Source organism: Dermacentor albipictus, unplaced genomic scaffold (assembly GCF_038994185.2).
Source record: "Dermacentor albipictus isolate Rhodes 1998 colony unplaced genomic scaffold, USDA_Dalb.pri_finalv2 scaffold_16, whole genome shotgun sequence".
NCBI lineage: Eukaryota > Metazoa > Arthropoda > Arachnida > Ixodida > Ixodidae > Dermacentor > Dermacentor albipictus.
This window is the reverse complement of record NW_027225570.1, coordinates 12388870-12460958: the sequence shown is the minus strand read 5'-3', so window position 1 is coordinate 12460958 and position 72089 is coordinate 12388870. Positions and strand designations below refer to the sequence as shown.

The following is a 72089-nucleotide window of genomic DNA, read 5'->3' as shown; positions in this document are numbered from 1 at the left end:
CTGCAAAAAGCCAAATTGATGCCACAAACGCGTTCATGACTTCGGCGTATGCCCGCTTCACTATTCTCATTTTCTTGTGGAAGCAGGCTCTTTGAGACGGTTGGCTAATACAATACGTGGCATAATACCAATTTCATTGTAAATGCGAGAGCCCAAACCCGTTACTAACATCGTTTCTTTGCGGCAGTTACAGCTTCAACATGCTATGCGACATCGTACAGCCTTAGAGATCAGACCCACGTTTACCCATTGCAATACCTTCGGCATTGGCCCAAATCTTGAAGGAATAGGTCGTAGAGTTTCTTCACCGGAGAAATTCTACATTTCTTAATAGTTATTGACAATAACAGCTTACAAAACAATGGGACCAAATATGAAGACTCCACGAACGCCGTTCCCATCTCGTCTTATACTGCAGCAGTAATATCAATCAAGAATTCACGCACCCACTCGTCCATCAGCATGGCCAAGGGCGCTTTTATCCTACCAGAAGCATGAGACAAAAAAAATTTTATTTAAATATTTTTACAAAATTTGTGCATATGATGTCAAATGACGCAACCAGGCTTCAAAGGTTGCGAATGAACTCGTGATGCATTCTTTGGAAAACGTACCGCATTCTTTGATTTTATGTTGCAGGCCCTGAAAAAGATTTTATTTTCGTCGAATGTTCTGTAGGGTGTTGTAATCTTCAGAACAGGAAATGTTACGAATAAAAAGAATAAAAAAGTTGGACATCTTGTTATTTGATACGCCGCTTCATAGAAATAATAAGATCGCACAAAGGATACCCTGTGCTCTTAGGTCATAATGTGTGTGCTATTATTTATTTATTGAAGCTACGCGCAATTATTTCATTGCAAAATGCAGCGCAAGAAGGTAAAATATGATGAGACCTCAAGGTAAACATTGTTGCTTGCTTTCTGTGTTTGCTTTAGTGCGCGCGAGCTGGCTGGTTGTGAACGTAACTGTATTTCGCAGAGATTTTTGTGTAGAATATGCAGCACACGAAAATAACTAGCATTCTTTCAAAACATTACGAAAGGAGGTGACAATCAAGTTGAAGCATGCGAGGATGGCTGCCTCAGGATTTCATTGCCAATTAGCTTAAAACACCTCACAACACTTTGAGCTTAGGTTTCTACTGCCTTTAACATTCTGACGCATTTCTTTCATCGTCATCTTAGGTACGTTGTGACAGGTGACTATTGACGTTTTGCATGAAAAATGCGTCAATGCAGAGGTCCCTTAAGTAAATGGTTTACATATAAGTGCTACATGTTTTAACATCTGCATAATAACAACTGTGGTTCGCCACGGTCAACAATTCATTTATCGCTTGAAATTTAATGTTACTGGGACAGCCAACATACACACGAATACGGATACCTTATATTTGTGACTACAGTCATCGAAAGAAACAAAGCAAGACGACTAAACGACGCCGTTGCATCAAAAGAAGCTCTAGCTGGAGGCGTCAGTTTCTTTCGAGCCGAGTTCCAGTTCATATATTCTAGCGAGGTAACGACTGTACATGTTTTGCTCTAGATCTCTTGAAGCTGTACGTCCACCGACCGCGTCCAAACGGTAGGCGTCTTGCAGCAATGAGATGCATAGCACCGCCACACTTGCGTTAATTGCGACCAGCCAGAGCTTACCTGCAAGCTGCAGGCAAATGAACCACTGCGGGAGGAAAAGAATCCAACCGAAATACGGACGGTTTGTTGAACAGACCAAACCGAATGCGAAGACAAACAGGAGCGAAGCAGTGCGTGGACAACGCAGGACCTACGAGAGCGCAACGGATGCGGGCCGAGCGTGTTCCGATGTGGTGCAGTAATGCGGAAAATGCGAAAAAGAAACCCGCTATCGACCTACGCTTGGCTGCCACTCTTTGGAGCTCACGGGAAAAGTATCAGCTCCAGAGCGCTCTTGATCCGCGCAGCCGGAAAAGAAGAAGAATAAAAAAAATTACCGACGATTACGTTACTTCCTAATGCGAAATTTGAGCGCAGCAAATAAGCTGTTTCACCTTTTCGATAGATTGAGGCAAAGAAATCGAGCAACACATGTATGCGCTATCACAGAATTTTTTTTTTTCACACGTATTCCTTTAACAAAGACTCCACTAACAGTTCTTGACAGTCATGAAGGAAGCTTTGTGGTCGGAGAAATAGACTGATATATGTTCGACTTGGTACACCAATGCTTGATTCTCAAAGACGAGATCTATACAAGTGCCTCGCGAGGTTGTCACAGCCGTGGGACGCGTTACGAGCGAGAGGAACGGGATGTTCTCCAGCATAAGTGTTAGGAAATTGCTGTTTGTCTTTATGTCAACATTAAAGTCCCCCACTACTAACATCGGTGTGGATCGATGGACGGTTAATGCGAGTTGCAGGAAGTGCACGACGTCTTTCGTGAGTGCGGTAGCGGACTCACGAAAGCGGTATCAGTCGGTGGCTGCTAGCGCTGGGGGGATGAAAGGGGGGCGGAGCTGGTTATGAGGCCGACGACAACGCGAAACCCAGGAACGGACGCCAAAGAGCCATTTGTGTAGCCAGCCCTCCTCCACAGTCTCTCCTCCTCCCTTCCATCATCCTCCGGAGAGCCGACAGCGCGCATGCGCGGCGGCGGAGCGCGGCGGCGGAGGTGAGCTGGTTACGAGGCCGACGACAACGCCGACAACGCCGACGCCGACGACGACGACGACGACGACGCCGACGACGACGCGAAACCCAGGAACGGACGCCAAAGAGCTGCGCTCTAAAAAAGCGAGTGGCTTCGATGGGATCGAGCGAACAGGACACTCACCCCGTGCGGCCGATGAAGCTGCTTCGGCGCCGCGACTCGGGCGATGCCGGCGCTGGCCCCTCGCGGATGGCATTGTCGAGAAACGTTTTTCGAAAGTGGCCACGCGTGATGGCTGCGCCGCGCCGCACTTCCTGCGTGCATCACGAAAAGCCGCGCGGCGTTCTCGAGACGAGTAACTTCTCGTATACCAGCCTGAATGCGTGGGTGCTTTGGCAAAGATCGTATTTCGGTACGAGAGGTCTCAGTGGTACTATTTTGGTTGCGCTATACGCTGCTGCAACCTCGACGAGCTCTCTTCACTGGCGTTGTTAAAGGTTATCGTCCAAAGAACTTTGGACATAACGTCGAGCTGCAGAATCTAGGAAGGTGGCATTTTTGCTCACTTTGTTTTCGTTTTTGTGGTTTGTCTGTCTGTGAGTGCGTGTTTGTGCGTGTGCTTCGGTGTGCTTGCATATACGTATTTGTTACTAGAAATGTTTCACGGAGTTGTACGTCTCCGTGACTATATACGTTTCGCGCAATATAACGTATACAAATGAGCCTCCTTTCTCTCTTTCTTTATGATATGGTACTTAGGAGATCTCGTCTTTATTTGGCACCAGCTTCTACTTTTGACATAGAGATAAAAAAATTGCAATAAAAATAACAGAATTATGACACGAATTCCACCCACATAAGTACGCTAATGCCACACTAAAACTGGAAGTGAACGCAGAAACACAGAAACACAAGGTCCAATCAAATAGGTGTACTAAAGTAAACACACAGCCCAGTCACATAACAAGAATAACGAAGCACATAAGGAAGCACGGATTAGATTGTAATGAACGTACATGAATACAGGGATTGAAATTGCCAAAGTCGGCTGAAAAAGGAAAAAGAAAGAACCAAGCATGACCTTCTTTCTTGTTTATTAAAGCTCCTTTTTGTATTGGATCGTCGATCACGCTAGCCGCCTTAGGGTTACAAAAAATGGCTGTTATTCTATAAGAGACATCGTTTACTGCTTTTTAACTGGAAACAGCTTCTGCTGAACAATAAATGGGCTCAACACGTCGATTTGCACGCATGCATTCAAAATAACTTTCAACGCTAACCTTTCTCGCTAACCCTAAGTAGACATTCCTGACTGTGGCGAGTGAGTGAGTGCTGCTGTCGCCAATCCTGTCCTGCTGACTAGCTCGTCCGCAGGACAGCACTAGCATCCTTAGTAAGCATATAGGTGTCCATGTTTCCCGCCCTGCATTCTACGGAATTACACAACAATAAAACAAATATACCTAAGTACTCATGGCAAACAAATATACGTCATCAAGAGCATAATTCTCTAAATATGAAGAAAATCAATCTTACCTTTCTATGCCTACTCTCCTAACCCTTAGACTACAGTGTCATGTGTGCTTCTACCAACGCCAATAACCTCTTTCAGATGATCGCCGAGTGCTGCTGAAGACGCTGCTTCTTATACCACGGGACATAAAATTAAAATGGGAGATGTGCCATGAAAACGATGGTGCGGTCAAAATAAATAACATAGTAAGAAATACAACGCCGTGTTAGAGTTGTCACATGACGTATCACGGGTGCGCTAGCGGTCATCTGTGAACGCCAGTTTTGTTTAGGCTAAGCACGCATGATTGAAATTGGCAAAGCATTTCATTGCCGCTAGACGAAAGCTTCGCTTCACGTAGATTCCAAGACGTGCGTTGGATCTGTGTAATTTTATTATGAAACCTACAAAACCTGTTGTGAGAAATTAAACCAGTGGCCAATCGGTTGAATACTAAGTAAATGGTTAAATGTATCCCTACTCGGCTAGCGGGGCAGTACGTATGTGACGCGATATGTAGGAGTGTAACCCCAACAGCGTCCCTCTCACTGCTGTTTAACAACTCAGTGAAGCAAAAGCAAAGCTGTGAGAAATACCCTCGTTATCCGATTTCAAGATGAAGAGGTGCCACGTTGTTCTTGGAACAACTGAGTCATGCCGTAACTAGAGTTATGGGAATCAAAATGTCACTACAGTGTTTCTTCTTTTCATTTTTCTTGCCTAAGATAGCTGGCACACGAGGTGAAGCATATTGTAGTCTAGATAACACCAATTCCTTGCAAGGTAAGTAACCTGAGTTATTTTCAACTCGCTTTACGTGTGGAGCCGCCACATGGGGCATGCAGGGTTACATCGATTATTGGCCCTCCGGTTTATCGCGACCAGCCAGACATGGCACCCACGATCTCAGTACCAGAAGGTGGACCCTGGCGGTAATGCCAGGTGCTCTCGCTTCTTCAAATCTATAGCTAAGCTTTCACATGATAATGTCTTTGTGACAGGCACTGCAGACAATAACCGAGCTGCTTTATAATAAAACAGTTTTGAATGCTGTTTGTAATATGTTGTGCTCGAGAATCCTTGAATACAGTTAGGGCTTTCAAGTACTTTTTTACAGTGTTTCCGTGGCGTACTGGGTCTGAAGATTGACCGGCAAGCGTACAGGATTCTGCACATGCCTTAGGTGCCCGAAGGCTTCCAGCGAAATTTGTGATCAGTGACAGCAAAACTGCCATACAAAATTTTAGCAAGGGAAGGATCTCGCCCTTAGCGGCCAGAATCCTAGGCCAGAGAAAGCTAGATAGAAAAATTCAAATAATTTGTACTCCGGCGCATGAAGCCGTCCCCGGCAACGAGGCGGCCCACGAGCTGGCTCGAGATCTCTACCGCCGAGCCGCTACGGGGCCCCTCGATGACCGAGGGAGCGGAGAGCGCATGCTAAAATATGGGGAGATCACGCAGCATTATAGATTGGCTCGTAGACTGGTATCCCCGCCAGACCCAACATTAAACAACAGACAAGCAGTCGCGTGGAGACGACTACAAACTTATACATATCCGCACCCGGTTATGGCGAACCACATGTTCCCCGAGGCCAGGAGCGATAAATGTAATCTTTGTGGGGCGAGAGGGGCCCTTGACCACATAATATGGGAATGTCCATACTCTCCCGGGGGAACGCACAAAATAGGTAGCAGAGACACCTGGGAGACCCTGCTGCGCAGCTCGGACTCTGAGCTCCAGCTCCGGCTCGTCCAACTGGCCGAAGAGGCTGCTGGGACCCAAGACCTCCCAGCCTGCATCTGAGGCGGCGGCACTCGCCCCCTGACCTGTGCGTCGGGGGGTGGGTAGATCACCTTTTTCCGTTGGACATTAAAGTTTATCTATCTATCTTCCAGTGAGGGGCGCCATCGATTTACACGCATCGACCAGTTCTTCGCTGCAACCTGTTACACAATGTATAATTTTAAATTTGCATTCTAATTTGAGTCACACGCAATATAATAGCATCTGAACTATATCCATGCACTTGTTTTCTGTGCACAGCAAACAATCTGAGTAAGGAAATCACAGCGGACTGAATACCATGTCAATGCGCAGGAAAGGTGAAGCCTCGAGGAACTTTTCTAAGACGAAAAAAAAGATAGAAGTGCTGGGCGTAGCGAAAAGAAATTCACTAAAAACTGTGTAGTGTTCCCCGTCCTAACGCACTGTCTAGCAGCAATAAGCGAAATTTAACCAGGTACCTCAAAATCCCATTTCTCACGCAATGACAGGTTGAACCTCGGTCAGAACGGCGGCACGGATGTTTATAGGTGGGCTTTCGTGCCTCTACACGAAGATATACTCACACTAGATAAGATGAGCACATCGTAAAAGATACACACAGGGTTTCAAGCCCCGAAGAATGCGCGTTCACGATTCAAGCAAATCCCGTTTTGTGAACTTGGGGAGCCACGGGAAATCTGCACCAGTAGAGTGCACACGAGTAAATAAAACTTAGCGTCCTTCCGCTTGTGATCTCCTGCAAAGTATCCGTTACCTAGCTATCACACTGAAATCTTCGAAGGCACCATTGAGTTATATTGTTGGACCATTCAAAGAAACAATCTCCCCTCTAGAAATGTTTATCAGGAAATTTTGTAATAAACGATGGCGTTTCAACACGCTGCGCATACTAGGTTACACAATGTTTAAAAGAAACGATAATGCGCGGGTAAGTCGAACATAAATCTTTGGGCAAGGCAGCACCCGAGGGATGCAGTCACGGCTAAACCTGTTCGTCTTTTTCATGCAGGTCTTTGCCTCGTGCATCGACACTGATTCTTTTCATCCCGTCGACGGTCAGTGTGCTGCGCCGTGGAATGAACGACATCACCATGTGCCAGTGAATATGTTCTTCCATGCCAACACTGGATTTCGCAACGACACCGATGGCTGCGGCCCCGAACGTTATCGGCATTCGCGTTGGCTATCCCAAGTAACATCGACATCATCAAATTCCTTGGAAACCATCCCTCAAGATTTCCTCGCCAGTGGGCAAGGCAGCACCCAAGGGATGCAGTCACGGCTAAACCTGTTCGTCGTTTTCATGCAGGTTAGTAGATATCGCAATTCCTGTGAATTTAAAAGTGTTTCCCTCTGTCTGGTTGTTCTGCCTTGCCCAGGCATCTTGCTTGAATGTTTTACTGAGTGTTTTGACTCATTTTGTCTACTTCCACTGTTGTTAAGCGGGGACGTTGAGCTTAATCCAGGCCCAGGGATAGCAGAGCAACTCGAAGAACTTCTCGAAAATCAAAAAGCTTCTTCACGTGAACTAAAGGCTATCGGAGTTAAGCTAGACTCGCACATTACCGCGACAAACGTGAGACTGTCTTCCATTGAAGGTAAACTGGAAGTGCTTTCACAGACAGCTAAAAGGATGGAGACATGCGAGCAATCGCTTGCGGAACTAAACGAAGAGATTGCTTCACTAAGGACAAATGTGGACAACATTGAAAATTATTCTCGACGAAACAATCTGCTCGTGTATGGTATTAAGGAGTCTGAAGCAGAGATGGTAAATAGTGTTAAGGAACATATTCCAACAGATATTTTTGAATGCAAACTTCAAATAAAAGTAGAGCCTAGCAAGTTTACACCGCCTAGGAAGAAAAGCGGTAGGGAAAGGGCGTTCGGTGATTGTAAGGTTTTTTTACTTCATTGAAAAAGCGGAACTTCCCAGAAATGCTTCGAAGGTGAAGGAACTCAAACGCACAGTTCGGAAGACTTCTCACCTCGGCTAAGAAAAATTAGAAAGCTGCTCTGGGCTACTGCTAAAGATAAGGAGCCTGAGGATAAAGTGTACCTTAAGTATGATAAATTAGTCATTAACAAAGAGGTCTACGCGTAGGACGAAAGGAAAAATCAAAGGTTTAGAGTACCTGAAGCCGCTTCACGCGGTATTAATCACAGCTATAAGAGTGGTGTAACAAATCCTCCCAATTGGGGAAAATGCAAGTCGTCCGCGAAGGAAACGCGCCAATGCTTCTAGTACTTGACAAGCCACAGGTTCAGAATCACTGTCTCTTTTTTTTACGCCCATGGTTCTCCGAATCAAGCGAAGCATAAACCGCCATCGGTTAATATTAACGCCGGTAGTTCTCTTGACGTCAAGACGACCCCAACGCCAGATACGTGCCAGTTATGTGTGATATCCCTGAACGCTAGAAGCATTGTAAACAAAATCGATAGCCTTGAAGTTCTGCTCATTTCTTACGATCCTCACCTACTGGTGATTTCTGAAACATGGTTACATAGCGGTATTCTTGATTCTCGCACACCCGAGAGTGTCGCACGTTTTGCACATTCATAAAATGCAAAATACCGCCCGTGTCTTCTGGTGAGTGTTTGTCGCTCGCTGTGTCACTAATCAACTCCCCTGAGAGGCTGGTGGTCTACTTTAGCAACAAAAGACTGTTGAAGCACACAACAAAGTTTGTCCAGCGTCTGCGCGGAAACCAAGCGAACCCATATGAGAATCGCAACCATCGCCATGTACACAAGAGCGAGCGAGCTGACTCCTGTGCTGGCTCTACCGACGCCGGCGTCGGTTGCGCGTCCAAGTCTTAATCGACGCCGTACGGCTGCTTCGGAGCTCTGACTCAGGCTGCGATGCTCGCTGCTCAAAACTTGGTATGCAAATAAACATTCATTCACGCCGAGTTAATTTCATCTGCCTTGACTGAAGTAAAGAGCTTGTGCGACGTTGGCAAAACCGAAACCCATGCCGAGCCCGCCCGGACTACATTACGGACGAATACAGTCATGTGCAGAAGCTCCGCTCCCGTAGCTTTCGCTTCGTAGCCAAGAAAAGTTGCCCGCGAGTATAGCTATCTGCGCAGTTTTATTGATAGTGTATCGCCACACACTTAAGCAGGCAGTGATTCGGCGGCACTATTATTTGTTTCATTGGCTATCCTGTACGAGAATGCGCGCCGAGGAGACTGTATATATATATATTACCGGGCTCGATAAAGCTGTCCAGCGCTGTTTATTCAAAAAAGGCAACGCCCCAGCTCACGCGCGAACAAGTAGAAGAACAGGGATGATGATGGCTATGTACAAATGAAAACGGCGAAGTACGTTAATCGTGCTTACACTAACTTCCCCCCGTCATGGAAGCGGCCAGCCTGGCCGCAGATTAGAGATTCTCGAAACGGGGAGTGAAGGGCTTCATCCGCGAGACGTGAACAATTTCGGCATACCGGCGGCGCCGGTCAGTGACGGAGTATACTGGGCGGACGAGATAGTTCACTGCAGATGTTTGCTGCACAATGGTGTATGGGCCAACGTACCGTGGAAGGAACATCTCACAGAGGCCTGGGGTGCGGACTGGAGTACAAAGCAGGGCTTGCTCTCCAGGGTGAAAACGTAGGTCGCGGCGTTTGTTGTCACAGTAACGCTTGCGCTCAGCTTGGGTAGGTGTTGTGCTTTGCTGGGCGATTTGACGGCAATGTGCAACTCGGGCAGCAAAATCTTATGGAAGCGACGCGTTAGGCGAGGAAGGTGCGAAAAAGAGTTTTTTGTCGAATATGGTGGAGGAAGAAGACGACGTTTTCGAACGCACATGTGCGAGCGCGTCGGCTGCCGTTTCTACAAACCTTTTGGACCAGATTTCTTGCCTCAACCCACAGGAACTGTGCATCAATCGACGCAGTTTACTCCACGGAACAGGCGGCTACGGAAATCTTACCGGTGGGTGGATTTTTCGGACTTTTCCGAGACTTTTCCACCGCACGCCACGTTGGCGCGCAGCTACGCCTAACGAGCCAAACCATACGGGGCGGTCGGGCAGGCGTCGAGCCTAGGCCCAACGCGTCGTCGAGCTAGAAAATGGCCTCCAACCCCAATACCTCGGTTGTAGAAGGCATGGAAATCAATCCGGAGCAAGCGGAGTGCTCAGGCTGGATCGAGGTCGTGAGCAAGAAGAAGAAACTTGCCGAGCGGTGTGATCCTAACGCGCCCACGTCAGCGAAAGGAAGCGGTAATGGCGGCGCCCGCAATGCCGCACCGCAGAAGGTATTGAGACGAGTAGTGGAAGCTTCCAGAATCGCGAACCTTCCTAGGAATCACTTTAGGACCATTATAAGGCCTCGTGGGGGGCTGGATGTTAAGAAGACGGACCTTATTATTTTCAAGCGTGCGCTCGCCAAGGCGGCTTCCCTAACAGCGGAACAGGTGTTCGACGACACGTTGTGCACGAACCCCTTCCAGAACATTCTCGTGGTTGCCACGCCGTTCGAGGCGAACGCGCGCGCCTACGCCAAGGTTCAGCAGATTTGTATGGCAAGTGTCGTCATAGAAGTGGCGGCCTACGTGGCTGCGTCGGACGACACATGTAAAGGAGTGATCCGCGGAATCAACGTGGACATCAGTGACGCAGAACTGACGGAAATGATCGTCAACCGGAGAAACCCCGGCGCACTGGGGGTTCGAAGAATCAAGAAGACAACAACAGTGATCGTGTTGTTCGACGGACACAAGGTCCCCCTAAACGTCGTATGTGATGGTGTTCGCTACCCTTGTTCCTTGTATCGAAGACAAGTAGACGTTTGTTATGCGTGTGGAGAACTCGGCCACAGGTCCGACGTTTGCCCGAAGGGCGAAGACCAGAAAAAATGCCGCGGATGTGGCATGCTCACACCATCAGAGGATCATCAATGTGATCCCAAGTGCGCCATCTGTGGTGGGGCACACCAAACGGCAGACCGCAAGTGCAAACAGCGCTTCCAGGTGCCATACATCGTGCGCCAAAGACGGCGGCGCCGCAGGCGCGCGCAGCACGCGCAGCGGGCGGCAGGACCGCGTGGTTTCGACACAGCTAGCGAAGGAGAAGCAATGGCGGGAGAGAAACCCTTCTACTCCCCCCATCGCAACATATCGGCATCGAGAGGACGCTCCCGCTCCCGATCCAGAGGGCGATCCAGCAGATCGCGCTCTCGCTCCAGAGGGCGCGACAATAGCAGCAGACGCTCCCTTTCGAGAGGACGATCGGGTTCCAGGGTCCGAATCCAGGAACCAATGTCCTGGGCAGACAAGGCCAGGATGAGCATCTCAAGCGGCAAACAGGTAACACAGGGCATCTCGCCGGAGCATAAAAGAGAGCAATCTGAGATTTTAATGCTTAAGAAGGAAAATGCAGAGCTAAAAGAGGCACTACGAACGCTGAGGGCTGAGTTCGAGCTCTTCCGTAACTCGCGTGAACCCCGCGAAGTAGCCTTACCCATCCCAGTACAAGCAGAAGGGTCGAATAAGCGCAAAGCTATTTCCCCCCCTGCGACCACGGAAAGAGAGCCAATGCAAACTGACGAATCCCCCGCTCAGGACCCTAAGCCAGAACCAAACATACTCGCGTCTTTGAAGGTAATTGAGGAATCGCTCACGCAGATGAGAGAGGCCTTAGCTATTCAATCTAGCACTGTCGGGCATATGGACAGTAACATCTCCCACCTAACACGTAAAGTTGGCATCCTCGAGTCTAAAATGAAAATGATAGACGCTAGCAAAATCAAAAGCATCTCCACTGGCACCACTGCAAAAGCTAAGAAAGTACAGCAGGATCCCGATAACACGAGTCCTCTGCAGGCTCTGCTAGCTCAATAGAAATCAAAATGGCGGGACACACCGGAAACCTAATTATCTGGCAGTGGAATTGCGCCAGCTTCTTAAGGCGCAAGGCTGCTCTATTGCAGCTCATCAAAGCACAAGCGATAATGCCGCACGTCCTGCTCTTGCAAGAAACACTTAGTGAGAAGGTAAATTTATCGGGCTACCGTTCGGTTAGCCAAAAAGGAGAAAATGGCAGAGGTATTGCCACATTCGTCAGGAAAGACACCTCTTTTCAGGAGCACGAAGTCAAAATTTGTAACTCGGATAAGAAATCCGGTCTCGAGGCACAGTTAATTGAAATCATCCCCCACGGAAAAATTCGACGAAACATCTTCGTTCTCAACCTGTACAGCTCTCCTTCCGCTCATAAGCATAATCTCCGCTCACTACTAAATAGGGTGGCAACCGCTGCGAAATCGCAGCCCTAATAGTCGCAGGAGATTTCAACGCTCCGCACCCGGCTTGGGGTTATATAACACGAACAAAGAAAGGGGCCAACCTAGTTGCAGCGAGTACAGACCTAAACCTGACGCTGGTCTCGGACCCACGTTTCCCCGCGAGGCTGGGAAACTCGGTCGCCAGAGACACGACCCCTGATCTCAGCTTCACTAGAAATGCTGTGGCCACGTGGTCCAACTTACAGGAGAACTTGGGGAGCGACCACTACATAATAGAACTCAGGATGGAAATAATAGCAGCTCCTCCCAAAACCTATAAGTACACAGACTGGGACCTCTTTAGGAAAATAAGAGGTGAAGATGAGGCAGTATACGACACGTTCAGTGAACTGCTTGTACAGATACAAATGGATGTCGAGAAGGCCACCAAGGAAATAGTTACGGATTTTGATGCCCCAGGGATGGATGCAAGGTTAGCGCATCTCCTGGAAGCCAAGCGCTCTCTCCTCGAGAGATGGAAGACACAAAGACTCAATCGCAGGCTACGGAAAAAGATCGCGGAGCTGAATAAACTCATTGAGGAGCATTGCTCAGAACTTAATAAACAGCAATGGAGAGACGCCTGCTCGGCAGCGAATGGAAAAATGCGCAAAGGAGGCAAATGGACCCTCTTCAAACATCTCTTAGACAATGGACAATCCAAATGTAATCAGAGACTAGTCATAGACCGATTAATTAATAAGGAAAAAATGGAAGGCATCTCAGAGGCCTCCATATTTCGGAAACTAGCGAACAAATACCTTCCCATTGGCCAAAGCCCAGGTTCTCCCCTCCCTCAGTATGAGGGCGCGCCTGCCCCAGAGCTGGACGTTCCCTTCTCGGAAGCTGAGATCAGGGAAGTGCTGCACAATTTAAACGGAAGGTCTGCCCCAGGCCCCGACGGAGTTACAAACCGGCTCTTAAGAAATTTGGACGACAAAGCAATTCAAGCTTTAGTGAAGGAGATAAATGAGGTATGGGAGGAAGGCGTTGTACCGGAGAGTTGGAAGAAGGCCACAGTGGTCTTAATCCCCAAGCCAGGTAAATCACCCAGCTTGGAGAACCTCCGTCCTATCTCCCTTACTTCTTGCATTAGCAAAGTAGCGGAACATGCAGTGCATAACAGGATATCGAGACATATTGAGTGCAACGAACTATTCCCGTACAATATGGTTGGTTTCAGGCCCTTGCTTTCAACGCAGGATGTCATGCTCCTGCTCAAAACACAGATAATCGACTCTCAAAGCAAAGATGTAAAAGGCGTCCTCGCACTGGATCTATCCAAGGCATTCGATACAATTGCACATGACTATATCCTTCAGGAGATATCGGCCTTGAACTTAGGAGTTAAATTCTTCTCCTTCGTTGCATCCTTCCTCGAGAGCAGGACGGCGGCCATAAAGTTGAGGCAATCAGTCTCGGAATACTTCACACTCGGAAACAGGGGTACTCCCCAAGGGGCAGTTATCTCACCCCTTCTGTTTAATATAGCAATGCGCAAGTTGTCGGAAAGCCTTGCAGCAATTCCTTACGTAGGTCATGCATTATATGCTGACGATATTACAATCTGGTGTCCTGGAGGATCGGAGGCTACGGTCGAACAAGCTCTACAGGAGGCTCTGGATGTTACAGAATCTTTCTTGAAAGGTACGGGACTGGCACTCTCGCCTGGAAAGTCGGAACTCCTGCTGTACAGACAGGCTAGACGAGGTGCTAGGGGACTCACCCCACTCGATCAGGTGCCAATTAGCGTTCGTACCAGAGATGGGCACACCATCCCGAGAGTAGACTCTATCAAAATACTAGGGCTTTCAATAAACTCAAAGGGATGCAACGCTAAGACTATAGCCCAACTCACCACGAAAACTGAAAACATTATTAGATTAATCATGAGAGTGTCCAACAAGAAAGGTGGCATAGGCGAGGATATACTCCTTAGGGCTCACCACGCTTTCCTCATCAGCCATGTCATTTACATAGTCGCAGCCCTCAATTGGACGAAAACAGAAATGGATAAATTAGACACGCTTATGCGCAAAAGTATCAAAAAGGTGATCGGCGTGCCAATCACGGCTAGCACAGAGAAACTCATGACATTGGGAGTACACAACACAACTTCGGAATTAATAGAAGCACAAAGATCAGCACAAATTATTAGATTATCAAACTCCAAAGCAGGCAGAAGACTTCTGGATGCGGCCGGCCTCCGTCCTAGCTTCAATCAGGAAAATATCACGCAACTTGATATTCAGACAAGGAACTCCTTTATTGTAGACCCTTTTCCAAGAAATGTCCACCCCCAACACAATAAAGGTCGAAGGTTAGCGAGGGCTAGAGCTTTCTTAAAGAACATATCCGGAATGGAGACCTTTGTTGACGCGGCGCGACACGCCAGTGCCAACAAGTTCTCCGTAGCCGTAGTCAATGACAGGGGAGAACTCCTCTCGGCAGCCTCGCTGAAAACCTCCTCGGTCGATGTGGCGGAACAGGCTGCTATAGCTCTCGCATTACTTGACTCAAAACGCACTACGGTGTACAGGGACTCCCGAGCAGCTGTTAGAGCATACGCATCGGGATTGATAGCCAAAGAAGCAGCCAGGATTCTAAACGGCAAACACCCCTCTGACACTGTTCACCACATAGTCTGGTTCCCAGCTCACATGGGACCAGACGTATTACCGGGTCACCTGAACCCCAATGAGATAGCCCACGACCGTGCGCGAGGTTTCGTATGCCGCGACGGGATGGTGTCTCGGGTGAGTTCGGGAGAGCTCGTCCACAGTGATCCACTGGTTACCTTTCAGGAAATCACCTCTCATTAAAGAGGGAATAGGCAGTTTTCCTTTCCCCCATCATAAGCTCAACAGGCCACAAGCTAGCACGCTTCGCATGCTCCAGACGGGGTCCTACCCCTCTAGGGGCTTTTTGAACAAGCTCCACCCGGACATCGATCCACTCTGCCCAGATTGCGGCACTGAATTTAGCTCACTAAACCACATGCTCTGGCAGTGCCCTGTGTTACAGGATTTTAATACAGAAGAAGACTGGACGAAGGCCATCACAGACCCGAGACAGGACGTCCAGCTCCTGGCTGTCCAGAGGGCCCGTGAACGAGCGGAGAGGCATGGCCTCTCTGTTCCGACATGGGACTAGCCAGCGGCTGGCTAGGGACCTGCAGGCCCCCGCTTAGCTCCTCAGGACCACAATAAAGTCGTTTGCTGCTGCTGCTGTCGAATATGGTGGAAGGTCATCGTCCATACACAAGGAAGAAAGGGCTGTAGCCGGTAGTCCGCTGAATAGCTGTATTATATGCGAATGTCACAAAAGGAAGAATTTTATCCCAGTCAGTGTGGTCAGGACAGATGTACACAGAAATCATGTCAGAAAGCGTGCGGGGGAAGCGCTCAGTAAGGCCGTTGGTTTGCGGATGATAGGTAGAAGTAGATTTGTGGACGGTATTAGTGGCCTGAAGAACTTGCTCGAGAACTTGTGAGATGAACGCCTTGCCACGGTAACTGAGAAGAACGCGAGGAGCCCCGTGGCGCAAGACGATGGAGCGCAAGAAAAAGTCGGCGACCTCAGAAGCGGTGCCGGATCGCAGAGGGGCAGTCTCGGCATATCTTGTTAAATGGTCGAGCGAAGTGACAATCCAACGGTGACCGGAGGGTGTCAACGGCAAGGAACCATATAAATCAATACCAACAAATTCAAAAGGTGCGTCTGGGCAAGGGAGAGGTTGTAGTAAACCGGCAGGAGGGGATGTCGAGCGTTTGCGTTGCTCACATGACGCACAAGAGGCAATGTATTTGGCCACCGTTGTGGATAGGCCAGGCCAGAAGCAGCGGATCTTTATGCGGTCGTAAGTTTTGTGGAAGCCTAAGTGGCCAGCCTATACGTCGTCGTGAAGTGCCTGTAATACCCGCAAGCGAAGGCAGCGAGGTAGAACTGGGACCCACCGGTGACCTGTTGGGTGGTAAACGTAGCGGTGTAGCAAGCCACCTTGAAGGCGGAATTGTCGAAGTTGCGTCGCAAGCGGCTGTTGGGTGGTTCGGCGAACCCACTAAGGCGACCCATGAGAGCTCGACAGTAGGAGTCGGCCCGCTGAAGTGAGACGAAATCAGAGCGTGATAAAAGTGTAACTTGGTCCAGGAGCATTATCGAGAGCTGGTGTGAGGCAGGCGTAGCATCGGAATGACTTGGTTGGGAAGACGACGGCGCGTTACAGGGAGAGAGCGAGAGTGGGCAGCGAGACAATGCGTCTGCATCATCATCAGAAGCAGCATCATCATCATCAGCCTGGTTACGCCCACTGCAGGGCAAAGGCCTCTCCCATATTTCTCCAACAACCCCGGTCATGTACTAATTGTGGCCATGCCGTCCCTGCAAACTTCTTAATCTCATCCGCCCACCTAACTTTCTGCCGTCCTCTGCTACGCTTCCCTTCCCTTGGAATCCAGTCCGTAACCCTTAATGACCATCGGTTATCTTCCCTCCTCATTACATGTCCTGCCCATGCCCATTTCTTTTTCTTGATTTCAACTAAGATGTCATTAACTCGCGTTTCCACACTTGTATGTTATAGTAAAGTCATATTCCTGCAAGAGGAGTACCCAGTGTCCTAAGCGTCCTGACATGTTTTTCATTGATGACAGCCAACACAGAGCATGACGGCCGGTGACGATGGTGAAGTGGCAGTGGTAAAGGTATGGGCGAAATTTCTGAATCGACCAAACGATAGCCAGGCACTCTTGCTCTGTAATGGTGTAGTTCCGTTCAGCTGGAGAAAGTGTTCGGCTGGCATATGCTATGACTTGCTCTTTAGAGGCTGTATTCCGTTGCAGAAGTACTGTGCTAATACCTTGTGCGCTTGCGTCAGTATGGAGTATGGTGGGGACTCGATTATCGAAGTGGTGAAGCACTGGTCCGGAAGTAAGATGCCGCTTAAGAGCTTGAAAAGCCGACTCGCAGTCGCTAGTCCACGTGAAAGAGGCACCGGTAACCAGTAGCTTGTGTAGAGGAGCTGCTATTGCTACGAAGTTGGGTATAAATCTAGGAAAATATGATGCCAAACCGAGGAAACTACGTAGATCTTTCTGTTGCTGGGGGCGAGGAAACTAGAGAACGGCACTAATGTTTTCAGGGTCTGGCTGAATGCCATCATTTGAGACGACGTGACCCAATACTTTTATCGCCTTGCTTGCAAATTTGCATTTTTTTGTATTGATTAGGAGACCAGCATTTGCAAGGCACTTGAGAACTTCGTCTATTCGATGAAGAACTTCGCTGAAGTCAGACAATAAGATGACAGTATCGTCCAGATAACATAGGCAGGTCTTCCATTTTAGACCACGAAGTACGTTGTCTATCATGCGCTCAAATGTGGCAGGAGCGTTACACAGGCCAAAAGGCATCACGTTGAATTCATAAAGTCCGTCTGGTGTAGCGAATGCGGTCTTTTCTTGGTCAGTCTCGTTCATCGGAATTTGCCAATATCCTGATCGAAGATCAAGGCTGTAGAAATACTCCGCCCCTTGTAGTGTGTCCAAGGCGTCGTCAATTCGAGGTATCGGATATACGTCCTTGCGTGTGATCTTATTGAGCGCTCGATAATCGACGCAAAAGCGAACGGAGCCAACTTTTTTCTTTACCAGGACCACGGGAGAAGCCCATGGGCTAGATAAAGGTCGTATTATCTTCCGCGCAAGCATGTCAGCAACCTGTTGTTCAATTACCTTTCGTTCGGACGGCGATACACGATAGGGGCGTCGTCGTATTATAGGGGAACCATCGGTCTCGATGATGTGTGTAGCCGCAGGAGTTAGGATCAACACAGGGGAACAGCTATCGAAGCAGGCTTCGTGTTTTGCCAAGACCACCATTAAGGCTTTCGACTGCGCGGCTAACGGCTGGAGGAGGGAAAGAAACATCCAAACCTGAGGTTGGTCCTGGCGATGAAGAAGGGCAAAGCGTGACTATAGAGATAGGTACAGTGTCGGCGAGGGTTGCCACAGTCATCCCTTCGGGCGGCATCACAGGATCTGGGGTCGTGTTGCAAGCAGACAGAAGGGCGCGGCCAAGTGAAAACCGGACGAGACAGGTGGCAATGAGAATTCCGCGAGAAGTACAGCGGGAACAAGGGGCGACTAGGGCGTCTCCGTCGGCGATCTGACTGGATGGTACGGCTACAACGTCTTCGTGACCAGGACGCAGAACGCAGTCTGCAGCGATGGCCAAGTTCCCGCAAGAAAGTGAAGAGTCCATAACAGGTGCACGCTCTGTGTCAGTGATGTGGACAACTTCCTCTCTACATGAAATGACGGCTGAAGCAGAATGTAGGAAGTCTCAACCCAGTATAAGTTCATGGATACACGTTGGAAGGATGATAAACTCAATATGGCGGCGTATGCCATCGATGAGGACACGAGCAGTACACTGTCCGTCGGGGTCAATGAATGCATTACTAGCACCACACAAAATAGGTCCAAGATAAGGCGTTTCTACTTTCCGGAGCCGGGAACACAGATCACTCCGAAGAACAGAAACGGCGGCACCGGTATCGATGAGAGCTGACGCGAGAACACCTTTGACAGTCACAGAGAGCATGTTGGCCGGGCGAACAGGAGGAATTTTTGAAGACCGATAAGAAGCAGTTTCCCCTCCAAAAACTGCAACAGTTAGTTTTCCGAGTGCTGGTTGACAAGACGGGAAGTGGGGTGAAGCGGTGATGTGGGGCGCCGGTAAGGCGATGGAGAACGACGTCTGGCCGAACGGGAACTATGAGGCGCATTGCGAGCAGCTGGAGGAGACGGACAACACTGTTGAGGGAACGAGTACGATCCAGGATAGTAGGTGTCTGATCGGCGACTGCGGTCTCTCTCGTGCTCAGCATAGCCTCGTCTTTCATCCTGCTGCCGACGGCGGCAGAAGCGAGATATATGGCCACGTATAGCACAGTAAAAACAAACCGGACGAGGTGGACGCCACTGAGGGTACGATGTTGCAGCAAGTGCTCTGGTTCCCATCGAAGCCAAATGTTCATAGGAAACGCCAGTAGTTACGGAGGTAACGGTAGAGGTGGGCAGCGAAGCAACATCCGCGTAGGTAGGTGTGGGGCGCGCCGCCGGAGCAAGGTGCGTCGTGGGTGTAGTCGTCGCTGTGAACTCTTGCTTTACGACCTCGCGCAAGTCGAATGTGGGGGTTGGGGCGCAGGCAGCAGCTGGACGTCTTAGGTCTTGTAGTTGAAGCTCTTCGCGGATGGTGGTGCAGATAAGAGCACGTAGATCTGGAGAATGGGGAACCTGAGGATCGCTGCTGTCAGGTGGAAGACGAATAGACTGCAGCTCGTCTAGGCGTTGACACGTTGAAGTGATGTCTTGGACAGAAGCCGGATTTTGCACGAAAAAGGCGTTGAGCGCGACAGACCCAATGCCTTTTAAGATGTGGCGAACGCGTTCGGCTTCCGTCATGCTAGGATTCGCACAGCAACACAGAGCCAATACATCTTCTATGTATGAGGTGTGAGACTCTTGTGGAAGTTGGCGGCGTGTCCCAAGCTTCTGTTTGGCTACTTCTGCACGGCCAGACGAGGAAGTGAAGATTTGCCGCCGCTTGGAGGTAAACGTGGACCAATTTGCGATGTCGGATTCGTGGTTGAAATACCACGTCTTTGCAACACCGGTCAAGTAGAAGGCGACGTGCCTCAATTTCTGGGTGTCGTTCCACTTATTGCAAGAACTCACGCGGTCGTAGTGGTCGATCCAGTCGTCGATGTCATCACCGCGGAGTCCCGCAAAGACAGGAGGATCGCGCTGAGGGCTCGTCAATGTCCAAGAGGGCACCACAGACGGGGTCGTCTGTGCGGTAGGGTTAGAGGCGCCGGAAGGGCCGGGGTTGGACGTGTCCATTGTTGTAGGGGTAGCTGGGCGCAGGCGGCGACCGGAAGGGAGCTCCAGGGAGGACGGGAACGCGGGAGGACGTCGGGGTCTTGACGTACATCCACCACATTATAATACCGAGACCGATCAAGCTGTCCAGCGCTGTTTATTCTAAAAAAGGCAACGCCCCAGCTCACGCGCGAAGTAGTAGAACAGGAAAGATGATGATGGTTATGTACAAATGAAAACGACGAAGTACGTTAATAGTGTTTACAATATATATATATATATATATATATATATATATATATATATATATATTACAACATTGTCGTTGCTCAGCCAAAGACAGGCGTGGAATAGGTAATTGACGCCCGCAACTGGTGAGGTTTGATACCATCAAAGGAAGCAGCAACGATAAATCTTGCAGTAGCACCGAGAAAGAGAAAGAATAAATATACATGCAGAAAGGTAAAACTGAGGTAGTTTCGGTTGGCTACCCTGCACCGGGAGAAATAGTAGGGGGACAGAAGGAGAAAGATTGCAGAAGGGGGATAAAGAGAGAAAGAGAGACAAGCAAGAACAAACTCCGTACACTATAAAGAGGTGGGAGGCGGCATTTTTGTGAACGCCCGTAGACTGCAGGAATCTTAGTAGCGTGAGAAAGGCCTACTGCGCGGATGTTCTTTGGAACCACTGGTCTACAGCTTTTAGTTCAGATGATGAATGTGATGTTTTGTGGAGCAAAGGCCATGCAATGCCCAGTCAGCGGTAATTAGTTGGCAATAAAGCATTCAATTAGGAAAGGTGGACGTGACGTGGTCGTAAAGGGGCGTAAAACAGTCCCTCTAAACTGCGTTAAATGCCTACGAAGTAAAATAGTGAAGATGAGTGGTGAGGTGTAATATGAACAAAAAAGATGAAGTTTGAAAGCGTGATGTACTAAGAAATTGTATGCTAACGCCATATCGGGTCTTTGAATGCAAGGCCCTGGAGAGACGAACTACACTAGATGTAATTAACGCAGAGCAGACTCTGTTAAGAGGCTGCGCTGCGTAATTTTTCGTCTGATTAGGCGCAGTGTAGGAATGTCATTTAGAAAAATTTAAACACATTTGTTGTCGAATAATGGATGTGTGCCAAGAGACTTCTGGGAATAATGGGATACGCAGCCGATATCCTAAGGAAAATTATTTTTTTCATTTCGATTTCTGCTTCCCGACACTCCACAAAGGCGTCGCCGATGTTCAGCCTTTCACCGCATCTACCACGTGTAAAACGTTCATCGCCAGTCGACAAGAAGCAGTGTGTACCGTATGTGTGCCCGGTACTAAGCAGACAGAACAGAACATTGGTTCGTCGAGATTTTATTATTGAAGGGGAAATGCTTAACTGTGGCCTAATTAGACGAAGTTTATTCGAAATTTAGAAGTCCCACAAGCACTGCCAATAATCTCCTATTTTTTTCTCTGAATCAAAGGTTTCAAATCTATGACGGAGACCGCTGTCAAAGACTTGAAATCTTTTGTTGCTTTGGATGTGGCGATTTCACGGGCGAGCACACTACCTTCAGTTCCTCTGTGCCCGGCCGTGCTGAGGCACCCAGAAAGTCATGACATGTATATTACATGCATAAACAGTCCGGAAAAGTGTATATAGACCAAGAATTACAGGTTTGTATGCTTTTTAGCGACACTAAAACCTTGCAATCGCTTAGATAGTCGGTAAATATATTCAGATTTTCTAGATTTAATTGTTATATTTGCTTCACAGCCAATAATAGTGCATGTGCTTCAGCCGTAAAGATACTTATTTGTGCAGAATGCTGAACTACTAAGAGAACAGACCGACACTGCAGCACAGGACACGCCGGCATGTGATTTTGATGCATTGGCGTAAATCTCCGGGCAGCAGTAAGCAAAAAAACAGAAACTCAAGGAAGTGCATTCAAATGTGTACCTCAGGGGGCACGCTTAGTGATTTCAACAAACGATATGTCACATTCGACGAGCTGCCATTGCCACGGCGGTGAGAGATTCGCTGGGAGAACGAGATGGCATTCTAGAAGTGGGATTTGCTCACTAACGTTCCGCACATGCAGTGAGAAGGGCTACCTCACTCTGGGTCAATTATTGAAAAGGATGGCACAGGACACATCGTTTACAGGTGTGTAACAAGGAAGTTGAGGATTCGAGTTTGCTTTCAGATAATACGTGAAGCTGGAATGTGACCTCTGCAGACGGAGGGAACAGTCGTTTGGTCCTACGCAGAGACTTTCTTTGGGGCTCATCCTGAAAGCACCAGTCGCAAGGCCGATACTTAAAAAGGTGAATGGAGACTATATTTAGCACGCTTGGCGTTGCAGAGTGATAGATATAGTCAAGCACTATAGTCAAGGCGAGAGCGTACAAGGCTCCTGTATACGTTAGGGAGGAATTTTCGACCACTGCCAGATGTTGTGCGCGACAGAAGCTCTAAAAAGGTTCATTGTTTGAAGACATTTCGTGTACAGGTATTTTATATGGAGGAATAAACGTAAGCTTCGAGCTTAAAATGATTCCCTATGATTTATGCTCGTTGCTCACAGAGAGTTCATCTACCTTGAGCCCAGTACTTTGCAATGGTGTTAGACCCCTTCATCTTCAGAAGAGTACTCAAGTACCTTTCTGTGTGCTAGTTTTAGGCTCATTTTCATTCGCCCGTTTGGACAATTTCTATTGTCCAAGCTACGCTTGTCGCCAGCAGATAAAACGCAGATGAAGATAAATAAGCAGAATAAAACTTTGTGCGTGCAATGAACGTATTCAGGGAATTCATTTTTTACAATAGCACGCCACGTTGTGGCCAGGTAATCGCTTTGGTGAAGGGCCAAGAGAAAGTGTTACCCACTCTTACGCGGGATGTGCGATTCGAGAGATAACTTTCGGCTGTGTTTAACATGTTGCCACGGACACCAATCGCCAAAAGATCTTGCAGAAGCGCCACGCCGTGTCGCGAGCCTTCTCTAAGTCTAGAAATACTGAGAGTAAGAACTGCTTTTGAATAAAAACATCTCTAATACGTGACTCAATGCGAACAAGGTGGTCTAATGTGGACGTACCTCCCCTGAAATCTCATAGGAAGGGGTCTAGGATTTTGTTTCTTTCCGTAAAACAGATAAAGCGCCGGTTTAACTCTTTTTTCGAATCGCTAGCAAATACAGCTCGTCAATGCTATTGGCCTATAAGTTGTGGCCTCTGATAGGTCCCTGCCTTTTTTATGTATGGGGATGATAATACTTTCCTTCCAAGAGAATGCAATGTAGCCAGCTGCCCACACGGCATTGAAAACACTTAAGAGTGTTTTTAGAGTTTCAGGGCGTAGGTGCCTAATCATTTCGTACACTATAGGATGGCCACCTGATGCGGAGTTGCTGCAACGGTTGAGAGATGCCGGAAGTTCGGCGAGACTAAATGGTCGATTGTGTGCCACGTTTCGTGCACATCTGCGTTCAAGGGGCTTTCGCTCTGCGCGTTCTGTCAACTTCAAGAACTATACGGTGTAGTGCGATGCACTTGAGATATAGCCAAAATGTTCACCCAGAAAGTCTGCCTGATCGTCCGGTCTACCAACTTGTGTATTTAACAAGGGAAGAGAGCCCGTGTGGAGGCCTTTTGAGTTTCCTTTTAGCCTTTAGGTTTTTTAAAGTTTCTTTAGGATACGTCGGCTCCTTATTTAATAAACATGCATGAGATGAAAAGAGGAAGTTTTCTATTAAACGACCTCTTCCATCGCAACGGGAGTCTCCCCACAAACTTATGTGCTTTTTAAATCTCCGACACCTATGTATGGCTCCGAAAATTCATCTATGTAGCTTTCATATTTGGTTTTACGAATTTGATAATAGGGAGACACGCATATCAGGTGGCACCTCTGTCGAATATGACAGCCACATATCCGGATGATACGACACTGTCATCGTGGTATTTACGAGAAACAGCATATTATTGGAGAAGCCTTTTTTGCGCATGCTTGAAGTGTGTGTGGGCATCATTAAGGAGTGTGCAATGGAAGTCGGTGACAACTCCATTAGGCAGGATACCAGTAAACTATCACAGGAGACGAAAGATCTGATCAAGAAACGCCAATGTATGAAAGCCTCTAACCCTACAGCTAGAATAGAACTGGCCGAACTTTCGAAGTTAATCAACAAGCGCAAGACAGCTGACATCAGGAAGTTTAATATGGATAGAATTGAACATGCTCTCAGGAACGGAGGAAGCCTAAAAACAATGAAGAAGAAACTAGGAATTGGCAAGAATCAGATGTATGCGTTAAGAGACAAAGCCGGCAATATCATAACTAATATGGATGAGATAGTTCAAGTGGCTGAGGAGTTCTATAGAGATTTATACCGTACCAGTGGCACCCACGACGATAATGGAAGAGAAAATAGTCTAGAGGAATTCGAAATCCCAAAGGTAACGCTGGAAGAAGTAAAGAAAGCCTTAAGAGATATGCAAAGGGGGAAGGCAGCTGGGGGGGGTCAGGTAACAGCAGATTTGCTGAAGGATGGTGGGCAGATTGTTCTAGAGAAACTGGCCACCCTGTATACGCAATGCCTCATGACCTCGAGCGTACCGGAATCTTGGAAGCACGCTAACATTATCCTAATCCATAAGAAAGGGGACGCCAAAGACTTGAAAAATTATAGACCGATCAGCTTACTGTCCGTTGCCTACAAACTATTCACTAAGGTAATCGCAAATAGAAACAGGAACACCTTAGACTTCTGTCGAGCAAAGGACCAGGCAGGATTCCGTAAAGGCTACTCAACAATAGATCATATTCACACTATCAATCAGGTGATAGAGAAATGTACGGAATATAACCAACCCTTATATATAGCTTTCATTGATTACGAGAAAGCGTTTGATTCTGTCGAAACCTCAGCAGTCATGGAGGCATTACGGAATCAGGGTGTAGACGAGCCATATGTAAAAATACTGAAAGATATCTATAGCGGCTCCACAGCCACCATAGTCCTCAATAAAGAAAGCAACAAAATCCCAATAAAGAAAGGCGTCAGGCAGGGAGATACGATCTCTCCAATGCTATTCACCGCGTGTTTACAGGAGGTATTCAGAGAACTGGATTGGGAAGAATTGGGGATAAAAGTTAATGGAGAATACCTTAGTAACTTGCGATTCGCTGATGATATTGCCTTGCTTAGTAACTCAGGGGACCAATTGCATTGCATGCTCACTGACCTGGAGAGGCAAAGCAGAAGAGTGGGTTTAAAAATTAATCTGGAGAAAACAAAAGTAATGCTTAACAGTCTTGGAAGAGAACAGCAATTTACAATAGGCAGCGAGGCACTGGAAGTAGTAAGGGAATACATCTACTTAGGGCAGGTAGTGACGGCAGATCCGGATCATGAGCCATAAATAATCAGAAGAATAAGAATGGGCTGGGGTGCGTTTGGCAGGCATTCTCAGATCATGAACAGCAGGTTGCCATTATCCCTCAAGAGGAAAGTGTATAATAGCTGCGTCTTACCAGTACTCACCTACGGGGCAGAAACCTGGAGGCTTACGAAAAGGGTTCTACTCAAATTGAGGACGACGCATCGAGCTATGGAAAGAAGAATGATAGGTGTAACGTTAAGGGATAAGAAAAGAGCAGATTGGGTGAGGGAACAAACACGAGTTAATGACATCTTAGTTGAAATGAAGAAAAAGAAATGGGCATGGGCAGGACATGTAATGAGGAGGGAGGATAACCGATGGTCATTAAGGGTTACGGACTGGATCCCAAGGGAAGGGAAGCGTAGCAGGGGGCGGCAGAAAGTTAGGTGGGCGGATGAGATAAAGAAGTTTGCAGGGATGGCATGGCCACAATTAGTGCATGACCGGGGTTGTTGGAGAAGTATGGGAGAGGCCTTTGCCCTGCAGTGGGCGTAACCAGGCTGCTGATGATGATGATGATGATGATGATGATGATGATGATGATGATGAAGTGTGTTTCCTGAACACACAGCAGCCCGGGAATAAATTTTGGGGGGAGTTCCTCGACGTCATCAAGATTGTGATTCAGAAACGATGCAGACAGGACATACGCTCCTTGAGCGCCTCCGTCAGGTCCACATCCTTCCTTCGCGCCCTTATTCCGCTCAACGACATCACAGTCTGTGACTTGGCATCACCATTCATGATGAGATACGTGCGATATTCCATGATCGGACACACCCCTCGGTCCGTGCGAGTTACCCGAGATATTGGGCGACATACAAGTTGCTCGCCCCATATCATTGCCACTGGCAGAATTTTGCAGATGCAAGTCATGTACAAGATAATATCGAAAGACGTCATACTGGGTTCTTGGCCGGACACTGTATAGGCGAGGAAAGCCTTTTGTGCACTGCTTGAGTTCTTCAGCAAGATGGGATCAGATATTGTGGTCAACAGGCCCGTCCAATCACTAATCCATCGTGATCCCCTTCTAAACACCTTACATGTCTGTTTTTCCTCTCTCATGTTCCAGCTGAGCTGACTAGTAAGCTAGACGGCTCTTACCTGAGGCTTACTTATATACATATTTTAAAATAAGTGTTTTTTTTTCCTTTATTTAAGGTGCCTTCAGCTACCGATAGTCGTTACGTCTCCATATCGGGATACAGTTACGTCTTTCAGCTTTTCGTATGAGAAAAAAATGCACGTCACAGATGAACTCAAACGTATTGAAAAAGTGTAGTATAAGATATTAATGCAAGTATTTCAGCTGTATGTGGTACAGTGGCATTTCCTTCGTCATGCTCGTACGTGGAAGGACTACATATACAGACACTGATGCTATGCCACTGACCTTGAGCGTATACCGAACCACTTTAAATACGCGCAACGCTACCTACGGTACCGTGTAAGCGCGCGTACGCACAAGCACGCAGACAGGCCTACCTACACACACACAAACAGGAAGAAACTATAGCGAAACATGGTGGAGGTTTCGCATGGGCTGTATATTGGCTGAGTATACAGCCTACGTGGAACGACAACGTTCTATGCAGTTCGAACACCGATTTTTTTTCTCCATGGCTGGCGAATGTCCCCCCCCCCCCGCCTCCCCCCCCCCGCAGGTTTTCTTTAGATAAGGTTCAGTGGATACGCCAAACCAAAATGCACAGGCGCATGTCATCCTATTCTGTAAGCAACGGATGTTATCAATCAGGTCACAATGTTAGCGACATCATGAACGTTTGAAACATTCTACAGCATAACATTTCGAAACGCCCTTTTCGCGTTTTAGTTCTCCCCAAATTCTTACTTCCACTGCTACTGCTTACATAAATGTCGACTGCCAGATTGGGGACCAAATATTCCGCTTAAATACTGTGCGAAGAGCTAAAGAGACAGTTGTATCTGCTTCGATACAGCAGCATTATCATGGATACGTTGACAATACGTGCAATCAGGCTTCTAGCCTGTTGGATAGGTAACAAAATAACTTTGCGAGGACAAGACAAACTTTTGAGGCACCCTCGTGACTACGCCTCTCAAAGCACACGCCGTCTTAAACGTCACTCACTATTCAGAACGCTGCACAGAACTACTAGGTAGGACAAACTGCCTCCTGCGTGTTTGCATAGCGCTGAGGTCGATTTCTCCGTTTCTTGAGAACCGTACTTGAACTGCAATATTATGCATGAAAGCGCATATATTAGAAATTGTTTTTCTATCTGCGCGCACGTAAGGATGAAATTATGCGCCGTTGAAAAGACGTCGCTTTGTACGTAGTATGCAAACATATGCCTTCCTATTTCCGAGCTTCTAGCATAAATCGATGGCTCTAAGATGCTTGGTGAATATCTTAAGGTCTCTGGCACACTAGAGGCCTCCATGTGGCCACGGGGGGCTGCGGTGTCTCTTGAAGAGGAGTTAAAAGTCGTTGTCTGCAAAGCATCGATGCATATCCTTTAGTAGGGGCATAGCATAAATTGTGTAACGCTTGCAAGTAAGGATCAGATAGACCTGACTCTGCATAATGATCGTAGGATGCTTTCGTAGATTATTAGTACACGTCTCATAGCTACAGCGTTTCAAGCAAAAAGAAAAAAAAAGACTGGACATACTTCTGTTCATCGGGAAACGACCGCTAGAAAGGACACTGTCAAAACTGTTTTTTATCGCTTGCTCTAAAACAAGAGCATTATATTCGCCGGGAATCGCAAAAGTTCGGCGTTCCTTAAGTTCGCTAAGGTTGTCCTGGCAGGTAAATATGCATAACGTTGACAGAGTGGTTTTTCTATCATGCCTACAAAAAGAATAACTCTGCCAACTTATTCGAAAATCTTGGATGTAAACATGTGTACTTTGGGACTAATAAAACATTGCATGACTGCTAAAAGTGACACTGATGTGAGACAACCGAACATTGCGAAAAATATGTGTCAACAATTTAACTTTATATTAGGATGCCTTGTCCCAAGAAGCGCAAGGAACCCTAATGGCATAACAAAAGTGTCGAGCACTGCCATTGGTAATCGAAACCGAGAACCCCGGTTCAAGTTATTTCAATATTATACTTGTATCGTGGTACACAGATTACAGCATGATTGGACAAGGATTTCCTCAAGAGAATCCACGTCAGCCCTCAGACATATCCGGACACAGTAAGTAAATCTTGCATTCTTAGCCTCACGGTAACTAAACAAGATCCTGCGTGTGTGTGGAAACGAATGTGCCAACAGTCTTCTTGCTGCTGAGTGTGCCTGTCGTGTAGCGATTACATGACGACTGCTGCGCTTTGTGGTTCAGGGCTACGAGCCAGTGCAACTGTCGTGGCATTCTGAAGCGGCGGTATGGATCGTGTCAGCGAGTCTCCTCGATCGTGTTCGGGCTACCAGTGCGATCTAATCTCGCGGCACACCGACATCGAGCGTAGTGTGTGCGCGTGTGCCCGCGTGTGCGAAAGCAGTTGACTGTTCTCGTGAACCGTGCGGCGTCACCACGTAAACTTGAATCATGACGCGCATTGTTGTGTTTATGCGTTTCCTCATCCGTGCACCACTCAAACCCCGTAAGAATCTAGGGCTGTTATGCGAAACGCACGCGGACTGGCCTAGCTATTAGTGCACTGTGTTTTGCTGGCAATCCGCGTATCGCTTCTGGCGTTTTTCTTTTGTTAATTTGCAGTTGTGTGTTTTTAATCAGTGAAATGGCATCACCCATTACTGAAACATCTTCGAGTGTAAGGGAAACTTGGAAGGAATGAGCTCGCAGGTGTATGTAATGTACTTTGATATATTGTATTATACTTGACTATTTGATGGCCAGTAGCAGTGGCAATGCAGTATTTGTTTTCAAAAGCAGAGCATAAGAATATATTTATTCACATATGCAATGTACAAAATAGGATATGCAGAGTTGGAAATTACTTTTTGGACATATGGTAAAGCGCAGGTAACAACGCGCGCACAAACACAGGAAAGTGTAAAAGTAGAATTCGTTGCTGAAACTTTTGATTTTTTTTCGCGCGTAACGCAAGGTGGATATTTGTCAGCGAGTTAATGCGCTTGTTCCGCACTATTTACTTGCATGTTAGGTCATACTGCACTTGCTAAGTCAACGGGCGCATAATACACTAAAATCAATAATATCCACAAACTTTGGCCGTCAACATTCATGCGCGCGAATGAAATACTATCGCAGCTCTGCACACACACGTGTATGCTTTCTCTCGCACCATCATATCGCTCTACCTTAGTTTCCTCGCATAGCCATGCAGTTACCGACGGTTCAGTCCTTCTGTCCAATTCTAGGCAACCATACTTTTCTTCTGGTTAGGTTCTGGTTGCCGCGCGGGATGCAAAATATCTTTTTGCCATCCTTCGTCCGGGTTCGGCGCCCAACCGCACAGCAACAAGGCGTTTCGGCCCTCCCAGAACAAAATTATCGCAGCAATGTGCACAGCACAATAGGCGAAACGCGTGCACTTCGCCCGGCGCGCAGGAACTTTCATGGCGGCAAGGAAGCGGAGCAAGGTCACATGTCCCCGATCAGCCTATCGCTGGCGTCATCGGCTGGGTCAGAGCCTTTCTCTACTTTAAAGTTATTGGGGGATTTTAGTATCAGTGGCCCTGTAGTGACCTCTACCGATAGAGTTATTGGGTTGACGAATAGCTTACAGAGAGCAACGATAGAGGGCGCTACATGTCAATTGTGGTTGGGAAACGTGTTCTCGGTTACGGGGAACCAGCGCTGGATAGGCGGCGCGTCGAAAAGAGTGCGTTGCCCGCCGCCCTGGCGACGAGACGCGGCATATTCCAGCCTCCCGACCACACGACACACACGTGCGCGGCCGTACTATAGTTCGTATATTTCCGTTTTCGCGCCGCTTCAAGTGGACAGTTTTCGTAAAGAAGCTAGCGTCATCAAGTGAAGAAATGGCGAAGGAGGCTTTTTAAGCTTTATATATTTTTCACAGTGTGTTGCGGGGAGCACGTGCGTTTCTTTAACGGTTGCGCCTAGCTGCCTCGGAAATCTAGCAGTTACGGCTCCGGTCGTGCTGCGGTATGTTTTCGCAAGTATTAGTTGGCCTGAAGACATTCCATATTTCTCTGGCTAGACATAAAAAAATTTAATGCTGCTTCGCCACAGCAGTCAATGGAGAAGAGAGAGAGTAAAACATCTTTATTAACAATATTTGAATGGCGAGAGCAGTGTGGGAGGAACCCTCAGTCCAGGGTCCCTAAGATGATTCCGGCGATGTTTCGAGCCCGTTGTATCGCTGCTCGGAGGACCTCGTGAGGTCCGTCGCGGAGGGCATCGTCCCACAGCTCTTTGTTGCGTAGGGCGTAAAGGAGAGTTGGAAAAGGAGGAAAGAGGTTTGTAGTGCACTCCATCGTGACGTGGAAGATTGTGGGCGAGCTGCCACAGCCAGGGCAAGGATCTGCATAACAGTGTGGGTAGAATTTATTGAGAGAGACAAGATTAGGAAAAGCTGCGGTTTGTAACTGGCGTAATGTCACTGCTTCCTCCCGCGAGAAGGACGGCGGTGGTGCGGCGTGGGTGCGACGAATGCGTGTATAAAGACGGAGTATGCCTTTATAACGGAGCAAGCGATCCCCCCACTCTGAACTAGTCGCCTCACCATGCCGAGTTACCCGGAGGGAAATTTCTCGGGCAACCCCATATGCGCGTTCGTTACCCGGCAGCGAGGTATGACCAGGGGTCCACAGTAAGTGGATGCGGGGAGCTGTGGTTGGTGTATTTTGCGGGATCTGTTTGAGAATTTGGTGCGCCGCTCTCGCGATACCATGTCCTGATAGGAACGCCCGGCATGCCTGTTGCGAGTCCGTCAATATATACACTTCCTCAGGAACACGAATGGTGTATCGAATTGCAAGAGCAACACCGAGAATTTCTCCGTAAGCGGCATTTGTTCCGCGCATTGCAGCAGAGTCTCTCAGGGATTCGGTGCCATCCAAAACTACCGAGGTATAGCCCTCTTGAGTGCGTGATGTGTCCGTGTATAAAGTGTGTGTTTCCGGGATGTTTGCAAACATGCGGCCAATGTATCGTACACGGGCTTTGCGCCGCCCTTTGTCATGCTCGGGGTGCATATAACGTGGCAATGGCGAAGAAAGCTTTATCGCATCAGCTGACTCGCGCAAGCAAAAGTTTGAGTGCTCCGCTGCTGGATCCGTAACAACGCTGGCTACATTTAGCATTAATTACATAAATTTACCGGATGCATCTCAGCTCCGAGTCCTCATCCGCATGCGCATTTTTAAAAACACATAGGCAGCTTAGTCGCGCGTGCGCCGGCAGTACGCGCACACAACTCGTATTACAAGGCAGCTTCCCTCCCACATAATTCTTGGCAACGAATGGATAATATTTACCTTTCGTATCTTTCGCTTGGTGCGGTGGCGTTGGAAGGGGCTTGGCGGCGGTATTACGAAGGAAAAATGGTTGGTACATATGTTTGATGTGTGGTGCGCGACATGGTGCGGGGAGCGTGACGGTCAGGAGCAGACGACGCTGAGTGCACGCGCGCCGAGGTGGAGGAAGGAAAACAATGACGCCGAAGAGCGTCCGGCACGAGAACGCGCGGCGCATGAAACAACAAAAAGAAGAAAAGCAACCAATCAGAAAAGACCACGGGGCGTCAGGCAGCCAATCCGAGAATGCCCAATCGGCCAGACCAGAAGAAAAGGGCTGGTGCGCAAGGAAGAGAGAGAGCACACGCAAGAGGACACGCGGGGAGACGCCGGGGAGACGCCAGGAGAGTCCCAGGAAGCGACGGCAGGAGGAGTTCAACCACCGGAGCGGGCTTTGAAGACGGGCCGTCGGGTTGCGGACCCGAGCCCACCAGGACTTCACCCGACCGGGGCCTCCTGCCAACCTGTTCCTGTGCGTCGCCCGTATACCCGAGCGTGCCGTCAGCTCCTCAACGCCGGTGAGCTTCTGCGCCAGTGCGCAGGACGAGAACAGCCGGGCTACGGGCCCGAGTTCTGCGCCAGCTGCCCGGCCAGAATGCCGACGCCGTCTGCTCCTGCCACCCAGCCGCCAGCGTTACCTCGCCTAGCCAGAGCTGGCGCGCTCCCGGTCGTCCGGTCGGTCAGCTTACACCGCGACCTATGGTGAGACCGGCACCACTCCTTTCGCCAGCTTATCGCCGCGTCGCCGCGTCGAGACTGTGACGCATCCCCGTCCTCGTGGCAAGTCCGGACTCGCACACTCGTTAACCTCATACAAGCCCTAGATGTGTTCCTTGCCGCAATGTCTGCTTGAGTGTGTATTTTAGGCATGCTTTCTGTTTCCTTCTATTTACTTTATGCCTCTTTTTAGTTTGATTAAAAGTCTTTGTGTGTGTGTTCAAACCAACGGCTTTGTCCTCAATTAGGTTCTCGGAGGCTCCGCCTAAGAGAACCAACCGAACCATTGAGTACACGAACCTTTGGCCCCCTATTAGGGTCATCACAATATGCCGGATGGTGCATGCTATTGCTCATTTTGTTTCCGACGAAATGCCGACTGCAGATTCTGCTGTTTGGCACTGTCTGCCACGGCTTACCGTCTTAACTATCGAATAAACCAAGCAAACACACGAAATTCGATTTAGAAACCAGCCCGACACCGCTTGACCGGGCGACAAGACGGGAACTTACTCCGCTCGCCTGACTGCTTGGATCCAACGCCGCCTGTATTCTTGTTCGTAGGGTTTAGATGGAGAGACGCAGTAGGATACAGCCTCCCTCACCCCGACGTAGTTGTGGCACTTGTATATGCAACAGTATCGTCCGCGTCCTTTTGTTTTCCTCCGACTTTCAGGGCACGCAACGCCACTACCATTAGCAATTTTCGTCCGCGGGGGAGGCTGCATTGTGCACGTTCTGACCGCCAGAGCGGCGCTGCAGGCGTCGTGAAAACTCCAGCGCTGGTTCCCCATAGAATTGTTTCGTCGCTCTTATTCGCGAAGCAATTATTAATGTCACGCGTTCTACGCCTGTTCTCGACAATTATGTGGCACTGACATTGCGCAGTCGGCTTCGACAGTGGCATGACCCAAATGTGAATGCAAAATGAATGGGCGCTATATCACGCATTACTACGTCTTCTCGGCGGTCGCCGAGGAAACTCGGGTATTTTCTGGTTCTGGAAATAGAGACGTAATGTTATTGTATCGTTCTCACAAAGAGTGATGAGTCTAACTGATCATCATTGTTCAGTTCGACAATGTGCTGCGGTCACACAGTGTTACATATCTGCGTACGAAAGTTTGTTTTAACAACTCATAGCGCAGAAATGTCCTGAGCTCTTCCGCAGGCCGTCAAGTACTTAAATGACATTTCAACGTCTTCATGTGTTTTTATGAAATATGCCATACTGCGCGACGTCACTGAAAGATACCCGGCCGCAGTGGCAAGAATTCACGATAGAAAGGCAGGAAGGAAGATTTGGGTGCCAGTTACAGGAAGCTAGGTGGTATAATTTATTACAGGGTCCTCGACTAAGCGTCCCTCTTATACCACTGCACTTGTGCAGGTTCAGAAAGTTACGATCCATATTCATGCTTTCCTTTTTTAAAATATCCTGTCTCATCCAGCCAGAATTCTCGAAAAAAATTTTTTTGATGACTTCGTCCGGTACGTTTCTAGCGATGACTCATGATAACTTACACTTCAAATGTTTATAAAAAGCTCGCTTAAGACGAATACAGACAGCGTCAATGTTTCTGCAGTACGCAAAGAGACAATGCCTGTTGAAATAACGGAAGATAGAACCATTTTCCTATGCAATAATGTGAAAATAAGTCAGAAAGTGCTAGAACCATAACTGATCGGTAAGTACGAACTGGTCAATACACCTTGAGCAAAGAAAGAAAATACCAAAGCACGGTCCGCTAGCATTAAAAAGCTTTAAGAATGTCTTCTGTCTAATGGAGTTGTGCACATATTTGTAATAGCAGTCGAAAAAATGGTCCGCTGCTGAGCTTCAGAATTTCAATGGCTTATGACGGGAGTGTATATGCGCAATACTACAATCTAACTTAGACTGCGAAGACTACAGATCATTCTGCCGAAGGGCGTGAGAAAAAGTATAAAAAAAACATAAGAGATACAGAAAAATTATATTGGAGAGCCGCAATGGAGGGCAAGCCAAGTTTGGCACTGAATCAAACAGCAGAGACGGAAAGCTGTAACCATATGTAAGTCTAGATCGGCATAAGTCGCTCAGAAGTGACGCGTGAGTTTTAGGCTGGATGAGCTCATCTGACTAGAATTTTCGTACAGACTGAGTCCCAATAATTAAGGGCCCGGCTGAGTATAATTTCGATGAGTCTAAGTCAGAGTGAACTCTAGCAAAAATTTTGACTTGCTAGTGAGGCTGAGCTACTTGAGATGTTTCTTTTTTTCTGTTCTATGGACCATATAAGGAGACATGACAAGCACAAATTAAGAATTGCTGTTAAAAAAAAAGAAACAACAACAAGATCACGGGTCTCGCTATTTTGTCGGTGTTCACAATGAACAAAACTTCAAGAGGAGCGGCAGCAGCACACAGCAAAAAGAGAACAAGAAAGCAGACATGGCTGTGTTTTTGTGACTTTTTCATTGTTTATTTCTGCAACTTGTGTGTGTAGCTGGCGTGCCTAAATATATCTATTCATTATGAATTGTCTGAAAAAACAACACGTATATGAGTTGGTTATTCGAATGCGATATGCGAACAACGCATTTAATTTCATAATGATTGATCATACGTTGCAAACCAATTTCCATGCTGCTACACCGTAGCCTTTCATCTACATTTGATATAGACCACGCCATCGCACACCACCACACAAAAGCCGCCCCGCAAACCTCCTAAAAAACTTCGCTTTAATATCCTTACATTGAAAGTGTTGAGACATATAGACAACTCGAAGCTTTGATCTTTAGGGTGGTAGGAGAAGGTTTAATATAAACAATTGGGGTGATGGTCGTGTGTCACAATGTGCAACCAACCCAACTTTAGCATAATTTACATTATTGGACTCGATTTCCTTGCGTAAATGTGGGCCTGTTGTAAATTTTTACCGCTTTGAACGCACTGAAAAAATAGAGGAAATGAAAAAGCCTAATACATCGATTTTTTTCCCCGGCCCTTACATCCAACTCTATTTTCGGCTCACCGTTCAATGGCTTGACTTTCAAGAGCCGCTTACAGCGCGTTGGCCGCCGATTCTCGCCGAACTTTGATTTCATTAGGGACATCACGGTGACGGCGAACATTTGCCTGAAGGGTCCTTCTAACTGCTATCGCGATGAAAAATGCGTATGAGTAAGCCGCGGGCGGCAAAGCTAGCAATTATTATTAGCAATACTCGTATTAGCAATACTCACTGTCTCAGGCGAAAAGATAAATTATTAAAAAGCCGCTCGCGCCAACAAAATATTGCGAGCTTTTAGCCCCCCAACAGTAAAAAACTTTACAATTCCAAATTATTATTATTATTATTATTATTATTATTATTATTATTATTATTATTATTATTATTATTATTATTATTATTATTATTATTATTATTATTATTATTTATTATTTATTATTATTATTTTGAACACACATACACAATTAACAGGAAAGGGAAAGCGAGGAGCACGCTCGCAACTGCCACCGAAACGGGCACTATGCCTGCCTACTCATCAGACGGGATGTGACAGCAACACAGAAATGGAAGATAGGAAGGAGGGGAGGGAAGTGGAAAATGAGAGCAACAGGACAAATTAAAAAAAATAAAGTAGAACGCATGGTACAGATCCCACTCAGTGTGTACGGTCATTGAAGGTCATGCTACCACAGAATTTTGAATAGAATCGTTTCGACGCTAAAAACGGGAACCTAAATTAACTCTAGAACAGTAAGAAGAGCGCGATGAGCCTGATCCCATTTAGACGCACAACCACTGGGGTACAAACATTCGTCAAGTGTCGCACACCGCAGGCCATGGAGATGATAGTCTGTTACTACCGGCATGCGCTGCGCACTGAAAGCGGGAATACCATATATAAGGAGCTGAAGTGCCTCAGAGCAGCCACAAGACGTACATAATGGACTGGGCACAAGTCCTTGTCTGTATAAACGTTCGTACACGTTCACGCAACCAACTCTCGCCTTGAGTAAACACGCTCTAGCGTGACGAGGCAAGCCTCGACCATGAAACAGGGGTAGTAACGTTCCATTTGCGACGCATTGGTGTGGATTCTGCTTGAGTAGGTGGCGACGAATCAGCAGACGAGCGTCATCAAGCTTGCACGAAATTTCTGGGCAGTCACAGTTGTTTTGAGCGCAAATCGAAGCCGGTGGACCCGCAGCTTCATTACCTGCGATTCCTACGTTCGAAAATATCCACTGAGCAACCAGAGATACCACACGTGATGAAATTTTGTTTGGAGCGTCAGTAATACTTCACACAACTGGGCAATCAATCTCACTGCGCTGTGACGTGCTAAGGGTATCCTGGGAGTCGGTAAAGATGGCAATCTTTGATGTGGTTAACTGTTCTTGCACGTACTTCAGTGCAACATTAATCGCTGCTAGCTCCGCAATTGTTTGCGAGGTTGGAAGAGGTATTTGAAAGTTAGTTAGTTTGGGTTGCAGAAACAACGTTTGGTTAGTAGAATTGCAGAAAAAAAGCTGCAGAGGCGCCTTAACCGTCGCTGTGTACAGATGCATCTGTGAATACTTGAAGATAATCTGGAAGCTTTTCGAACACATGAGACTGAGCCAATTGGAATATTGCCTAAGCAGTCATATCAGACTTTTTGTGCGTGTTGGGGATTGTGAGGTAAATGGCGAATACACGTTTTGTGACATCATTTGGAGGCGGAGGCGTAACTGAAGGAGCATGCTCAGAAATGTCAGTGATTTTCATAAATATTGCCACCTTTTTTCAAATGCGAGATAACGGGCGGTGAATGAGACGATCAAGGAGCGAATGACCATTCGATGCGCGATGCAGACGCTCAATATAAAATGGAGCTATATGGTCTGCTTGAAGCCTCAAGGGTAACTCGTGCGCTTCAGTGAATAATACAACAAATTGCGCCTCACGAGGTAACACGAGGTATATGCGCCTCATCTGGTTCCAGTTGGGCCATCAAACTAGGTGGTGTGTTTAGGACTGGTATCACGTACATCATGCCTGAGAGTACAGATGACTGGTACACGTGGAGAGCCGTTGTTTAGTTGCAGCCAGCACCTCTAGCAGTGAAGACATCCACATACTCAAGGTGGCAGTGAGATTTGCGTCATACGGATTTAACGGCAGGACGCCAAGAGATGCGATCACCCAAAATTAACCACAAATAACGGTGTTGTGGCACCCAGTTTATAGGCATTTCATCAGGGTAAAGTGGGCTCATTGTTCGACGAGCGCATTGTTTAGGGAGATATGCTATTGCAGCCGATTAGCAGAAGATATGAGCAGGCCAACTTCACCCAAGTACTCCGAGGTAGCGTTTAGAACTCTTTGCAGGCTTGCATGAAGCCGCAGACCAAGGTGCGAAGGGCCGCTTATCTACAGAGCAATTACATCTGCGTAGACAGCTATGCTCACAGGGAAGTCACTGTCCCGAGGAAAAGCACTTGGCAGCGCGGTGAGTGGGGTGTTAAACAAAAGCGGCGATAACACACCGTCTTGTGGGACACCGCACTTCACATTTCGGTATTCACTAGTTACTCCTCCGACACACACTTTCATCCAGCGGTCCGATAAAAAATTATGCACAAAGTGGAGCAGACGACCCGAAATTCACGCGTTTGCAAGAGTGAAAATAATCGCCTTATGCGGAACTGAATTGAAAGCTTGCTGTATGTCTGGGAAGAGCATGTAGGTGGAATGCTGGCGGAGTGATAAAGGTTTCGTACTCACCACAGTATGCACGTTTGTTGGAGTAGATTGTAAGGTGAATAACATGGTTTCGGCTTAAGTACATGCGGTAAGGTCTGTAGCTGCCGGCCCGCAACAGCTGCTTGTGTCGTGAAGGTTTTGTTAGCAGGGGGTAAAGACGGCGGCATAGTCCATAGTGTTGGTGGAGGGTGTGATACGTACGGTGTATGGATTCGACTTCGCGGTCCTGGTCTACTTGGTGCAGCTCCGGAATAACATAGGCTCGGGCGACCACGTGGGGTTGCTGCTTGTTGCGGTGGCAAATCGTGCCCTTGGGTTGATACGATGCCGATGCTGGGAGGCATTATGGTAGCACGGCAACGGATGCGATTGGCTGTTGTGGGTAGTCGGCCTAATATGAAGCTACGATGAGAAGTCTGGGAATCAGACCACTACGACGTGTTCTAGGTGACGTGTTCTCTGTTTGGTTTGCGAGGGATGGAAAAGGTAAATGGCCAAAACTTCTGCGGCAGTGATGGGAGTTACTTTAAACGGGGCCTACGCTAGCTCTTGCAAGGTGTGGTCGACCACTCGGACCATGTGGTCTTGCCAACCTAGGTGCGCAGCCGTGTCTACGTAGATGATGCTGTATGAATTGGTCGTGATAATGCTGTTGTAGCGCACTTCGATGAGTGCGGCGATGTTCGGCGTGGAAATCTGGGTGCTTATATTGTGGCATGCAGAGAGAGACAGAGGAAAGGGGAAAGGCAGGAAGGTTAACCAGAGGGAAAGATCCGCTTTGCTACCCTATGCTGGGGAGAGAGGGGAGGGGAGGTGAAGTGATAACAAAGTAGAGATTCGACCATTATGCACTGTCAGATTTTTGGACGTAGTGCTTTGTTGTTGGAGACGAAATCTGCAGCAGGGTACCCTAGGTGGTGGACGACGCTGCGGGATCTGCGGGGGTGATTACTAGGCGTTCTCGTTAGCTGATTATGTATGCCTTGGTGGTCCATGTGGCAGCATTGCAGACGCGTAGAGATATTAGGCAAAGAGTGCAAGGGTGAACGCCTAGAGCATGTTTGTAAGCCTTCCTAAGTAATTCCTAAGGTAAGAAGATGAGTAGGCTTCTTCGCTGACGACCAGAGTTTGTACATGAAGTCTTGTAACTTCGTCCTCCTCCAGGCCCTGACGTCGAGTCATCCTTGTTAGTTTGGGATAGTGCATTCTATAGCAAGAAATCAAGCTTTCCAGTCTAAGGAGATATTCGCCCTGTAAAGCTAATCCAATCGCAGACCTACGCCTTTCGAACTCCTAACATCTGAGCTAACAATGAGGCTAGCATGTCACAGAGAGAGTCAAATAATCGTCGTTTTAAATGAATCGGGGTCAGAGAACGTGGAAATGTAGTTCTGCGGAAGCGTGCAAGGATAAGGATAAGTTCTAAGCGTTCCCTTTGTGGTTACGTTGTGTGGTCGATGGGAGAACGATTATCCATTTTCATAAACTTTCCTTCATATTGGAAGCATGTGCACTGCGCTACAGTGCACATTAGGGATTCCGTGCCCTATTGTCGAACATTTGTGATACGAGTATCTGACTTTGTTTACCTCGTGCCTGAAGAAATCGCAAGTGACAATTTGCATCTGTTTCGGTAGATTAGAAATCCCACAGGCAAACAGGATATTGCAGAGGGCAGATCGTTTGAGGAAGAAATGGTCTAAAGAGTCCCCAAATGCACAGCTGTTCCAGCGGCTACCAAACACCACAGCTGCATTGCCTGTAGCAAGCCTATCCACTCGCCTCATATGCCATATGTAGTCGACGATGTGACGGATATAGAACGATGCGAGGTTTAGCCTACATTTCCCGCTGCGTTTGATTGTGCTGAAGAATTAGCGAACGTCGGTTTTCAGCTCGTCTTGGCGCTCCCCATAAAATACATTCTGAATATTTCGTGGACCCTCCATGTGCATCACCAAAGTTGCGATCTGATCCGGTTATATTTAGGACACATGACACAATAAGTCAATCTGCATCAACTGCATTCGGTTACGCCTGATGCATTTGACGCGTGCGTCACCCTGTCTTCACCAGCATTTCACCAGCATTTCAGACCTCATTTTTGGGGACGGCACTCAGGTGCACCAACCTCTCTATAACTTTGCGAAGAGGACTTCAGCCTTTCCTCGTCGCCATGTGGTTGTCAGCTTCGCTCACTGCTGCTCTATTGTTTGCCATCGCGGAATTTCGTTGTGCAGACTAACCACGGAAAACTAACCCAGCACATGCAGGTAACGTAGGTTCGTACTGTCGACCAGAAATTATGTTTTCAAATGGAACGCTAAATTTCATTTCGTAGTTATGAAAACATTGCACATACCACACAAGCGCAAGTATACTTGTGTGCGCGGCTCGTCAGTTTTAGCACTGCGTGGATAGTATGGCTGTGTACGGCATTACAGTTTAAGGCCACAAATGCTGGAACACGCGTGAATAGGCTAGGACTCCGCTGCACTACGATCTCGCTCTCATGTTTCACTGTTCTCGTTCGTTCTTTCACGCGGCAGGACGCCGACGCTGGAGCTGGCCGCAGGAACCGGCGCCTGAGAGCAGCGCTCTAAAATGTGTAACCAAAGGTAATAAATGCTTTTGCAATCCCGCACGTAAGCAATCTTAAGTGGCTCTTCCGATGGTTAGTACGCATAACTGTTGTAGATATGTTTCAATCAGTTTATAATTCGTAATAAGATAGCCCTTTGTAGGTTCCTCGGTATTTATTACATGACGATATGAAAACCACCAGTGGTTTATACGTATAAAGCACTGTGAAATATTCTAAAACAAATTTCAACAAAATTAAGTCAACAGTGTATTTGAAAAAACCGGGACGCTTATGTCCCGTTGACCCATGAGAGAGATTACAAAAGTGGGGAAACATTGTTCCACTGTCTCATGACGTCGCTATCTTGCGAATCACCTTGCCGGGTTTTTGGCATGAAGCGCCCCGAAACAAGAGGCTCCGAGTGGCACTTGACGAGTTGCGCTGAGGAACTTTGCGCGCACGTCATTCCCAGCAGTACGACACCACCTGCTCCTGCGCCTCTTGGGAACCTTCATAGCATTGTGGTCTTGTTCCAGCGAATCTGACCTCATCGCATACGCCAATGATATTTGTGCCATTTTTTTCCTTCCTTTTGCTGCCGATAGGGTCGAGTGCTGCTGTCCCTAAATGTCTGTCCATTTCCATGCAATATTTCCATGCACCCTTCAACGCAAATAGGCTTAGCGAGAGACGACGCAATCTTGCGGACGACTGTGCTTCGATGCCTTTGTAGCCCAATTTACTGCACACATTTATAAAATACACACAAAGGCTGGGAGCTAAAATTGCCTGATTAAAAAAACCACAAACGGAGTGATGCGACCGCAATATGTAGGGCAGGTTTTTTTAACCAAACATGGCGAAAATTCTAAAGCTTTCCTACAGAACAGAACAAATTTTAACTGAATTATTGCACTATCGCACCTGTCGAAGGCGTGTTAAAATGTTTTTTTTAGCTTAGATTGTCGTAGGATATATTTTCAGCTGCGTCTCATTGCGCTGGTTGCGATGGGCGCTGGCGGTGAACAAAGTTTTCTGCAGAAAATGGAACGAATCTACACCGCTGTCCCACAAAGCGATAGAATAGAGTGCATCATACTTATGCAGACCCAGACCTCAAAGTGAGTTGATGAAGGGTTCCCTATGATAGACAGTGTTATTTACATACGCGTAACCCTATTGGGTGTACGCATTAAAAATAAGGCAAAACGTTATACAATACACCAAAGAAAACTAACTTGAGAATTTAAAAATTGTACGGGAAGTACAGACGCAGTGAGCTTGAAAAATGTTGAATGGATAAGAATGAAGTTGTCTTTCGGCAAGTTATTTAAGGCAAATGTTTCGCAGTTTGAACATTTGACAGAAGACTGCTTATGGTAGAAACGTGAGTTGCACAATCGGGAGCCAACAGATATCGCAGGGGGCCACGAGATACCCCTTCGGATAATCTACTTTGTTCTCAAGGTGCCTACGTATGTTACTTACCATTATTTTTTTATTAAATATCTAAAAGAAGAAATAGAGATGTCGCACAATACACTTGTAGGTGTAGCATTAAGTTCTTATCCAACTTACGCTTGAAAAAATTATGTTCTATCTGCGGCTAATACAAAAGAAAATAAAGGTCACCAGCAGCTTCCGACAGCCATGGTCGAAATATGAATTCATATTTGCCTTAGGTCGTAAAAAAAATTCGCTGTTCCGCCCGAAAAGCGAAGCACCGAATGCGGTAGCAAATTAGTAGACAGTTGTAAGAATTGAGGGTAGTAGTTTCGTCGGGCGTCTAAACTTGTAAATGCTCGCTTACTAACTAAATAATTATGATAGAATGTGTCAGCTGGACTCAACGAGGACGTAGAAAGAAACATACAAAGACGGCGCTCTCTCTGTGTGCCTGCTTCTTTCTACATCCTTGTTCACTCACGATTACGCATTCTATCAAGAATTCAAACCAACTAACCCGCCAACGTGTTTTAACTAAATTAACCAGCACGGTGTGACGCGCGCGCAAGTAAACTTGAACACATGTCGCTCGGTAAACGCGGAAACTCGCTGTCAAATTTGCGGAGCGAGGAATCACGGAAGCAGCAATCGAATTCCCCTCCGTGCATGTCTCGCTTCAATGCGAACGAAACGTCGAAAGCAAAGCGCAGATGAAGCTACCCGCATTACACGCACTCGGCAAACATCGCAGATCGCTTTCAAGACACACGAGCGCCGGCAATGTGGAGAGGAGGTCATCGAAGATGATGATGATGATAGTGATCTAAAGAAATGAAAGTCGCTTCATTTTGCACCCTAGCAGCCACTCGAGAAGAACGGCCCTCCTCCCTCGCTTGAAGCCCCTGCAGCGAGCGCGACAAGAGTGAGCGCTCGTCCAGGTCGTGTTCCTCGCTCGTGCACGTGAGATTGAACCGTGTTCGCTCGTGTGCACGGAGGATCACAGCGACGCCGACAGCAGAAATGTGCCTGGAGCACCCATATAATTGCTATCGCAAGAAAAGGAGTGTTTTGTTTCTCTTATGCTTAAGCGTAGATGGCCCGTCTGTGAAATCGTCGATATTATGTTTAAAGCCGCGACGGAAGCGACAGCCTGAGGAGGAAGGCACTGAGAGAGAGAGAGAAAGGAACAACTTTATTGAGCTGAACTCGACATCTTCTTAGACGCCGTCGATGGAAGTAATTCCATCTTCACGGGACCCATATCCGTCCGCGACTGCCTGGCCCCTGGAGATCAGGACGAGCTGGTCTTCCAGGGCGGGGCTGGTTAGCAAGGTCTCCCATCGCTCGGTAAGGGTGGATGAGAGATGGGGTAGAGTAGTCGGGCAGGCAAGAGGTAGGGGGATAGCGTTGACGAAATCGCATACTCCAATGACGTGTTGGAGCGTGCTTAACTGAGTCTTGCAGAAATTACATTCCTTCTCGTACCTTTCCGGGTACATCTTGTTTTGAAGGTAAGGGTGCGGAAAGGATCCTGCATGTATCTGCCTGTAGATCGCTTGCTTTTCTCTGCTAAACAATTTGTGAGGATCGGGGTAAAGGCACCTCTCCGTCTTGTAACGGTTCGTAAAGTGCCTATAACTAATTATGGACTGTGGTTCACCTTCCTCTAAACGGTGTTCCATCTCTCGGGCAAACTAGTGGGCACGTTCGTTGCCCTCCAGCCCAGAGTGAGCCGGTGTCCATATCAACTCAACCTTCTTTTCAAGTACGTCGCGTTTACTCTTGAGAATATGTAGTGCCGCAAGAGACACCCACCCCTTTGTGTAGCTGTTATACGCCTTTTGTGAGTCAGTGACAAGTCTATCGCGGCCTCTTCTGCCACCTCCGGAAAAGATGTCTTGATGGAGGCGCTGGCTACGAGCACATCCCGCGTCGTAACTGCCAGCGTGGCTTTCAATCAAAATTTCGGTAACGAAGCGTCTGCGAAGAGAGTGACCCCCTCTTCCTCTTATACTATTTGATCTAAAGTCCCCGTGAAGGCCGCTATACGAGCCACTCTGCGTCCGTCGTTACGACCCGACCTCATGTTTCGAGGCAGCGACTTACTGTCTATTTTATCAGCCCACAACCTGGTAACGGGCCCGTTTCCTTCCGTTCTGCCTTTTGCCAGCCCGACTTGTCAAGAATGCGATGTGCCGCCGAAGTTTGACTGAGTCGAACTCTTTCAATAAACAGATGAGCTTCTATTAACTATTAAAGGACGTTGTGCTTCGCCATACCGAGAAGCTTGTCGGTCGAAGTATGCTTCGGCATGCCCAGTGCCATCTTGGTTGCCTTGCGTGTAATGACGTTCAACTGGTTCCTGTCTTTCTTGAGGAACTTGAGGTACGACGCCGCATAAACGACGCACGACGTCACGAAGTCCTGTACGAGCGTCAGTGCATCGTCCTCCTTCAATCCACTTTGTCTGTTTGTGAGTATTCTGATTATGTTCGAAATTTGTACCGTTGAAACCTTGATTTTGTCGATTGACGCTCCGGCCTTGGCATTGTTCTGGAAGATGACATCCAGGATATCTGCTTGCGTAGTTCGGCGTTATGATCGTCCCGTCGATGGTGGTGCGGATGTTCTCTTGTTCACCTTTCTTCTTGGCTTGATGGCGAGTAACTCTGACTTCGGTGGCGAGCAACTGAGGCCCCACGATTTAGCCAACTCGTGCACGGTCTTTGCCACTTTCTGATAGGTCTCCTCCATGCAACTCTCCGACCCTGCCCTCGATGCCCACACAGTGATATCATCTGCATAGAGAGCGTGATCTATGCTCTCTATGTCTTGAAGCAAAGCCGTGAGAGGGAGGAGTGCCAGGTTGAAGAGAAGCGGCGAAAGAACTGATCCCCATCGGTTTTGAATTCTCTTTTCCAATTATGATCGTTGCTGTTCTGTTGCCTAAGAAATCCTGCACATACTTGAATGTTCGCTTTCCGCACCCCGTTTTGCGCAGGTTATGGAGCATACTTTGGTGTGTGGCGTTATCGAAGGTCCCCTTGAGATTGAGCGCCAAGAGAGAGACAGAGAGAGAGAGAGGAAAGGGGAAAGGCAGGGAGGTTAACCAGAGAAAAAAAAAAGTCCGGTTGGCTACCCTACGCTGGGGAGAGAGGGGAGGGGGAGGTAAAGTGGAAACAAAGTTGAGCGCCAAGATAGCTTTTGGCGTAGTGGCGTAGGAGTCTTCGCTTGCTTGATAACCAGCTCGTGTAGTTGCACCAAGACGTCTTGCGTGGTCAGGTGCCTCCGAAATCCGTACATGGTCGGTGGCATCTGATCAGTCGCCGCGTTCGCCCGTTATCCGTTTGTGCTTCGATGCCGCGTCGCCTGCTGTGCGTGTTCGCAGCGTTTTTTTCTGTCCACGCGTAGCAATAAGAACGTTCGGTGCGGCACAGCAGGCGTTGCATCTGTCCCACTGCCCCACAAAGGGCTAGAATAGTGCGCATCACATTTATGCAGCTCGGACTCCAGAACTCGAAGTGAGTTAATGAAGGAGTCCCTATGATAGATAGTGTTATTTACATCCGTGTAACAACATTGGATGTAAACATTAAAAAATCAGGAATACGTTATACCATACATGAATTTATAATTGTATTGTATAATTTAATAATTGCACAGGAAATACTGGTGCAGTGAGCTTGAAAAATGCTGAATGGATGAGGATGAAGTTATATCTTTAGGAAAGCCAATCCCCCAACGTGGGTAGGAGCCACACGTGCCACAGGCTACAACAACAACAACAACAACAACAGGTATTTCAAAGATTGGCTGCAGTATTTGTAAATGCAAATGTTCCATAATTATACTCCGTTTCATACATTAGTTGCAACGCTGTGGAGGCTAGAGATGCTTTTTGCAGAGGCCGCGTTCGCGCTTAGATATATTTCGCATCTTTTGATCGCTTTTTCTGACAATGTTCTTTATATGAAGTCCATTCTGAATAAAAATAAGAATTTATCCTTATAAGCAGACAAACCGTGCGCTTATTGGGCTGCTAATACGTTGTCTTACATCAATATGCTTTTCGGTTCTTTTTATTTGCATCCCGTCGCGGCAGCTTCATGTGCATGCTCGCGCGAGCAAACGCCGCTGGCGCCTAGCGAAGCATAGACGGAACGCGCAGGGCTATAAAATTTGGAGGCCGCACTACGTGCATAGCTTCCACAGTGTTGCGCCTGATGTAAGAAGCGGAGCGTAGTGCATTACATGAAATTGTTAACACCGGAAAAATTGCCTTCTAGCACCTCCTACCTTGACACAGCTGTGTTCGGGGCGCACAGCCGTGGCAGGACCACGGGATACCACTTTGTATAACCTACATAGCTTCTCAGGGTAACTACGTAAGTTGCTTAACAATATTTTTTAAACTTATCATCTTAAAAAAAAGCTGATGTGACACAATACAGTTGTCGACGTAGCATTACCTTTTTATCTAACTTGCGCTTGAAAAACAAAATGTGTGCTGTCTAGGGCTAATACAAAAAAAAAATAAAGGTCACCAGCGGCTAACGGAGGTCACCAGCGGCCAACGGAGCTAACGGTGAAACCGTGAGGAAGATCGAAGGCAAAGTCATCAGCGCCACGAGACTCATAAAGAGAATAACCAATAGACACGCGGGCATGAAGGAAGACAACGTCATTCGACTGATCCACTCATTCGTTGTCAGCCACATCGCCTATGTAGCCGCCTCCCACAACTGGTACGTCGCGGAAAAGACGAAGATTAACACGCTCATAAGGAAAACGTACAAGATAGCCATGGGCCTACCGGAATCGACGAGCACCGAGCTCCTGACTCAGCTGGGCATATACAACACCATAGAAGAAATAGCCGAAGCACAACGCATCTCGCAGCTCGAACGCCTGTCGACCACCACGACGGGAAGACACATTATGAACACGCTCGGAATAACGTACCACAACCAGCACGGCCAGAAAATGCAAATCCCCAACAAAATCAGAGAGACCATTACGGTGGCAACCATCCCAAGAAACGTGCACCCCGATTACAACCGAGGTAGACGAAAGGCAAGAGCCGAGGCTCTGCTCCGTTCATTCGGCAGGGACAGAAACGCGCGCTTTGTCGACGCAGCCGAAAATGCGAACGGCCAAACATACGCCGCCGTAGTCATAGACGCAGAATCAAAAATCAGAACCACATGTAGTGTATACACCAAACACTCAGAAATAGCGGAGGAAGTAGCGATTGCGCTAGCCCTCACAGAACAGGAATGCGAAGTCGTACTAAGTGACTCGCAAACGGCAGTAAAGAATTATGCCAAAGGTCGAATTTCCAAGGAAGCCATGTCCATTATGGCCAAAGCGGCCAGATCCAAAACCGGAAGCTCGAGGATCATATGGTTCCCCGCGCACGTCACCACGGAAGGCGACGCGCTCCCGAACCTAAACGAGACGGCGCACCGGACGGCGCGAGACATGACCCGCCGCGCCGAACAGGGAAACGCCTCTCGCACGATAGCGAACGTTTCTCGAGCAGAACGGGACAGGCTCACAAGATACAACGACATCACCAGTGCATATTTGAACGCCAGAAGGATATACCCCCCGCCGAGTCCCAAATTGAACAGGAGGCAGGCCGTCGCCTGGCGACAACTCCAGACAAACACGTTCCCTAATCCATTCCGTCTCAAACGCATCTTCCCAGATAAGCATCAGGACGACACGTGCAAATTGTGCCAGGAAGGACCAGCAGCACTCAAACACATGCTGTGGGAGTGCAATGTAGTTATAGGAGGGATGGCAGTTACTCCGGAGACCCTGTCGTCGAGGTGGGCCGCCGCTCTGCGCAGCTCAGACCTCGGAATCCAGACGTGGGCAGTCCAGCAAGCCCGTGAGGCGGCGTTGAGGCAGGGCCTTGACGTTCCTCCATGGGAGACCTGAGCCCGGGTCGCGTTAAACCTTGCCGGACGTACAAGAAAGTTGTATCCATCCATCCATCCATCCACCAGCGGCTACTGACAGCCACCGTCGAAATGTGACTCGATGTTTGCGTTAGGTCATAAACATAAATTCGCAGTTCCGGCCGAAAGCCTTGTCGGTCGTATAACCTTGTAAACGTTCGCTTACTAACTAAATAATCATGATAGAATGTGTAAGGTGGACTCAACGCGGACGTAGAAAGAAACATACACACAAGGACAGCGCTGTGTATGTGTGTCCGCTTATTTCTACGTCTTTGCTCACTCGCGCTTACACATTCTATCATGAATTCATACCAACTAATCTGCCAACGTGTTTCAACTAAATTAACCAGCAGGGTGTAGCGTGCGCGCAAGTAAACTCGAACACATCTCGCTCGAAGCGCGCGGAAACTCGCTGTCAAAATTCTGGAGTAAAGGAGTAAGGAATCAGCAGCAAGCGAATTATGCTTCATGCATGTCTCGCTTCAGTGCGCACAAAGTGTCAAAAGCAAAGCCCGTACGAAGCTACCAGCACTACGCGCGCTCGGCAAACGTCGCAGATCGCTTTGGATGTGAGGCCGGCGCGGGTGCGCACTTAGGAAACGTCGCGTATCGCTTTCAAGACACACGAGCGCCGGCAACGTATGGAGGAGGTCTTCGATGAGGATGATGATGATAGTGATCTAAAGAAAGGATAAGCGCTTGATTTTGCACGCTAACAGCCGCCGGAGAAGAAGGGCCATCCTCCCTCGCTTGAACCCCCTGCCTCGAGCGTGAGAGGCGCGGAAACTGGTCCAGGCCGTGTTCATCGGAAGGGTTGAAATCTGGGCCAGTTGGTACATACTTGAAGGAAAAAACCAGCCAAAAAACACAAAGGACCAGAGGAAAGGTTCACACCACAACGACTGGCTGTTGTGGTGTGAACCTATCCTCTTCTCCTTTGTGTTTTTTGACTGGTTTTTTCCTTCGTGTTCATCTCTCGTGCACGCGATATTGAAGCGCGCACGCTGGCTCGCCCTCACAAATTTTCATTCATGCGGAACATCACAGTAACGCCGACGCCGACAGCAGAAATTTACTTGGAGTGTCCATATAGGCAATAACGGCACCGAGAGCGGCGCTGCTGTGCCGGCGTTGAGAGCGCCGCATGTGAAGCAAAATTCTATTAGCGGGTGGTACCCCTCTCCCACTTGTCGTTCGCATCGCCTTGATTGCCTCCCGCACTGCGCGTGTTTGGGCACGTTTCGTGCCGCGCGGTGTGTGCCTACGTGTGTGCGCGTGGTCATTTCATTCGAAGGGCGATGTACAGTCTGTTTCACATTTAGGGGAAAACTCGGAGCACATTGCATCGCGATGCGGCGAGCGCTTGAGTCAGGCGGCGGCAGCAGCTCGCGCAGGTGCTTGAGGGGCGGGTTCTTGAACGGCGTCGTCTGCTACGGCGGCGCGCGCTGGCCGTATCGTCGGGAAGCGTGCTACTGTCAGTTGCAGGGCGCCGATCTCATCGTTACTGCGTGAAATGAGCCGGTATTCTTTACTAAGCGTTGTGCGACGCCCACTGACACGCCTCGAACGTAAGTTCATCGCTGCAGGGCAGCCATAGACGACGTACCGATTCCATACATTCTTGACAGCCCGTTTTTGGAAGGCGACTATATATTCTAACGCGATAGGTCGCCGATCCACACTGCTCGTGTTGTACAAGAATTGCTGGAAGTGCGCGCAGTCACTCTCTTGGAGCGGCCGCCTCAATCCCCGGCGCCAAAATAATGTAAAATTTCTGGGGCTCGTTGAAAGTATCGCTGCCGCACCATCCCCTCTATCTGCAGTCGCCCGAGGATAGCCTTCGATCCACCATCGTCAGTGACTGAGACGTGCTGCGAATGAACACATCCCTGATCAAGTCATTCTACACTTCACTGGCTTCCAGGATGAGCGCTGTCATCGCTGCCGCTGGGGACATGACGAGACACTAACTGATGTTCCGAGCGTGACGTGTCCAATTCCCCGCCTGCGGGCAGGGTCTGCATGGTGTAGTGAATGATTGTCGAGAAAAATCACTTCCAGCTCATTGCCTTAACCCAATGCGTTAGTTTCATCGTGTTCGACCCCCATAGTTATCATTGTTGAGTGCTTTGTTTTCCTTTCGAGTCAAACAAAGACTGAGCACCTTGCGCGCACATCTAGGTGCGTTTTGTCGCTGCTCATTACGGTAGCACACACAGTGAAGAAATATATGTGCACGCGCTCAGTACCCCGGCCTTTCGAAAGAACAAGCGAAGCATGCTGTCAAAAGAAGTTTGTGGAACTCCATTATCGCCAAGGAAGGCTCACAGTTTTGCGACGCACAACGTTTAGTAAAGAATATCAGCTCAGTTCCCGTAGTACTTATGAAATCGGTGCACTGCCCCTGACAGTAGCACGCTTCCCGACAATGCGGCCAGCGCGCGCCGCCGTAGCAGACGACGCAGATCACGACTCGGCCCCTCGAGCGTCTGCGCCTGCTCGAGCTGCTGCCGACGCACGACTCCATCGCTTGCCGCATCGCGATGCAATACGTTCCGAGTTTTCCCCTAAGTGTGAAACAGACTGTACACGCTTCTATTTGCCTTTAAGAAGATCGGTACGCTTGACGATTATTTTTTATGACTGCAATGCGGCGAAAGGGCAGCGTCTGCTTTACCATGTAAGTGACGCTTAGCAGGTAATTGGAAACGACATCGTATGTGCCGCCGGAAAAATCGTAAGCACATACCATGCGGCACATACATACGGCAGATACGGGCTAAAGTGATTTTTGCAGTTTCTCACAATATGTTTGCTACAAATCCGTGTTGTCTCTGATGGCGACAACGGACTTCCATCGACACTGTGCGGAAATAAACAAAATATGTCGCTGCATAGCACAAGTAGGACATGCGCACACAACTTTAACTAGTACGTCCCCTACAATATGGAATAGAGGCAGTAATGTAGACAACTTGGCCATTTTTTTAACAGTACTCAAGAGTCCGAAGTTGAAATTATTAGTAATCCTTCCTGCTTCAGCAATGCCGGCGCGACCCAGGCGTGGGCGTGTATCGTCCAGTAACTCGATCAATCGGTGCATTGGTGAAGCGGGAGCGAAGTACGGTCATGTTCAATGCATCGTGCACATATTCAATTTCTCGGCACACGTGAACTTCGGCCACTGCTAGCGCATACAACACAAGTGGTTTGCATTCTTGGACAGTGCACACACAAACGAAACATGAGAAAGAAGACAGGACAAGCGCTCGTCGAACAACTTAAAGTTTTTATATGAATGAAATGATTATGTACCGAGTAATTATTAAATTCATGTGGGTTACATAAAAAAACCGTGGTGCACTCAGGAGTCATCAATGAACGAGCTCGCTTCGTTTGCCAATTGTTTACTTCGCTCGGCGCACCGCAGTAATCCATGTCTGTCCTCTGCTTTTTTCATACCATTTTCTTGTGAATCGGCCGAATTTCACTGGTATCATCAACCCTTTCGTGTTTACGTTGCTGTCGTGACAAATAACAACACAATAATAATTTCCGGTCATCCGAAGAGGCGCTGTCGCAAACAAGAGACGTTTTGCGCTGCGCGAAATGAACGCGAGCGCGATCGTGAAGGGTAGCGGCGTCGGAAACCTACACCCGCTGGAGATTAAATCGTTCCGCCAGGGGAGAAACGAGCGCTGGCGTCTAGGATGAAACTTGGCGAGCGGTCGTCCATAAGTGCTATCGCAATAAAAGCGTTGTTTTGTTTCTCGTATGCGTAAGCGTAGATAGCCCGTCTGCGAAATTGTCGATATTCTGTTTGAAGCAGGGAGGGAAGCGAGCGCCGGAGGAGGAAGGCACTGAGCGGTGGAGGAAAGAGTCGCCCCGTTATCCGTTTGTGCCTCGATGCCGCGTTGCTCGCTGTGCATGTTAGCGGCCTATTTTCTTTGCATGTGTAGCAATAGGTTCAACAACTTTGTTTCGTCAACAGAAAGGACTTGGTTGACTATAGTGGGCTTTCAGGGGGTGTGAGGTGGCCGTCTGATCAGTTCCTCTAGTGCCACCTGTTATGGTCGTGAGGCCCCGTCTGTCGGCGACTTCCAAAGCCCAGTGGATGGCCTGCGGTTGAGCCGCTGGTTCCGAGCTGGACACCACATCCTCCCACTCTTGCTCGTTAGAGATTTGCCATTGTCTTTTCGCTTTTTCATTGTCGCACTCGAATAAAATGTGTTTTAAATCTGTCTTTGTGACCCCGCACAGGTTAAATTCAGGGGTGTAGACTCCTGGTAGGCCTTGGGTTGGGGAAGGTGTTTGTTTGTAGCTTTCGCCATGCCACTTCTTGATGTTTATTAAGGCTTTTGTCCGGCGGCGGGAGCGTCCTTCTATTGTTTCTATAATATAACGCTATATCGCGGTAGGTGGTCATGGTCTCTCTGGCCGACCTCAGGACCGGCTTGCCCACAGCCCGGTTGACAAAACCTCGGGCTGAGTTGTGGGCTGCCTCGTTCCCAGGATACGACGCGTGGGCCGGAACCCATATGATTCTAAGGTGTCTGGCGTTGGAATTTTGCCGCTTTAGTATTTAGTGGTCGGGTTTGTGGACCCTCCCTTTTGCATAGTCTCAAACGGCTGTCTTCGAGTGGCTAAAAATCGTGTCGGCTTCATCGCTAATAATGGCTAGGGCGATGGCCGCCTATTCCGCCTCGTGTGCCTTTTTGCTCCGTACGGAGTCGACGGAGACTGGTTTTAGGTCCGTGCTCACGACGCCTATCGAAGAACCACCTTGATCACGAAGCTCTGCAACGTCCGTACAGACTGCCGTCCTGTGGTTTGAATATTGCCTGTAGACGGCTTCGGCACTCGCCTTCCTCCTTTCTGCGTAGTGTTCGGAATGCATGTTATTGGTATTAGAGCTATTCTCAGATACTTGTGTATATCTGTAGGCATTTGCACGGCATCCGTCCCTATGCATTCTTTCCTTATATCCAAGGTCCTTGGAACGTGTCTTTCCGTGGGTGTTTTTGTTAGGCTTGCGCGCTGTGCGATTCTGTGCGCCTTGACTAGCACGGGAAACGTGTTGTGTATGCCTAACATTAGCACCCTTTCTGTTGATGTATACTTAGGGAGATGAAGACTGCCTTGTATGATTGTCTTATGAGGCTTCAACCTTGTTCTGTTCCGTTGCTTTAAGTTTGAGACCAATAAGAACATTCGGTGTGGCACAGGACGCGTTGCATTGTCGAGATTGATGTAGCCTCCGCTAACGGGTTCGTGCCCTTTCGATTTGGGCTTCGACGCCGTGTTGCCCGCTGTGGATATTCGCGGTGCACATACACTTGCGCCTAACTCGAACTCCCGAAGTGAAACATCACTGTAAATTTTTTTTCATTGGCCCACTTTATAGGCATTCATCCGAAGGAAAAATTCACCGACGATAACGGTACTCTCGAGCGTAAGTTTTAAGTTCACCTGTTTAGATGTTTTCAATTCGCTGTATATTTTGTCAAAGAAGTCGATTCTGAACGACAGGGTCCTCTGAGCAGCGGCGCTGAACCTTTGCTCGGGAAGTTCGTTTATCACAAACCGCAGACGAAGCATTTGCACCGATTGCATCATATATTGTTCAGAAGGAAAGGATGGACACTGGAACTTGTCGCACGCGCCGAGCGCATTCTCTAGCGCCGTTGCCATGAGCGATGTAGCGCATGCGCCATAGGATCGACGCCCACGCCAGCTTTTGTGTCCATATATGGTATCGGTGGACGCGCTCGCTACATGCCTCGACGGCGCCATAGAACACTTGCCATGCGGTACTTCGCTTTCCTCCTCATGCTTCGGCCTGCACCCTCATCCTCCGCTCTCCTCACGCTTTCTTCGCTGTCACCGTCTTCCATGCCCCACTGAGCTCCGCGTTCGCTCTTTCATCCTTCGCAGTGCTCGTACGCACGGTTACGCCGAGAGACACCGACGCCGACGCTTAATGCAGGAACGGATGCCTAAGTGCATCGCTCTAAAAGCTATGTCCGAAGGAATATTTGACAGTCATGAAAGATGGGGAATGAAAAATATTGAAAATTATACAAGCATGACAATGTAGTCAGACAGTCCGGCTGTGCAACCTTCGGAGCCATCCTCCAAAACATTTGGCTTTATCATGGGCTCTACGGCGTTCTTGGCAATGGGAACTTAGTGAAAAGCACAGAAGTGCATGAAGTTCGTGCTTAGCGAAAAACATGAACGAAAAAGAATACGCACCTTGCTTGTGTTTGCACGTCTTTACGTTGAACACATGTATTTGCTCCCGAGCTTGGGTGATTTGCGGTTCAATAAAGTAATGAACTTGGTCTAACTCGACCAAATCGCTATCCAAATCACTCTAACCCAGTGCATAGTTTGTGATGCACTTTTTTACCACGCGTTTTTTAAACGTATATTTCTGTGAAAGCTCATGCCGGACTTCAGCGCAGTTAAGCATCCCTTCAGAGAGAACATTAGGAGCTTCAAATTCACAATTGACGATGTTATTTATCGGGAAAGTTGGAATGGAGACTGGAAGTACGATGATAAAGGGAGAGGTTGGGGCAAAGCATCCAGCTGAGGGTTTTCTCAAATATCTAATGTTACTTGTGTAAGCATTCGCATATATGAGTGACCTGAAGGGTGGCCTTGTATATGTTGTTGGGAATATGAGTGGTCGCTCAAATGTGGCACTGTTCCTGGTGTACACCTGCAAAGGCTTGAGTTTAAGTGTTTTTGTTCGAACCCTGCGGAAATTGAGGCAGGGAGGGGTGAAAAGCCTGGATGCTGAAAACGACAAATTTTCAAAAATTTATGCGGAAAAATAACATAGATATAATTGTTATGGAAATTTGAAAAGCCCTCTCTTTAGGTAGTTTCAACTTCTTGTTTTCCAAATTGGCGATAACAATGGAAACAAAGCTCAAAGTAGTAACAATTTTTAGACAAGACACTCTCAGATCAATGCTGACTTTAGTAGACCAAATAAAACATGGTATCACCTGTACATTGGCACTCGGCTGAATTCCCCGTAAACACTTTGAGATCATTAGGTTTCTTCAGGAAACTGCTGAGTGGTGGGACTGACTGGAGACGGTTCCAGTTTAGAGCGGCCACTGTCCTCCTTAACCAGAGGTGGCGACTGTTTTTTTTTTAGTTTGTAAGCATGTGCGTATAACCTGTGGCGATCAAATACATACAAATCAATCAATCAATGAATCCATCAATCAAAAGAACTTTTATTTCTCCAAAAGAAATATGGGGGTGATGGAAGAAAAGCCGCTGACTGCAGTTTGACAAGCCTTGGGCCCCCCACAAAGTCCAGCAGCATTTGAGCCGGGCTTTCAATTCTAAATAAATGTAAATGTGAAGCAATAAACATACTTATTGAAAAAAGATACACTTCGACAAAAGATATACAAATAACCTGTAATTTACGCGAACAAAGGGCACATCGGTTTTAATACGTTATTCCAAGTGGGAATATCAGGAATACACCATCAACACGGATTACAAAGCTGTGAAATAAAAACAAACATATGATAAATTAAAAAGTGGAAAAAAATGCCTCGCAATTTATGATGTTGAAAGATCAGTGTCGTATCGGGCATGTGAATTCTAAAAACGGGAAGAGGAAACGAAAACAGTTTGCCATTTGCAAGAATAGAGTTCAAGAAAAAAGCCAAGAAGACGCAAAGAGAAAAATTTGAGACGTATAATCAGAACGTAATACCACGAAAAAAAAATAAAAAAAAAGCCTTGAAGAAAAAGGAATGACACAGTCATTGACAAATACATGCGCTACAAGTACGGTTGGCGGCTTTCTGCGACTGCTGCGATAAACAATACACAGTGTTCCTGAAAATAACGAAGCAGCAGGCGGCAAAACGGCTTGGTGGGTATGTGGACTAAATCATATCTTGACCTGATGAAAACAAATTAAGCGTTTGCATAGATGCAGTCTCAGCGATTATCCAGATTGAAATATTGTTACGTGTGCAAAGACACAGAATAGAGAAGCTATATACAGGTTATTTACACTGGAGCCAGATCGCCAGGCCGACACTCGCTCGCGGCAAAAAGGCACAGACTCACTCTGTCATCGTTCTCGCGGCGGTTCATACCTTCAGCATCACTCGATGATATCGTAATACTACCCCCCGGCGGCAAAAGCGCCGTCACGGTGCTGTTAAATATCCAAGGCGCGTGGATAGTTGTAGGGTTTGAGTCGGGCGACGTGGACAATGTCACTGGCTGTCACAGTGGAGGATGTAGTGGGCGTGGCTAGAGCGATTTCGTAGGTCACATCGGTTACTTGGTGAAGCACGCGATATGGGCTTGTGTAGCAGGAAAGCAGCTTTTCACAAAGCCCAACTTTACGTGATGGTGACCAAAGCAACACGAGGGTGCCGGGCACAAAATGGACATCACGGTGGCGGAGGTCGTAGCGTTGCTTCTGTTTGCCTTGAGAGACTTGTAGACGCGTGCACGCAAGTTGGCGAGCATGGTCAGCATGGGCGATAGCGTCGCGGGCATAATCACTACTTGAAGCTGTGGCGGACGGAAGCACAGTGTCCAGTGGTAGCGTCGGTTCACGGCCATACAAGAGGTAAAAAGGCGAAAAGCCAGCAGTTTTGAGACGGTAAGAGTTATACGCAAATGTAATTTAAGGTAGAGCCTGGTCCCAGTCACGGTGGTCGTCTGAAACGTATTTGGATAGCATGTCTGTAAGGGTGCGGTTCAAACACTCAGTGAGGCCGTTCGTTTGAGGGTGGTAGGAGGTGTTAAATTTATGCTGTATTGAGCAGGCACGCATGATGTCGTCGATGACTTTGGCTAAGAACGTACGGCCACGGTCTGTTAGCAATTGACGCGGGGCACCATGAATCAAAATGATATCATGCAGGAGGAAGTCCGCAACATCAGTTGCGCAACTGGTCGGAAGAGCGTGGGTTACGGCATAGCGGGTCGCGTAGTCCACCACGACTGCAACCCACTTGTTTCCTGATGTAGATTCCGGAAATGGGCCGAGAAGGTCTAAGCCGACACGATGGAAGGGCTCGGCGGGGATGTCGAGCGGTTGCAGCTAACCAGCGGGGAGCTGGGAAGGCTTCTTGCGTCGTTGGCAAAGTTCACAAGCGGCGACGTAACGTCGTACGGAACGGGCAAGGCCCGGCCAGAAAAACCGGCGACGTACACGGTCATAGGTTCGAGATACGCCGAGGTGTCCTGCTGTTGGTACGTTGTGAAGTTCTTGTAGAACGGTTGAGCGGAAGTGTTTAGGTATGACAAGTAGGAACTCAGAGCCATCCGGATGAAGGTTACGACGGTACAAAGTACCGTCGCGGAGCGCGAGGAGGCGTAGGGTGGCGTCGGCCGGAGAGTGTTCAAAACGGTCGATGACTGCTATGATGTAGGCGTCACGACGTTGCTCGTCGGCGAAATGAAGCAGCTGCGACACAGAGAATACGCAAGCAGCACTGGTAATATTGGAGGAGTCAGGGTCGTCAACAGGGTAACGCGACAAGCTGTCAGCGTCTTGGTGCAAGCGGCCAGACTTGTAGACCACGTAATATGAAAATTCTTGTAGCCTCAAAGCCCACCGACCATGCCGGCCTGTAGGATCCTTTAGCGATGAGAGCCAGCAGAGAGCATGATGGTCAGTGACTACGGAAAAAGGGTGACCGTAAAGGTAGGGACGGAACTTCGCAACCGCCCAGACTACAGCAAGGCATTCTCGTTCCGTAATGGAATAGTTGCGCTCCGATGGTGTGAGGAGGCGGCTTGCATAAGCAATAACACGATCCTGGCCACACTGAAGCTGGGCTAAGACGGCACCTACGCCATGACCGCTGGAATCTGTACGCAATTCTGTAGGGGCATCAGGGTCGAAGTGGGCGAGAATGGGTGGTGAGGAGAGAAGAGTGACGAGACGAGAGCAGGCGGCGGCTTCTTCAAGGCCCCAGAAGAATTGTACGCCTTTCTTCAATAGATTAGTCAGGGGTCTAGCAATTGCCGCAAAATCTTGAATAAAACGACGAAAATGCGAGCATAGCCCGACAAAACTTCGAACGTCTGCGGCTGTTTTCGGAACCGGAAAGTCTCGGACAGCGCGAGTTTTGTCGGGATCAGGCTGTACTCCGCAGGCGTCAACGAGGTGGCCCAGAGCAGTAAGTTGGCTGCAGCCGAAACGACATTTGGACGAGTTATGTTGCAGGTTCGCCTTTCGAAATACGTCAAGTATAGCTGTTAGACGCTCAAGGTGAGTGTCGAACGTGGGCGAGAAGACGATGATGTCGTCTAGGTAGCATAGACAGGTGGACCATTTGAAACCACGGAGCAAGGAGTCCATCATACGCTCAAAGGTGGCAGGGGCGTTGCATAATTCAAATGGCATTACTTTAAATTGGTATAGGCCATCAGGTGTGATGAACGCGGTTTTTTCTCTCTCCATATCGTCAACAGCAATCTGCCACTATCCGGAACGAAGATATATTGTCACGAGAGGAAAAGCCAGTCAGACAGTTCTAAGCGAATGGCCGTTTACAGTTCGTTTTTCGCAGAAGCTACCACGCACACTTCTTCTTTCTCGACAGCTCGCGTAACTAGCGCGTGCCATTACCCCTCCCTCCAAAAAAAAGAAAAAAAAAACAAACAAGTAAATAAATAAATAAAGTTGGGGAGATGTTAAATGCCGCAAGGAAAAAATAAAAGAAATGAGAAAGACAACGGACGAGACGACAGGGGCCGAATCACAAAGTTTGTGGATGAGAGTCAGCGCGAATGGTAGGGCTTCATCCTGGTAACGCGAACAATGTCAGAGGAACGTGGTCTACGGGAGTGGTGCGAACTGTCGGCTGGAATAACTTCGTAGTTGACAGGACTTAGACGACGCAAAACAATGTAGGGTCCAAAGTATCGGCGCAATAATTTTTCTGACCGGCCTCTTTGACGTATAGGGGTCCAAACCCATACAAGATCTCCCGGGTTGTATGTGACGTCTCGATGACATAGGTTGTATCGACGAGCATCTTGACGTTGTCGGGATAGAATTCGTTGCCGCGCAAGGTGCCGCGCTGCTTCGGCACGCTGAACAAAGGCGTCTGTATCTGGTGCGGTATGTTGCGACGAAGTTGGTAGGAGCATCACGTCGAGCATAGTGGTGACGTCGCGTCCGTAGACCAGACGAAAAGGAGGAAACCCGGTGGTTTCTTGTAGGGCAGTGTTGTACGCGAATGTCACATACGGGAGCAGTTCGTCCCAATTTTTATGGTCCGTGGCAACATACATGGAAAGCATATCCGCGATCGTTTTGTTGAGACGCTCAGTTAAACCGTTAGTCCGCGGGTGATACGCAGTTGCCGTACGGTGCGTTGTCCCGCTCAGCTGCAGGATATTTCGGACCAACTGGGCAGTGAAGGCCGTACCACGGTCTGTGATGACGACAGCGGGAGCACCATGTCGAAGGACGATATTTTTGATGAAGAAGTTAGCAACATCTGAAGCAGTAGCTCGCTGAACGGCTTGTGTTTCGCAGTATCGAGTGAGGTAATCGGTGGCGACGACGATCCAGCGGTTATCAGCCGAAGACTTGGGAAATGGGCCGAGTAAATCCATCCCAACTTGTTCAAAAGGTGAGCAAGGAGGTCGGACAGGCTGAAGTAGACCGGCTGGTTTCAGAGGTGGAACTTTGCGACGCTGGCAATCTCGACAACTTCTGACGTACTGCTTCACGGTTTTTGTGAGTTTTTGCCAATAGTACTTCTGCTTGATCCTCGCGAGAGTACGCGTGAAACCAAGATGCCCAGACGTTGGTTCGTCGTGGCATGCACGTATAACGTCGTCGCGGAGAGTAGCGGGAACAACGAGCAGGAAAGCGGTTGCCGTAGGGTGAAAGTTGTGCTTGTATAGGATGTCGCCACGTAGGCAGAAAGATGACAAGTGACGCGCGAACTGCCGTGGGGGTTGTGGGCGGCTTCCTTCAAGGTATTCTATCAAGGGCTGGAGCTCGGAATCGTGGCGTTGCTGTTGAGCAAGGTTTAAAGACGGAAGAGTACAAAGAAAACCCGAATCGTCGTCAGTATCTAGTGGTGCGGGTTCGACGGGGGCGCGAGAGAGACAGTCGGCGTCAGTGTGTTTCTGGCCAGACTTATAGACGATGGTCACATCAAATTCCTGCAGCCGAAGGCTCCATCTTGCGAGACGGCCTGAAGGATCTTTGAGATTCGCCAGCCAGCAGAGAGAGTGGTGGTCGCTGACGACACGGAAGGGGCGTCCGTACAGGTATGGGCGGAACTTCTGGAGAGACCATATGACTGCCAGACATTCTTTTTCAGTTGCTGAGTAGTTTTTTTCAGCAGCAGACAAGGTTCGGCTGGCATACGCAATAACGCGCTCAACACCAGCTTGAAACTGTACGAGTGTCGCTCCGAGACCAACGTTACTAGCATCAGTATGCACTTCTGTGTCAGCCTCGGTGTCAAAGTGACCAAGGATCGGTGGTGTCTGTAGACGTTGCTGAAGGTCGTGGAAGGCGTCGGATTGTGCCGGGCCCCAAAGAAATGTGACGTCGTTCTTGATGAGTCGTTGCAAAGGTTCGGCAATTTCACAAAAATTGGGTACAAAACGCCGGTAATACGCGCAAAGCCCTAAAAATCGGCGGACATCGTGTTTTGTCTTCGGTATCGGGAACAGAGCGACTGCCATGGCTTTGTCAGGGTCAGGGCGCACACCGGTGCTGCTGACAATATGACCTAGAAATTTGAGCTCCTCGTAGCCAAACTGACATTTTTCGGGCTTCAGGGAGAGGCCGGCGGTGCGGATAGCTTGAAGAACCGCCTCAAGCCGCTGGATGTGTTGTTCAAACGTGGTGGAAAAAACAACTACATCGTCTAAGTAGACTAAACACGAGTTCCACTTGAGGTCAGATAAAACTGTGTCCATCATGCGTTGAAATGTGGCCGGAGCGGAACACAATCCAAAAGGGAGGACCTTAAATTGATAGAGACCGTCGGGTGTTATAAACGCCGTTTTTTCCTGGTCCCGTTCGTCAACTTCAATTTGCCAGTACCCACTACGCAGATCCATTGAAGAAAAGTAACGGGCATGTCGCAGGCGATCCAAGGAGTCGTCAATTCGAGGAAGTGGGTAAACGTCTTTTTTCGTGACCTTGTTCAGTTTGCGGTAATCGACACAGAAGCGTAGTGAACCATCTTTCTTTTTAACTAATACAACAGGTGAAGACAAAGGACTTGTCGATGGTTGAATGACATCATCGTCGAGCATTTGTTTAACTTGATGACGAATAGCATCCTGTTCTCTTTGCGACACGCGATAAGCGTGTTGGCGAACAGGTTGGACGGTCGGTTCAGTGATGATTCTGTGTTTGATTAAAGGAGTCTGTTTGACCTTCGACGTGGTGGCGAAACAGTCGCTAAATGACGATAGCAGAGTGAGGAGCCTCTCCTTCTCATTTTGGTCTAGCTGTGGGTTGACGTTGATGTGACTGGTCAAGTCCACATCGCTGGGTTCCGGAATCGAGATTGTCGTTACCGAAGCACAGGCGTTGGAATCGGCCACCGTTTCAAAGTAGGCCATGGTGGTATGCCTCGCAAAGTGCTTGTATTCGCCACTGAAGTTGGTAACTAGAATCGTGGTTTGCCTATGTTGGAGCTCTACGAGACCTCGTGCGACGCCGACTTCGCGATCCAGCAGTATGGCGAGGTTACCTTCGGCAATGCCTATTCCTAGTTGTTCTTGGGGGCATTCAACGAGGACGAAGATGCTACTTCGAGGCGGTAACGTCACGCAGTCATCGACCACGCGTAAAGCCGCGCGGTGATGTTCATCCTCCACACTCGAATCCGAAGAAACGTAGTTAGAAAAAGTCACGAACAAGTCACGAAGGTTAATGATCGCCCCATACTCCTGGAGAAAATCCATGCCCAGTATAACTAGTCAAGAACACTTGGGCAGCACAAGGAAAGACGCTACGAAAGTCGAAGTAGAAATTGCAAGTCGGGCGGTGCATCGTCCAATGGGTGACACGAGGTGTCCTCCGGCCGTAATCAGATGTGGGCCGTCCCACACTGTCAGCACCTTGCGTAGCCGAGTGGCCATTGAGGCACTCATAACCGAGTAGTCAGCTCCCGTATCGACAAGTGCAGTTACCGGATAACCGTCGATTGAAGCAGTAATAACAGCAGAAGTTCTTTTTGCAGTTTCGAATGAAGGCGTCAGCAGTACGTCGCGAGGGGATGGCGTCGGCGGAGGATATTTGACGGTTCGCATGACAGCGGCCTCACCCCCGGAGGTCGCCGTTTTCAGTTTCCCCGGCGCGGGCTTCCACCGTTGAGTCCAGCGGAATCAAAGGCGGGTCGAGCACGGTTTGGTGACGCGTACCGACGAGGTGAAGGCGACCGTGACTGTCTTCGCTGTTGGGCAGGAAGAAGCCGGTTACTTTCTAGGTATTGCTCGATGTCGTGCGGGCGTTCGCCATAGCGCGGGCAACGGGCGTCCGGATGGTATCCCCGCAGACCAATCCGTCGGTACTGGCAGTCGCGATACATGTGACCAGCCTCCCCGCAGTGATAGCACAACGGACTGTTGTCGGGGGCGCGCCATACTGTAGATTTGCGCGGACCAGGATGAAAAGGTGCTTGCGGGTTCGTGCGGTGGATCGGACTTGGGGAGCGTCGAGAAATCCCAGCAGGCGGCTGCGAAAAACGGCCCGTCGACGGCGCGGAAGCCCGAAGAGCATCCGCGTACGAGAACGTGGGAGGTTCGGGTCGTGTTGGTGGCGAGGGATGAACGACTTTGCCGATTTCTTCCCGAATGACATCCGTAAGAACCGCGGCACTGGGAGGTGCCGGAGCTGATGCATAGGACTTCTGCAGTTCTTCTCGAAAGATTTGTCGTATTAGCTCGGTAAGGGACTCCCTGTCATCATTTGCAGGTACGAGAGAGCATGCAGCAGTCATGGTGGTCTGGCGTTCATACTGCGAGAGCCGCTGCCGAAGCATACGTTCCATGACTGTTGCCTCACGAATGAACTGAGAGACTGTTGTAGGAGGATTGCGCACGAGGCCCGCGAAAAGCTGTTCTTTTACGCCTCGCATTAACAAACGCACCTTCTTGTCTTCTGGCATTAGTGGATCGGCCCGACGGAATAATCGCGTCATGTCTTCGACGAACATGGCGACGGTTTCGTTTGGCATTTGGAACCTCGAAGACAGTGCCTGTTCGGCTCTTTCTTTCCTTTCGGGAGTGCTGAAGGCTTCGCAAAGCAGTCGGTAAAACTCCTGCCAGCTGGTAAACGAGGCTTCGTGGTTTTCGTACCATACTCTCGCCGCGTCTAAAAGGGAAAAGTAGACGTTCTTCAACTTACGGCGATCGTCCCAGTCGTTAAAGGCGGCGACCCGGTTGAAATGGTCCAACCAGTCTTCAACGTCCTCAAAGGCGTCGCCATGGAACGGGTTAGGCGTGCGAGGCGCGCTGAGAATGCATGGTACGGCAGCATTTGGCATCCCTCGGTTTGGCTTGCGGTAGTTGTTGACATCTTCCTCACGGAGCTTGCCAGGGGGCTGTATTGCGGTGGGAGACCTTGGAGGCGACGGCTGCTTCGATAGATTTCTGCCGTCCCCGAGGTACTGGCGTCGGTAGCTTCTGGTTGAGGACCCGTAGGCATACGATGGATGCGTACCCAGCACGTCCACCAGTTTGTCACGAGAGGAAAAGCCAGTCAGACAATTCTAAGCGAATGGCCGTTTACAGTTCGTTTTTCGCAGCAGCTACCACGCACACTTCTTCTTTCTCGACAGCTCGCGTAACTAGCGCGTGCCAATATGTACAAGAAATTGCTGGAACCGTGGAGGCAGTCAAGGGCATCGTCTATACGTGGGGGCGGGTAGACGTCCTTCTTAGTAATGTTGTTCAGATGGCGGTAGTCTACACAGAAGCGCCACGTGCCATCCTTCTTCTTAACCAACACTACAGGTGACGCCCAGGGACTGAAAGACGGCTCAATGATGTTTTTGTCTAGCATTTTGTTGACTTCACATTGAATTACTCGGCGTTCAGACGCAGAAACTTGATATGGTCGTCGGTGAATAGGAGTAGCATCGCCAGTTAGAATTCGATGCTTGACCGCGAGCGTGTAGCCTAAATGGCGATCGTCGAAGTCGAAAATATTTCCGTAGGCCGATAACACTGGGTAAAGGTCTTCAGCCGTCGCAGAAGACAGGTCCGTCGCAACCATTTTCTATATCTTGGGGTCGGCGGCCGCGGCTGGCATGATGGGCCTCCTAAGCTCGCAAGAAGCATCGGTCGATAATGTTGCCATGTGATGGTCGCCGAGACAATCAACGTTGGCAAGGTAAATACCTTGCGGTAGAATTTGCTTTGCCAATCCAAAGTTACACGTAGGTAGGAAAGTGCGGTTCGCCGTAATAGTAAGTATAGTGTGAGGCTCGGTAACGCCATACTGTAGCGGAATGTCGGGCAGAGGAGTGACGAGGTACTCGCCATCAGGGACTGGTGGGGAAGACAAGAGTTCAATATAGGCTATTAATTTTGACGGCAGGCGAATAAAGCCGGTGGGGCGTACGCGGCACTGGGGTGCGTCAGAAGATTCTGTGAGAATCAGCAACTCAAGGCGAAGGGTACTGGCAGAGCAGTCAATAAGAGCAGAATGCGCGGAGAGAAAATCGAGGCCGAGAATGAGGTAGTGGGGGCAATGAGCAATGACGGTGAAGAGGACAGGAGTGTGGCGGCCGGCGATGCTGACACGTGCCGTACACATGCCGATGATAGGCACAGTACCGCCATCCGCAACGCGGACGACCCGTGCCGACGCTGGGGTGAGGAGCTTGTTCAGTCGTCGTCGGATGGCAGCACTCATAATAGAAAGATGTGCACCTGTATCGGTGAGTGCCGTGACAGGATAGTCATCAACGTCAACGTGAAGAAGGTTTTGGTTCATGTGTAACGTCAGCAGAGGATTTGAGCTTCACCTCCAGAAGCTGCAGTGCCTAGTTTTCCGGCTGGATCCGGGTGGCGATAGGCGACGGAGAGAAGCGACGGGGTTGGGGCGAACGAGACTGATTGCGTCGAGGTGAGGGCGAGCGGCTGTAGCGAAGGTTCGGGGCAGGAGCATCAGCGGAAATGGGGTCATGGCGGGTGGCATAGGGAACAGACGGTCCAAAGGGGCGGGAACGAGCAGCGGTCCGAGCTTGTTGCCCAAGCTCGGACGCAAGGTTGGCGTGGAACAAGCTGCGCCTGCGTGCTGTCGGGCGCCTGCGTGCTACTACTGCCTCATACCACGTGACAAGGTACAGTCTACAAGAGGAGCATTCCCGTCAGCGGCTGCTTCACTTGGCAGTGGCGACGGAACTGTGAACGTCGTGTTAATTTATCTGCTTCTGTACAGGCTCACGTGCATTCATTCACCGGTGACATCCAGGCGACCCAAGCGCCCAAGCTCGGACGCAAGGTTGGCGTGGAACAAGCTGCGCCTGCGTGCTGTCGGGCGCCTGCGTGCTACTACTGCCTCATACCACGTGACAAGCTACAGTCTACAAGAGGAGCATTCCCGTCAGCGGCTGCTTCACTTGGCAGTGGCGACGGAACTGTGAACGTCGTGTTAATTTATCTGCTTCTGTACAGGCTCACGTGCATTCATTCACCGGTGACATCCAGGCGACCCAAGCGCCCAAGCTCGGACGCAAGGTTGGCGTAGAACAAGCTGCGCCTGCGTGCTGTCGGGCGCCTGCGTGCTACTACTGCCTCATACCACGTGACAAGCTACAGTCTACAAGAGGAGCATTCCCGTCAGCGGCTGCTTCACTTGGCAGTGGCGACGGAACTGTGAACGTCGTGTTAATTTATCTGCTTCTGTACAGGCTCACGTGCATTCATTCACCGGTGACATCCAGGCGACCCAAGCGCCCAAGCTCGGACGCAAGGTTGGCGTGGAACAAGCTGCGCCTGCGTGCTGTCGGGCGCCTGCGTGCTACTACTGCCTCATACCACGTGACAAGCTACAGTCTACAAGAGGAGCATTCCCGTCAGCGGCTGCTTCACTTGGCAGTGGCGACGGAACTGTGAACGTCGTGTTAATTTATCTGCTTCTGTACAGGTCAGTGTTTAGGCGAATTGCATTTCTTCTAGCGAATTTTTCTGTTCAGTGTTCCGCCGCTGCTGCCAAGTTGTCAGTGCTATTCTGTGTGTTGCCGTATTTGTTTGACATTTCCATACCTCGGTTTTAAAAGTCAGTAACTGATTCGTTATGGCAAAAATCAAAGAGGACGTAAAGATGGAATGCCTGAAATTGAAGGAAGAAGTACAGCAGGAACTTAAAATGTTTCGTGAGACTGTAGAAAGAGATTTCAGAAATGATATACGAGAATTGAAAACAGAGCAAAGAAACATGACGAAAAGTCTCGACTATGCTCATGGCACAATCGCAGACCTAAAGAAAAAACTGGACGAAGCTGTTGCCAAAAACGTTCAGCTCGAAACTGTAAATGCCACTCTGCGCCAAGAAAACGCGACCCTAAAAAACTCTTTGCATGATCTAGAGCATCGAGTAACTAGCAGTGAGCAGTACTCTAGGAACGTGAATTTGGAACTGCAGGGTGTCATTAAGAAGGAAAACGAATGTGTCGATGACCTGCTGTGCAAACTTGGTGCAGCCATCGGTGAGCCAATTGCTAGAAGTGACATGGAAGCATGTCACCGCGTACCAAGTAGAATAGAGAACAAAAGCCACATTGTTGTTCAGTTCAAGTCTCGTGTACAGCGCGATAATGTACTGAGAAAAGCCAAAAAGGCACGCCTCACTAATGCAGACTTGGGCATAAGCAGCTCAACACCTTCTTCGCCGCCTGTGTACGTAAATGAGCATCTTTGCCCGACGCTGAAAAGGCTGCTGTCACTTGCGGTGAAAAAGAAATATGAAATGAAATGGAAATCAGTGTGGTCCTTTAACGGAAAGATATACGCTAGACAGTCCGACGCAACACCTGTTGTGCACATACCAAGCGAGTGCGACATCGATAAGATTTTTGTAAGGCAGGGCGGTTGTTGAACTAGAGTAACGTGCTTGACTGATTTATAGTAACTTTTTTTTTCTTCCTGATATGGATTATCTGGAGTTTGCCCTTCCCCAGTGCGTTAGTTCACGTCACCAAACAAGTGACTCAGTTCTACATATTAATACAAGATCACTTAAACACAAGAAGGATGATGTCGCAATTCTTCTGGAACAATTTCAGTTAACCTTTAGCGCTATCATGTTGACGGAAACTTGGGGAAGAAATGATGATCAGGCATTCAATTTGGACGGTTACAATTTATTTTCCCTAAATCGTCCAAACAAACGAGGTGGGGGTGTGGCCCTGCTCATTACAACAAAAAAGAATTGCCATATTGTCCCTCAATTTACTGTAGTAACTGATGATTATGAAATACTAACAATTAATTGTAAGCTTGAGCTGTTTTCTGTAGTGTATCGACCCCCAGGCGGAAGTATTGCCAATTTCTTGCAGTTCTTTGAAACTTTTTTGGAATATGTTTGCAATAACAGCTTACACCTGGTTTCTGCAGGAGATTTCAATATTAATATGATGGAAGAAACCAATGTCACCCGCGAACTAAACACCCTGTTAAATTCCACTGGATTTACTAACTTAATTACGACGCCCACTCGTATTACATGCTCTACAGCATCGGCTTTAGATCTTATTGTGACAAATATTGACACTATTGTCTACAGCGCAGGTACTATTACATCTGATATTAGTGACCATTGTCCTGTCTTTCTAAATTACGAAAACGAACCACTAAATAAAGGTTTACGACAGGAGCAGCTGATTATTCAACAAATAACAGCTGAGAGCATTGAATTATTCAAAAACGACATAATGAATCAAAGCTGGTCCACTGTAAAGGATAAGAAAACTGCAAATGACGCTTATGATGATTTCATTAAAATTTTTACTCGTATTTACGCGAAACATTTTCCTTTCAAAACTTTCAAACCTGTAAAAAAGTCTAAAAAACCTTGGGTTACCCGTGAGCATCTGAAAATGATAAAAAGTAAAAATATCTGTTATCACTCATTCTTGCGCACACGCTCTATGGAAGTGTTGAAAGAATTTAAGAAACTTCGAAATCGACTAAATGCAGAACTTAGACGTGCTAAAGAAGCCTATTATCGTCGTATTTTTGAAAATGCTAGTCGACAACGAAGTAACGCCACTTGGAAGCTCATCAATAATATACTTGGCCGTGAAAATAAACATGCTCTGCCTGAATCCTTAACACTTGGCGGTCGTGATTTAACTGGCACAGCACTCGCAAATCACTTCAATGACCACTTCCTAAACGCAGTAACTCCATGTAATGAACATATGCAATTGGCTACAGGACGCGGTAATATGAAGCAGAGCATCTTTCTTGATCCAACAGATAAAAATGAAGTGTGTCAGACTTTTATGGGCTTAAATAATACTAAATCACTCGATGCCGATAACTTGCAGATCTCTCCTATAAAACACGTTATACATTTCATCACAGAAGTTCTTGCACATATCTTTAACTTAATTATTGAATCTGGAGTTTTTCCAGAAGCTATGAAAAGAGCCAGAGTATCTGTCATTTTTAAGGGAGGCGATCGTAACGTAGAAAGTAATTACAGGCCTATTTCTGTCCTTCCTATCTTCTCTAAGTGCCTAGAAAAAACTATCTTTGTTCGAATTACGCGGTTCTTCAATAAATTTAATGTCCTAACAGACGCACAATTTGGCTTTCGAAGCGGCAGGTCTACTGAATCTGCATTGCTGACATTGAAAGAAGCTATAGTTCATCGCATTGAAAAAAACGAATTCACACTCGGTATTTTTTTAGATTTCAGCAAAGCTTTTGATTCCCTTGGCCACAGCATTCTTTTGCACAAACTAGAATCAAATGGCATTCGTGGTTGTTGCTTATCTTTACTAGAATCCTATCTTCAAAACAGATTACAGAGTGTACACATTAATAAATGTAGCTCGTCATTCTTACCTATCACTTGCGGTGTACCGCAAGGGAGTATTCTGGGCCCCCTGATGTTCAATGTTTATGTCAACGATATCGTGAACACGGACACAACAGTTAAGTACGTAATATACGCAGATGATTCAACGATACTTATCTCTGACATTAACCTGCCTCATCTAATATCCAGAGCTAACGACGTACTTTCGGAGATTTCCTCGTGGTCAAAAATCAATAGACTAAAGATTAATCCAAATAAAACTAAAGCTGTAATATTCCATGCTAAAAATAAAATAGTACCTACTCACCAGCCGTTAATTCTTGATTCACAGCAAATAGATATTGTTGATACGCATAAAATACTTGGGGTATACTTTTCATCGAACTTAAGTTGGGATGCTCACGTTAATTACCTATGTAGGAAAATCTCATCTGTAACCGGAGTCGTCTCTCGCTGCCGTAGTCTGCTGCCACTCAAGGCCAAACTTCAAATATATCACGCATTATTTAACTCACATCTAAATTATTGTACGTTGATTTGGGGCACAACAACAAAAAGAAACATAAATAAAATACTTGTTCTACAAAAAAGGATAATTCGCTACGTTGGAAACATTGAACGTCTGGGAAACACACGCAAATCATTTGAAAGGTTCAGTATCGTTCGGGTTGACAATATTTACTCATACCGCTTGTTGAACACACTCTACTTTTCAAACAGAGAACTGTCGGACTTAATTACAGCCTTATCATGTCTAGAGCGTCGTGTTATTACAGTACCTACAAGAAACACCCATATATGGTTTATACCGCGATTTCGTACAACTTATAAATATCAAACTTTGGCATACAACGTCCCAACAACACTAAACACGTATGAAAACACAACCAGTTGCAGTAAAAAACAGTTACGTTCTTTCTTTTGTTCTATTGTTTGCTAGTAAAAGACTCAGTATCCTAAAATATCTACTATATATAACATATATGCTGCTTACAAAACGGTTATTAAGAACATTAATTTTTTGCAGCATTTTTAGAGTGTTTGTGTGAGTGTAAATATGCGGTACTATATGTCGAAATTTGCATATGCATTTTCATGTGCATCGTATTTCAAATGTATCTGTGTGATTTATGAATGTTATATTATGCATTGTGATCTGCATCTTTTTCATTTTTTGTAACAGTGTATCTTAGTACTTTTCCTCTGCACTTTGTATAGCCGCTGCCATGTAACGGTTACCTGGGCCCCGTCAAGCCGTTTTTACGGCTTTTAGCCCAGCGGACCTTCCAGCATATTGTCTGGTAAATAAACTTGAATTTGATTTGATTTGAATTTGTATGTCCGAGGAGGTGGTGGCCATCGGTTGCGGCAGTGACGAGTGACGTGGCCGATGCGACAGCAGTGAAAGCAGATCGGCCTGTCATCAGGGGTACGCCATTCGGACGTGTTGCGGCGCGGTGTGGGAGAGAAAGGCTGCCGGGGACGAGGAGGGCTGCTAGAGAACTGGGGAACCTTTGGTGTAGACGATGGACAGACGGAGTTGAGACCCATGTTCTCAAATTCCTTTCTGACGATGGCCTGAATCAGCGCAATCGTGGTTGCTGGTGGATCGGGAGGCGTCGCGGAGAAAGCTGGCAAACAGGCGGCCTCGAGCTCGCGGCGAACAATACGAGTTACATCGTCACAGGGGGTGGTTTGATGCGGTCGAGCCTTACATGTCGACGTAGCGGCAGTGTTGGGGAGCCGCGTGATGTGATGTGTGATACGGCGGCTCTTAGCTTGTTCAAGGCGACGGCATTCTTTGATGATGGCGTCGATAGTCGAGACGTGGCCGAAAACAAGCTAATTGAAAGCATCGTCGGTAATGCCTTTTAGCACATGCGACACTTGATCTGCCTCAGACATAGTATCGTCAGCTTTGCGGCAGAGTGAATAAAGTTCATGAATAAAGTTTCATGAATAAAGTTCAGTTGTTAGTCCAGCCACCTTCCTGTCTCTTTGTATATGTCTGCCTCTTGATTTTTCCTACTCTCAAGTTCGCTGGCATTCTCCTAGCATAACCATGTACCAACTAGCCCAACAAGCCACTCTCATGAGAGAGCCAAGACGACGAGGATGCATGAAACGTACGGCTCTGTAGATGTCTGAACACGAGACGCAAGAGCCTTTCTCGCGGCAGTCTTGCGCCCAATGGGGTCGCCGAACAGTTGCCTGAGCATGGGTGCTATGCAGGATGCGTCGGGTTTGGCGAAACTCGGGATCTTCACGAGCTCTGGCGACACCCCAAGATGAAAGCACGAATGGTACCGAGACACAGTTTATCTTTCGACAAGCCTCCAGTTTCATTGGTTTATCAAGGTTCACTCTGGCTGGCTATCATTCCTTGGGCGTTGCCTTCTGGGCGGTCGACAAACTGGGGCTCACGTGATCATACCGTCGGTGCATGGTCGTGCCTTCTTTCACTTGTTTGTCGTTCCACCGAGTGCATTACATGCAGAAGCAAGTTGTAAAACAAATGCATTTAGTACAGTATTATTAGTTACTTTAACGTGGTT

The 72089-nt window shown here is 48.1% G+C and overlaps 1 long non-coding RNA gene across 1 annotated transcript; it reads right to left on the bottom strand.

Moving 5' to 3' along the window:
* Window positions 1–30755: 30755 nt before the first annotated feature.
* LOC135921748 (uncharacterized) lies at window positions 30756–32270 on the bottom strand. Its single transcript, XR_010570604.2, has 2 exons — window positions 31987–32270; window positions 30756–31031 (listed from the first exon to the last, which is right to left on the bottom strand). It is a non-coding gene; the product is annotated as an uncharacterized lncRNA (long non-coding RNA).
* Window positions 32271–72089: the final 39819 nt, after the last annotated feature.